General features: G+C 42.1%; 1 protein-coding gene across 1 annotated transcript; it reads left to right on the plus strand.

Moving 5' to 3' along the window:
* Positions 1-5,658: 5,658 nt before the first annotated feature.
* PRKCQ (protein kinase C theta) lies at positions 5,659-46,819 on the plus strand. The gene is made up of 17 exons (XM_084301249.1): positions 5,659-6,062; positions 11,351-11,550; positions 13,302-13,362; positions 15,112-15,274; positions 15,771-15,802; positions 15,942-16,027; positions 17,078-17,207; positions 17,881-17,990; positions 19,855-19,978; positions 21,831-22,009; positions 24,426-24,599; positions 33,892-33,983; positions 36,296-36,358; positions 39,835-39,973; positions 43,180-43,368; positions 43,840-43,968; positions 44,800-46,819. The coding sequence occupies exons 1-17, from the start codon at positions 5,945-5,947 to the stop codon at positions 44,953-44,955; spliced, it is 2,145 nt and encodes a 714-aa protein (XP_084157375.1). The 5' UTR covers positions 5,659-5,944; the 3' UTR covers positions 44,956-46,819.
* The last annotated feature ends 25,270 nt before the right edge of the window (positions 46,820-72,089 follow it).

The raw sequence follows: 72,089 nt of genomic DNA on the forward strand, positions 1-72,089 counted from the left end.
GCATGAATGCACCTGCTCCCAGATCAAGCCCAAAGGTCTGTGCCCTCTACACTAGACACCAGAAGTAGGTCTTGTCTGACGTTGGACTTTTTTGGGGTAGATGTAGTCATACTGGCTAGCAGGAAAATAGTGATTACAGGATGGCATTGACCTAACTTGTTTTAAATGTCTTCTTCAGGAGGGCATGAAGCGTGCCCTACAAGTACTTATATATCTTGAATGGGTAATCATAGAATGAGATAGGAGCTGGGGTGATGAGCTCTTCAGTTATCTGCATATATTCATGTGGATCCAGCAGCAGAGTGGCCACAGTTTCCCAGTCTCTTTATCCCTACCAACACGCAGTTGCTGCATGCTTTCCCACATCAACATTTCTGCTTCATGCAGTCCCCCATGGCTGCACAGCTGCAGGATCAGTCAGATCAAGAAACAGATACAGCTTCAAACTCAATTGAAGAGTAAGGAAAAGAAGAAGGGCTGCTTTTAGAGAAACCTGTTCCCTGGTCCCATACCGTACACCAACAGCTGACACGGTGCTGGAAGAGGTTTGAGAACCTGCACTGTGAGATGGGGTGGAAGGCTGAACAGTATCCTTGCACATAGCCTGCATTTAGGTATGCTGAAAGCAATTGTCAAATGGTAACATAAGGATAACAAAGCACAAACTTCCTGTTTTTAAGACCCACCCAGGCAAGTATCTGCTTCAAGGGTAGTAGATCCCGTTTTAGAGTCCATGGATGTATGCAATAAGCACTGGTACTACCAGCATACTCTTTTCTGTGGGATGAAATACCAACCTCACACAATTGTAAATCTGTTCACCTGCTTAAACTCCACCTTAGCTAAATAACTCGTAAGAAAATACATCTAAAGCTCCTGTCTTGTCTTGTGCACAACGAATGCAACAGGAAGAAAACACGTGAATTCAGCAAGTCCAAACAGCTTTGTTTTAAGGCTATATGTAGGAGACCATGACCAGTTAGCAATGCACTCAGCTTGCCCTAAACACAGCATCGCAAGATGGTTCGCAGACATTTAAAGGGAAATCCCCCATTCACATGCCTGCTGTGGGGGCCCCACAAAAGTCTGGAAGCCTGACTTTCACGTGCCAGAAGAAATGCTTTGCCTGGCTCTGCCAGCCATGGGGAAGCGTTCGCATGGTGAGCATCACCTGTGAGTTGAAATCAAGTCATTCCAAAAAGTTTTGGGAGGCTCTTTAGTTGGATGGAGGCTGGTACAGTACCAATTCCATCAGACATGGCAGTTGGTCCTGCCTTTCCTCGTCCACTCCTTCTACTGCCTTTGTGAGCCTGGCTGCAAATTGGGTAGCTACTATTGGAGAGCAGGGAAATTTAACAGCTCTATAAATTTCCCTTCCTTTCTTCATCCTCCCCTGATCCAGAACCATTGTAAAAGCAAAGTGTGAGAAACACTGAGCATAACTCGGAGGGTGTCTGAACTTCCTCCTTTACAAACAGGCTGTTTTGATCTCCACTGAAATAACAGGAGGTACGGGCAGACAAAATGAAAGTCACTCAAGGGAGTTATTCATACTGCATGGGCTATAGAAGCACAGAATCACAGAATACCCTGTGTTGGAAGGGACCCACAACTGAGTCCAACTCCTGGCTCCACACAGGACCACCCAAAATCAGACCCTGTGTCTTAGAGTGTTGTCCAAAACCCTCTTGAACTCCAGCAGGCTCGGAGCCATGACCACATCCCTGGGCAGCCTGTCCCAGCGCCCGAGCACCTCTGGGTGCCAGAACCTTTCCCTAATCCTCAGCCTGATCCTCCCCCGTCTCAGCTCTGTGTTGTTCCCTTGGGTCTGTACATATAGCAGGGTTGCCCTGTCCCAGGTGCAGAATCTGGATTTTGCTTTTGTTAAACTTCACATGGCTTCTGATTGCCAAGCTTTCTAATTCATCAAGATCTCTCTGCAAGGCCTCCCTGTCCTCGAGGGTGTCAACAGCTCCTCCTATGAAATTTTTGAAGAGAGCAATGGTTATGGGATATCCAGAGTCAGGGGGCAGAGGCAGGGACGCTAGCCATCACTGTTGGCATCCAGTATCACTCTAGCGGAGCTTCCTTGAAATCTGCAAGAAGACCTTGATGTGTGTTGAGTTATGCTGATATGCAGGTCTCCATCGTCCACACAAAGTGATCTTTGCAGGGTCAGGATCTTGCTTTTTGGTTAGCAGATGTCTGTCAGGAGGTGGAGACAAGTTCATAGCCTTCAGCTGCAACTCCTGGCTCCTTTGCCTCTTGGTGATACTGATTCTTGGATAGTGAATTAATTCTGCATGCACAGCTTTGCCTAAAAAAAAAAAAAAAAAAAAAAGGAAAGAGCTGAAATTATTCCCTCTGACTTCTAGAAAATGAGAGTTTGATGACATTAGGAAAACAGCATCTCAAATCCAGAAATATTTCCACTCTCCTCTCAGTTAACTCTCATTCAATAAATTGCCATCTTTCCTGCATCACGCATGCATCCATTTTCATTCAGCGTAGCACAGGAGCATCAATCCCACTAAAGGCAGCCGTCTTCAATGCAGTTCTGCTGACTTGGATCAGAAGCTCAGTTCTTCCACTCTCTTTAACCACAATTGATTAAGGATATTAAGGAGTTTATTACTTCTTAATATCATGTGAGAAGGGTTTCCATATGTTGCATTATTCTCCAGAGTGGGCAAAACTCCCTTGTGCTGATGATGCGAGGTGCAGCATTGATGAACCCCAAGTAAGTTTCATTGGGTAGTTTATTGGAAGAGAGGTTGCAGGTGGCCCTTTATAAAAAGATGTATTTCATCCTTAATTTTCAGATACCTTACAGTATCTTTTCCACTGGGAAATTAAGCAGACACTCTCCATATCCATTGCAGCTGCTTCTAGTGTTAAATTAAACTGCTGCTATTACAGTGAGCCATTGCTGGAGCTGAGTGTGTTGTTCCTTAATTGTTTATGGCTGTGGATTTGAGCCAAGTAGCAGTTCTGCAGTGGCAAACACTGGAGAGATGACCTGGAAAACAGATGTTTGGGCCAAAGCCAAGGTGGTTTCAGGAAAGACAGTGAGAGAGAAGCAGGAAGCCAGTTATCTGTCTGATTTATTGGACAGGGTGAAGAAATTCACTACAGGGCGGAGTGCTGACACAAAGCTGCTACAACACAAAACTCTGATTCTAGACAGTTTTTGCAAGGTTTATATGGGCAGCTATTGGTTTTCTAGTGCGAGCACTAGGTGAGCCAAACCTACATGCTTTCATGGTGGCTGCAGAACATTTTGTGTGATAGAGTGGTGTATGTGAGGTCCCAGCACAAGTCTTTCAGATCTGATACAATGCAATGACTTTTTTGAAAGCTGTACTGGCTTTAGGAACCTGATCAAAAACAGTTGGAGCAGTGACATTAGTATTTCACAAGACAAGGTGTTTTCTCAATCTTATCTGTGTTGCAACTACATTGACTTCATGGAAATATGATGAATACCAGGCTCAAACTCTGCTTCCAGAGACATTTTGATTTGCTTTTCCTTTTTTCTTTAGACTAAGTAGGCTTCTTATATTTTGAAAAAAATGAAATGTCTAAATAATTACAGAAGGGGAACAGAATGATATATATCTAATATATGTAATATATATATATTATATATATAGTGTTTATATTATTATATGCATAAATACATACATTTATAAATATTTTAATTCCTGTTAGAGAGATTTTTCCCTACCTAATTTGATTAGATTTCTCTGCTTCTGTCAGTACAGACAAAAATTTGAGCCTTTGTGCCATGGACCATTCATAATCCTTTCACTGTACCACTGAGCAGTGCCATAAATGCCCCTCTCCACAAAGCTAACCATGCTTAAATATCTAAATACAAGTGGTTTTCCAGAGCAAGTTCTTCAGAAACTTGGCTAATGTCTGTCTGCAATCCCCTTCAAAGAGATGCTGCCGTCACCCTGAGAAGAACATGACCGTATGAATCTCTGACATCCAGCCTCAAACGGAGCTTTGCCTTACCCAATTTTTTTCTTCTCTTTTCAAGTACATTACCAAAGAGAGTATCTGAGTCCCTGCTATTTTGCTGCAAACTCAGTCCGTTTTTTAGTTAATTTAACTCAGGAGCTCAAATGGGAAGTAGAGTCTTCCTATGTTGCTCATTGCATGGATTGGCCTTACTTAAGGCAATAAATTGAGGGAATCTCCTGCAAAACATTGCCTACTGAAATCTCTGTAAGAATATAGTTGCAGTTTACTGCACAGGCCACCTGTTTGCAACAGTCTCAGAAAGCATGGCAGTGTGATTGCTCAGCACCTGTGAACATTCAGGCCAGAATAGCTGGCAGTTCAGTCCCAGTGCTAACTGTAGCCTTTTCTCTTCATTTTATAACAGGAAGCAGAAGATCTCACAATATCCAAGAGGCAAGTGAAACAACTACCTGCTGAGACCTGGCCATGTGCTAACAGAAAGTTGTTCTGACTTTTACTGTCACACTAGACTTTTGCACAAAAAGGGGCTGATGGAAACTCATCACTCCACACTGCTGGGTAAGAGGGGAGAAACTCAGTCAAAGGATTATGTCTTGGTTTCTCCAGTTTTCCTCTCTCTTTGATGGTCCTGTCTCCTGTTTCTTTGAACGGAGAGTCCAAGTTTTAAAGTCGGACTGGCCAGAGGAGCTCTTATCCTCATTCCTTCACCTGAGAAAATCCTTTCCATGTTGTCCACAACTGTGATGACCAGAGAAGCCCCTCCAGCCAAAGACTGAGCTTGTATATCAGGAAATACCATTTACAGGTAAGAAAATGTCATTCCCAGCAATGAACGTGGATCATCTGACATGTGAAGCTAGAGAAGCTGTCTTTAGGATTGAGCATTATATGTGTAAAAGGGAAGAAAGGCTTGTGGTGCATCCTACCCCACATGTCATTTGACTTTTTGCTTTTGTAGTTGAACAATTTATTTGACTGTTAACAGCTGGTGGTAGGACTCATGCATTCAGCTATGGTGGTCCAAGACACAGACATCTACAGATGAGTTCAAAGTGCCTCTTGCTCCCTGTCGACTAGAGGGGGAGCCAAGAATAACAAGCTCAGGAGTTTAAACAAAAGTTGTTTGGTAAATGCCAGTCCTTGGGTCCAGATGGCACAAAGATGGGCACCAACTACAGCGGTTAATAATTGCTGGCTTTACTAAATCTTCTCACTAGGAGCTCTGAAAGAGCCTGCAAAGAAGACGAACCCACAGGCTTTGTTGTGTTTCCTGGCATCTTGCTTTTATGTGTTTCTGTTTTCAGCTGCTTAGAATTATCCTGAGATCCTTTTTTTTTTTTTTTTTTCTCCACCCCTACACAGTGTGGTTCATACGAGCTGAATTTTCTCTTTATAGCTTCACTGATGAATGTGGGTCAGCACCCAGTCAGTTGGATGCCTGAGATCATTTCCATGCTGCATATAAATAGTGTGCAGTTATTTCACGGTTTCGTGTTCAGCTTGCAGTCTTCCAACAGCCTTGTATTCCCGAAACCCTTTCTATTCTCATAGCATTCAGCTTCGTGAATGCGTGACTCAACATCAATTACAGCAGAGGTTGTCCCAGCCAAGAAATTCCTGATTTGGCTCCTATGTATTGTTGTTCTCATTTCTGACAGCTGGTGTCGAGTCACTAGTCCTCAGAGCTGCTACTGCGGGTCCTTCCAGCCTTGCGATGAGTTCAGCTATGTGGTTAAGCTGACAGCTAAGTTACATTACCTTGTGCACATTAAGCAGTGCTTGGTCAGTCCATCATCTCGCTAGGCAGTGGAGGAAGTCAGAGAGTCTCCAGTTGGATGGATAACTAACGGCTGGCATACCGCTGTCCGGTGGAGATAAGAGGCTGGTTAAAACCAAGGGAATTTTTAGACTCTTCCCAAATATCGCCTGTCTTTTGTTTGACACAGGACTTGTCATGTCTCCCTTTCTGCGTATTGGTTTATCCAACTATGACAGTGGCCCTTACCTGCCATCCCAGGGGGAGGTGATTAATCCTTACTGTGCTGTGATGGTTAAAGAAGCCGTGGAATCAGGTAAGTGGGGAGGTGTTAAACGTGCATGTGAACTTTTTTAGAAATGTGTGAGTTTTACTTTGCCATTGCTGGTGCATAGGAAGCATGTGGTAAATCCTTATAAGGGTTTGTGAAGTGCTTTTCAAGTCTAAACAACATGCAAGTTTGGGTTCAGAACTGCCTGCAAAAAGTCTGATTTGAAGATGAAGCTTAACAAAGTCTCTGTCTTCGGTGTGAGGTTATTATCAACTGAATTACAGGTCCCAGCATATGACACAGCTGACGAGCTGAGCTATATTCAGTTTCACTTTTATATGAGCAGTTGCTGTTTTGTCAGCTGGGGCTCTAGACAGATAAAGTCTGGGTGTCCTAGGAATATCCTGGAAGGGCTGTCCTTGTTTATCACATTTTTTGAGGAACATACAGGTCCAGTAACTTCCAGCCTAAAAAAACAAACAAACAAAACAAACAAACAAACAAAAAATAAAAATAAATGAATAAATAAAACCTCTCAAACATCCCCAGGCTTTGCAGAGGGAGTTAATTTCCCCACATAACTGCTGTACTGTGTGATATGTTTGGAGGTGAAACTGTCTGTTAAGCTGTTTTTTGTTGTTTCTTTTTTTTTTTTTTTTCTGTGTCTGGATATATGGATTGTTGTACACTTTTCCTAACTGAACAGGAATGATGAATCCTCATTGGGAAAACACTTCATATATGTCTTATGCATGAAAATAGTCTCAGTGAGAGGATGAAAAGTTTTTCAGTTCTGCTTTTCAACAGTCATTGAGATCAAGACCTTCAATGTTAGGAAATTTCTCATATTGGCTGTTATTTATCTTAAATCTTGGACAAATTCCTAACTCAACTGTTGCAATTCTTTTAAAGATGAATTTGACTCGGAAATCCCTTTTTATGCCTTGAACCCCCCACTACCACCCCCCACCCCCACTCCCAAATCAAACCTTCAGGGGATGTCAAAGTAGTTTTAAAAAAAGAAATTTTAGAATTTTAAAATAATTTGGTATTTCACTGTTTGTTTTGTTGTTTGTTTGGTTGGTTGTTTTTGTTTGTTTGTTTGTTTGTTTTTTGTGGTGGTGGTAGTGTTTTTCTTGTTGTTTTCTTTTATTTTTAAAGAGTCATCATTTATCACACTGAACTTCAGCTTTGTTTAAATTACACTTTCAATGATTCTGAAAGAAGTGGTGATTGGTAAAGTCAGAAGGAAAGAAAATGTTGCATGACAAGATATCGCTAAGATTTCACTTTTCACTGAAAATGTGACTTATTTCAGCTCTATGCTGTGCTTGGTTGTTTGCTTTAATGAGACCTTTGAAAGAGCCATAACTCAAACTGAAGCCTCTGTCAGTTCAAAAGTGAATAAAATCAATTTGGGCAGAACAAACCTATATTTATTCATCTTACACAGAGCTGAAATTGTTTTCTGGCACCTAACAAACAAAAATGTACTAACTAGTGGCTATAATTTCTGTGTTTTGGAGAACCTTTAATAATAATAATAATAGTAAATAATAATAATAATACCCTAACAATGAGAAATGAAAAAATGTGTTTGGAAGAACATTTTTTCCATTAGTGAGGATCAAATACAGAAAACAAAATGACATGTTTCTGTTAGGTGGGGTGTAATTGCAGTTTTCTGACGGTTACATATTGAAACAGCCAGAGGAACTCTTCTCTTGTGAATTTGGTCTCTGGTCCTCATCATGTGCATGATAGCAGTAGGAACCTCACAAGACTGATTCATCGTAGACTCTTGGGGAATCACCCTTGGAAGACGTTGCTCTTAGACACCCTCTGTCAGTAATTGTGTCAATGTCTAACCTCACCTAAAGGTGATTAAGCCAAGGTGGTAGGATCCGTCTCCCCTATTTCTAGCTTTCTGCAAGGATATTGATATCTGAGCAAGTTGGACACCGTTGCATTACAGCCCAGGGGATCAAGCAGAGATGGTGGATCCATCTCATCTTAAGGAAAACACCTAGAATAGACCTTATGAATCACACCCTAGAAAAGCCCAGTGCTCTCCACTGACTCTGAGGGTAGTTTAGACAATCTGCTCAGAGGTACGTGCCTGATATTCAGTGAGATGAGCCTAGTGCTAAATGCCAGAAATGATCTCAACATGACCATCCACAAGTTTTGTGCTCAAACAGCCTCAGAGAAGGCAAAAGGCAACGAGGATCACAGGACGAATGTTAGCTGAGAGTATCTGAAATAGCTGCATTCTGGTTTGTGATTTTTGTTCACTATTTACTCTCCAATTCCCAGTTTTCACAGAGCACTTGTAGTGATGAAATTCAAAACATTTTTATTGTGATGTCTCGTTATGCAAATTTTGGCTGAATTGGCATGTCCAGGAAACAGAAATGTGTCTGCTGCAAAGGCTTTAAGAGATACAAACAACCCTGACTGCCAGACTTGTGCTCTGTCTAATGCATGCCAAGTATTTCTTCAGATCAAATGATTGCTATACAACAGTAAGAGCTGAATCCATGATAGATCCAATCCCAATTTCCTGCATTTTTTTTTTCTGGAATTATTTTGGTAGATGTGTCTACTGTGGCTTTTGCAAAGACCTTCTATGGACTGGATATATTATGTGTAGCACTAGCAAAGTAAGGGTATTGGTATTTGTTTGTTTGTTTGTTTGTTTGCAAAGGGACACGTGATAGATGATGAGTATGTTAGGTTCCCAAAAAAAGGAGTTTGATTCATTTTGTGTTTATGCCAAAAGTTGCCTCATGTGCACCAGCAGTTATAATTAAGTCACGAGGGCAGAGGACACAAGGTCTGGGAGTAATGCCCGTCATCTGTGGACACAAGGATGTCACAAAAAAGGGCACCCTAAAGAATTTCAGAAGACCAAGAAGGATCTTAATATATCTTATATATTTTTGCCACCTACTTATGTCATAAAAAAGATCTTGGTAATTTGTGATATAATCTTAAAAAAAAAAAAAAAAAAAAAAAAAAACTACACATAGCTAGATACGTTCTAGCAATTTATTTCTGATGACAAACCATTCCAGAGATCATAGGCACCTCTGAGGTGTAAAAATATCTGTCCTTTAAAAATGGCTTCTGCCTTCCCAAGCCACCTGGCCTGGTGCCATTTTGACACCTGTCTTGGTGACATTTACTTCGTGAAAGATCCTGCTCCGTGCTTGAACTCAGCAGGCCTGCAGGAGAAGTGCTTCCAGCTACAGTGGGAGCTGCTCCCCAGGAAAGACAGATGCTATTTCATTATTCAGGAGCCAAGGGTTAGACTAATCCTTGGCAGGACTCCACAGACGTCAGTGGGGATGCACTGGGGATGCGTGTCTGATCCCGTGCATCGGCCAGTTCATTCGCATTCTAGGGTTTGTTTGTTTGAGCTGTACATTTTGGAGTGTGATGCTAGCCAAAGCACTTGTTTTTCAAGTAGTGTGTTTCACATCCTTGGAGTAGTTTGTTGAGGTGGCAAGGGAATAATGTTCCTTACTGAGATTTCCGTCCTCTGTTGCACTTTTTCTGCCTTATTTTGGTTGCTTTCGTTGAAAGAGTGGCTTAAATATATATTTGCAAGTTTGATGGGAATGAGTTATGCCTCTGAACAATGGTATTTGACTGCTTAAATCTTCATACATGAAAAGCCAGCCCCACTTAACTGATGAAGATTGATTCACCTTTGACTGAGGTGCTCTAAAATTAGAGGAAACTGAGTTTTAACCTAAGATTTAGCTGCACAAGTATTTGCCATACCAGAAAGTGATTTTCTGTTGTGGGAGTGACCTCTGCTTAGCTTTGCAATGCAAGCCAATGCTGATGGTCAGAGCATCCTGCAGCTCCAATCAAGTTTATGTGGATAAAACAAGCATAAAACTGTTCCATGAGAGGCAAGTGCTGGGCTGTGGAGTGAAATTTCAGCAAGTTGGTATTGATTGTAGGATTGTCCATAAATCCTTGACAAGTTGCTTTCTCAAATTATAATTATCTAGTGGTGGTGGGACATTTTTGTTATGGTCTCACAGCTCTGATATTTGCTTTATCCCCAATAAACGTTCTCTCATGTCCTGAGAAGAATGTTGCACAAATTTAATCCATCCTGTAGGTGCGGTGCAAGCCTCAAAAATCCCTGAGCTCCTCCCTGGGGAAATCAAAGCTGATTAGAGGAAAGAAACCTAAATTAGTTCTCCCATGAAGGGAAAGGCAGATAAAGATTTCCTCCACCACATGTCATGTTCCAGGCTATCGGCTGTATGTGCTTTTCCAGCTGGTGGGGTAAGGGAAAGGGCTGGGACTGTTGGAAACAGGAGCAGGGTCTTGAGGAGACAGGAGTCACAGCTCTACTGCTCACACAACTATTTTTTATTCTCTTGTTCCATCTGCTTTGACATTTGATAGACTGAAAGTTTGCAGAGGGTAACTGTGAAGTAGAATTTTCCTTAATTTCCAAGCCTTTTACAGGGTATAAAACTGGCCATGTGAAATGAAGCAAGCTGGCTGAGAAGCTTTTAATTTGACATATCGAAGTAAAGAGATGACTGCCAGCTAATGCTAGGGCTCAGAGACACCTTACATCATTTTAAGATGTGTCTGTTGTGAAGGAAGAGGAATGAGTGCATGAAGAGGTGCAAGAAAGGTCTGCTAGGTCAACCTTGCTGTGGATATGGTTGCAGGTTTGCAAGAGAGTTATTTATTTTTAACAGACCTGAGGTAGCTGAGAAGTAACATCAGACTCGCCATACACAGCAGCTGAGCCTAATCACAAAGTGCATCCAGATTTTGGGGGCATTGAAGCAAACCCTTTCATTTCGCATTGCAGTGGGACAGATGACACATGTAACTGGTTATCTGTGATGGGACTCATGTAATTAGATGTGGGTATCTTACTGTGTCAGAATCTACATTTGAGATCTACTTAATAAAATTAATGTAATCAGGGTTGGAAATTGTGTTTCTCTAAAGTAGATGCCTATATTTGGTCAAATAAATGCACCCTAACTCCACTGATGTATATGTACTAAATTCCTTTCACTATCTCTGAAGGCAGCCGATATTCAAATAGATCAGATATTGACTTGCACATTGTAGACACCTAAAGTTAAGTGAGATGAATCCTTTCCCAGCTTTAACTTCACACAGTAACTTCTTAAGACATTCTAACATCATCCATTACATACCTTCCCCAGAGAGAGACCTTAAAGTGTGTAAATAACACAAATCTATCTCAGGGACTGTAGAGTGGCTGCCTTAATGCAGATGAGAAGAAAATCTAGCTAATCCAAACCGTTTCTTGTTGACAGAAAATGGCCAAGTGTACGTGCAGAAGAAGCCCACCATGTACCCACCGTGGAACAGCACTTTCGATGCTCACATCAACAACGGCAGGGTCATGCACATCGTCGTCAAGGACAAAAGTGCCGAAATGGTCTCAGAGACCACAGTGGAACTCAAGGTGCTGGCAGAGAGGTGTAAAAAGAGCAATGGGAAGACAGAAATATGGGTGAGCTTCATTATCTCCTCTTGCAGCATGTGATGGGAAGCTGAGGAATAATGTTTTGAGTCTGCTTGGGTTTATCTTGAAGGAAAGATCTCCATGCATATCACAAAAAAAAGGGAACACAACAAGTTTGTATTACCCGCTGCTGTTATATTGAAACACATGCTCTCTATTAGCAAAGATTCTGGTTCATGTGAGCTGTGCCCATGTATTAATTTTTGCTTAAGGAATCCACTGGGGACAAATGGTAATTTAAGTGGCTAAATGTGAATTATTTTATGTGCTCTAGGGAAACAGCTTTAAAAATTTAATCTAATATCAAGTAACTGATTCACAGCTACCTGACATCAGAATTATGCCAGAGGAACTCCTTTAAAATCACCGGAGTTACAGTGGAGTAAATTTGAAATATCAGTCTTCATAAGGATGCTAAATGTAAGGTTGTATTCCCTGACAGTCCAAGCAAGAAAGCTGCTGATAACAGTCTTTAACATGTAGTATTCAGGAGCAATGTCATGAATAACTAAAAAGGGGAACGGCATTTGGAGAGAAACTGATTTCCTGGAATTGTTTTGTTTTTCTTGCCCGTTACCAAGTTAAGCTACTTGAATTAAGCAGCGAGTGGAAATGTCAAAAAGGCCTTGGCTTCTTAAAAGACTTAACGGCATGATTTGGTAGAGAATTGCACTTTTAGCACAACACTTGGAAGGAATGAAGATACTTAGGGTTGAAATTGAAAACTGGAAGGCCTTGCTCAGCATCACTCCAACTCCAACCCAAGGCTTCGAAGGTTTGGGAGGCTGTAGTGTGGTGAAGAGGAAAGGGGGGATGTAGGCAGAGTACTGCTTGTTCATAGCAAGAGTAACTAATCTGAGATTAAATAAAGTAGGGAGGCAATAGTCCTGTTTTTTCCCAGCCTGGGAGCATCTCCTAAGGTCTTCACTCACTCTCAGATACAAGTTATGACCTAAGGAGGCTGGTCTCAGATATCCCATCCACCAAAGATTAGGATGGGAATGAAAAATGTTTTTCTCACTTTTCTGTACAATGTCATTGCTTCACCCAAAACGTAGAGAGGTAGTCTAGCTCAGACTGTGCTGGAGATGGGTGGGGAAGACACTGCTGTAGTTTTCAGCCTGAAGAAATCCTTGAATTGTTACTTCCTATACAAGTGGACCCAGATTTTAAAAAGGCACGTATGGATGAAGGTTTGGATAGGTGAGTCCAGTAGGAGGACCTAAAAAAATACCTGAGAAATTTTGTACTATCACTCACATTGACTAATGAAAGTTAGAATTGCAGGTGCAAGTTTCTAAAGATTTCAGAGATTTCAGTGTTCTTTTAGCACCTGTCTGAAGTTGGCTGGATTTTTAGAGGACTTCCCCCTCGTATAATCCTCTGGGAATGACAAGTTTTCTCTATAGACATGCTGGTCCTGACCTGCTGTTTAATAACTTGCTTATAATTTCTGTTTTAGTCACTTTTATCTGTTCAGTCATGCAGCTCTGAGAGTTTGATAAGAGCTGATCAATCTACAGTTGCTGCCCACTCACCATATTCCCCCACATCAGTATGAAAACTCAACTATTAGTATTCATTGACATTCATCAGTTCCCACTGGGAAATTGAGGTAGCTTGAGCCATCTGAAATGATAGTTGTTTCTTTGAACGTCTGTTTAACGATTGCACTTGTATTTTCTTTTTCTTACTTCTTTTTCTTTCTTTTTCTTTTTTTTTTCACTTATCACAACCAGCTAGAACTGAAACCTCAAGGGCGAATGCTGATGAATGCAAGATACTTCCTGGAAATCAGTGGCAAGTGAATTTATTTGCTAATTGATAGATGTAATTTATGGTTACGTGGGGTAGATGTGGTGTCTTCACTGAAAGCAGAGCATACTTTATTACTGATTTATTCATAGGAACTATCATAATGTTTTGAAATGAACACCACAGAAAAGCAATTACTATCACATGGTGGGGATGAAGACTGACTGCTCGTCTGTAATTTGTAAGGCAAATTTTTGGTTGTTTTGTCATTGAAACAGTATGTTTTTCTTATTATACAAAGTAAGATGGAATAGATGCATAAGGAGCCCACTCCCTCTGAAATTATTGCACGTGTATGTATGCATACAACATGTACCATGGTGTGCATGATAGTGCAGCCATAAAGGATGGGTTATGTTTTACAGCTGACAACACCTAAATACACGTGAGTTGCGTGCCTAAGAATAAGAGCAATCTAGGCAAAACAGGAAAAGAACCTAGAGAGTGATTCATCTGATCAGACGCAGGTGCCTGCTGCATGGTGAGCTGAGTCATTTGCTAGGCTCCATTGCCTGCACCAGCTGGACCTCCAGGGACATAGCACTGGCTTAGTCACCCTGCACAGGACACACCTTTGTTTAGGTGTCTTCACTGAGAACTCGATCTCATCCGCTGAGCTCAATGTCCATGGGAAATGTATTTGCTTTGTTGAAAGAAATGGGTTGCAATCAAAATGGTCAGTCATGATCTCCTGTCTTTGATGCCAACGTTTTTGCAGTCTTTCAAGGATGTGGGGTGAAGCTATAGGTTGTAGATATCTACAAGGACCTTTAATTTCCAGAATCACAGAAGTACTGAAAGCATCTAATAGAATGTGTATACCAGTATTCTCCTCATCCATTCCCAACTTTAAAATAGAATAGATTCTTGTTGCCTCCTTTCGTGTTATAAAGCGTCGGAGAGTCCAAAGCATAGAAAATGCAAGTTGCATTTGTATTACAAATAGCAGGATCATCATCAGATCAGTCAGGGGGGCAGTTTCCACAGAATATCTAAGTAATTTGCTGTGTAATGCATGACTAAATCAAGACAGAAATTGAGAGTTAGATATTGTGTGCATATCAAGATTTGTAGACATGAGCGTGTACCTAAAAGTGCACATGCATATATGCATGAATAGCCAGAGTTGGTGTGTTTTCTGTTCTAAAAAGTTTAAATGCGAACTCTGAATAATGACATGAACACAGGAAACAGCAAAGCAACTGTTGGCATGGAAAAATAACAACAACAACAAGAATATCATAAGAACATACATAAATGTTTACTCACAACCATAGACACGCACACATGAAAGATTCAGTTAAATGCCCACATTTCAGTATCTATTTATCTATCCATCTATCTATACGCATGTATGTGCATTTATAAATAGATATTCTTATGTAATTTATCTTTTTTATTGTTCTTCAGTGCTATATAAAGTTCAAACGTAATATTTAGCTGCAAATTACCTCTCCTTGGGAAATTTCTGGTCTATATTTCAAAATAGCATTATGAATATTCAGGGGAGCTTAAAATCCTCAGTTTGAAGTCATTTTAGTGTCCCTGTAGGAATGGTAGATAAAAAAAATCCAAACAAGCCTTGTGTGGATTTCAGAAAGCAGGATTTCCTTAAAATATTCATTCCCATGAGTGAATCATCAGCTTCAGTCAGTTAGTTTTTTTGGCAACTGCATTTTCTCAAGGTGCCTGACCAGCACAGTGTACCCTAACAAATCTTCTGCTTCCTTTCAGATGCAAAGGACCTAGCTGACTGTGAGACCGAAGGCTTTTTCTCCTTGCATCAGCGCAGGGGAGCCATCAAACAGGCCAAAATCCATAATGTCAAGTGTCACGAGTTCACAGCCACCTTCTTTCCACAACCTACCTTCTGCTCCGTCTGTCATGAGTTTGTCTGGTAAATGAAAATAGATCTGTGCACGTTTTTCCCTTTCAACTTGAAGGAGCAGCTCTGCTTCTTTAGTGAATATCTGTGTTCCTGCTGTCAGCAGGACTGGAGGCTTGGCATCCTGCATGTAGGAGTTACTGCATCACTTCAAGGATGTGGTTCACAGTTGTAATTCCAGCTGTGAAAATTCCTTTCATTTTTAGCGTATTATTGTTACAAATACTTTTGTCTTTGGCCAAATGCATGGACGTTTCTAATCAGCCTAGTTTGCCATTTAGATATTGCAAAATTCAATATGTAACTATGGACTGGAAGGGCTGTGAAAACCAGTTTCCAGCAGTTAGAGTGAATGAAGGTAGTTAGATTAGAGAAACTCTGTAAAGATGGATAAAAAGCAAGACTGTTTTATTCTTTTTCTTTCGTAACTGTTGCTTTTCTTTCAAATGTAGAGGCAATTCAGAAATTTCAGAAAATTCAGGCTTAACCATTTCTCTGTTTATTTCAGGGGTCTGAATAAACAAGGCTATCAATGCAGACGTAAGTTTTTGTGTTTGTTTTTGTTGTTGTTTTGTGTTTTCTTTTTGTTCTTTTTTTTTTTTTTTGTTACTATCATTATTTACTTTGTCTTTTCTTAAGGGATTTTTTCATGAATGCTATGACACATTTGTTCTTTCAGAGTGTAATGCTGCCATTCATAAGAAGTGCATTGATAAAGTAATAGCCAAGTGTACAGGATCAGCAGTCAATAGCAGAGAAACAATGGTATGTATTATTATTTGGTTGCTTTTAAAACACTTGAGTGTCATTCATATCTCTCCTGCATTGCTGTAAAAGAACTTCATATGAAGCAAAGCATGCTACTGAACTAAAATCTGTGTGACCTGATCTGCATCCTTTGTTTTTTGTATGCCCAGTGGTTTCATTACCTCCTAGTTGTGATTTACTCAAATCTGCCACTGAATAAGCAGTCACCGAATCAGGACTGACGTTTTCCTAATGTATGAAGTATAGCTCAGGGAAAAGCCATGGACATGAGGTGGAGAATTACTAGAGGAAATTCTTCACTATCCAGTGTTAGGCAGGATGTCATCCTGAATTTTCAGAGCAGTACTTTAACATCCCAGTCTGTGTCATCTGAGATTTCCAAACCATTACTGGAAGATCTAGGATCTCCAATATTATTTATTTTTTTTTTATATCAGTTTATAATAAAATTTATTTTTGGTGGGCAAAAACTGAGCTTATACTCCTGATATTACTTTTTTCTTAATTGTGTTCTACAGCTTATGTTTTTCTCCAGTCCCTGGTACATGTTATCTTTTTACAGTCTTTAGAAATGAGAGTCATCTCACCTGTCTTCTAACACCTCCAGTGTAAATGTATCCAGCTTTGTCATCACATTTAAGTCCCTATATACGAAAAGAAGAAGAATAAGCTTTTCTAAGGACTGATACATGGCAACAAATGTAGACATCCATTTTCAGGATGAGATGAATCTTTTCTTGAATTATGTCTGTTTCTCTATTGAGAATTAGGGAATCTGGGTGAGTAGCTGAGATGCAGACAGCTACGTGGTCAGATAAATCAAACTCAAGGATTAAATTACCCAACTTCCAATGAATTGCATAGATATTATGCATTAAAATTTGTCTTTGCATATCTGAATGTTAGATTTCTTCTTGATGATCATACCCAAGAATAAAACAGCAGTAAATACCCCACCTTCTTTGGTACAAGGTTGGGGGCTGTTGATTTTTCATGCAGAACTGCAGCAGAGGGAAGTGAATTGCCAACATGGCTTTTCTGTTACAGTTCCACAAGGAGAGATTCAAGATTGATGTGCCTCACCGCTTCAAAGTCTACAACTACAAGAGTCCAACGTTCTGTGAGCACTGTGGCACGCTGCTCTGGGGCCTTGCACGGCAAGGACTGAAGTGTGATGGTGAGTCCCTGGTGTATGTGGCACAGGCTGAGCATGAGAGCAGGCTGCTGACTTTAAAGAGCTCCAATCTAGAGAGCCAAATCACATTTCTTGCATTTCTGTCTGAAACCTGGATAAAATGGTGTCAGGGATGGTGAAGTGTCGTCAAGAGGAGCATCCCTCAAGGAGGATCTGTAGAAGAATATGTGATCCATGAGGCTGAAGAGTCACTTCCCAGAGAGACAAAGGAATATTGCAGTGCCTGCTACTGATATTCCAAAATCAGGAATTTTGGAATAAAATAAACTTCCACACTCTATTTTCACTATCAGACAGACCTAAGACACTTCCCCTTCATGATCCTATGCCAAAAGGGAGATCCTGTTCTGTGACCACAGTTATCTCTGAGCTGAAGTGCATTATAGGATTTTGGAAGTCTGTATTTGCCAAGGCTGATGGATGTAAAAATGCCCAGTAGTAACTATAAAAACCCCATCTCTGGAGACTAACCAAAAGGCAACATGAGTGCAGTCTGATCAGAGACAAATGATGCTATGGAGCCCAGGCTTTGAGCTTTTTATGTGGTTGGTCTTTGCCATTGGCCAACAGCAGCACCTTCCTCCCCAACCTGAAGTTAAATCCTTTACAGCCCAGCAACCTTCTGTTGTCCTGACACCTCTGTTCTTTCTTTCAGCTTGTGACATGAATGTCCATCACAAGTGCCAGACAAAAGTAGCAAACCTTTGCGGAGTTAACCAGAAACTGATGGCTGAAGCTCTGGCAATGATAGAGAGCACCCAACAGGTATGTACTTCAATCCATGAGTGATCTGCAGAGTGAAGGATCAATTGTTCAATGTTTGCCTCAGTACAAGAAATAAAGGCATTGAGTGGAGCACTGTGGGTAGCTAGTTCAAAACAGAGAATGGAAAATGAGTCCCCATGGGCAGGGATACCTCCCACCACCCACCAGGGATGGGACAGCCACAGCTTCTCTGGGCAGCCTGGGCCAAGGCCTCACCATGCTCCGAGTGAAGAATTTCCTCCTAACGCCTTGTCTAAATCTACCCTCTTTTAGTTTAAAGCTATTGCCCCATCCTATGGCTTCACCCCCGACTCAGAGTCCCTCCCCAGCTCTCCTGCAGCCCCTTCAGGCCCTGGCAGGCTGCTGGGAGGTCTCCCCGGAGCCTTCTCCAGGCTGAACAACCCCAGCTCTCTCGGCTTGTCTTCATAGAAGACAGGCTAATTAATTGCGTCAATGGAAAAGCATTGTCTCTGAATCAGGAGTTCTCTGAGCTACATATCTCTGGAGATAGGGAGAATCATTTGAGGAGCTGGCCTGACATGCTTTCACTCTCCTTACATCTTTACAGGGTGTCTGCTTAATGCCTGTCTCAGAGAGGACATGACCTGGATGGACTCTCTGATTCAGTACAGCTGTAGTTACATTATGTTTGTAGCTTAAGTTGTGTAACAGGGTCCGAGAAACAGGGAGAGGAACTTGGTTTGGGTCCTTTGGTGTCATGACCTTGCTATGCGGTTGTCATTCAGCAATTTCTCCTGTGTCTCTCTGACTTGTTTGTTGTGAAACTCATCAGAGCAGGCACTCTCATGAAGAGACCTGGACCTTGGAGAGAGGATCTAGATAATACTATCATGTAAATAATACTGTGCAAACACAGCAAGTTGACTTAAAAGAAGGAAAAATAGGCTGTCACAAGCCCCAAGCCTCTAGAGAAGATTCTAGTTCCAAATCAGGATTGTTAGGATGCCTCTCAGCTCTTGAATAACCTCAGAGGGGGAACAAAATGTGTAGGTTCACAGTCCTGCATATTTAGGTTCTTCCAGTATACCAAGGCAAAATCTTCATACACCCAGCAGGTGTTTTTCCATCTATAACTTCCTGAGAGTCTACCTGCAAGGTTTAACTCTGCATACTGCTCACCTTTATTCAATAGGCGGTGTTGCCAAATCTTCAAAGAGGATTTTTTTCTGCTTTTACTTCTCCATTTCCTATCTGCTGGCTGGCTGCAACTCCTTGAACTACATACAGGTGTCTTTGAGTCACTGTTGAAAGGTGAAGAGGGCAAACGCTAGATTCTTCTACCCAAATATTCTTCTTATCTCCAAAAATTTAGGCCATGGGAACTTCTTGAGCTGTAGGTGGGGTCTTAGCGTTTTAATAGCCCTCACTTGATTTCTCTTTCATGCTTTTGTCTCATTATACTTGAATCCAGATGAACTCTTATCCTCTGCAACATGCCAGGAAAAGGAGTTCCTCAAAATGACACCCAGGCAGTGTGCAGAGATAAGACTGCAGTATGATCCTGCCTACAGGTTCCCCTTCAAAGAGAACTATTGGGAAGGAAAATTATAGTTAAAATGTCCTTTGTGAGGATAGCCAGGGACACAGACCCCTGTGCAGAATAGGGTATCTTTGCATTGGCAGTACAAACACCTAGTAACACACACAGACACATGAGAAGCCTTGCTGAAGGTTGTGGGTTCCTCAAACCCCCAAACATTGGGTACAGTTATGCTCCTTTCAAATACAAAGACCTCTTCTATATTTTGGCTTGTGTGACAGTCACAGTCAAGAAGCAATGGTGTCCATAAGCTCAGAACATGACATTTGGCTTAAAAGTCATTTGCTGTTTTCTGTAATCCAGGCTCGATCTCAGCGTGACACAGAACAGATCTCCAGAGATGGACCTCTTGAAATTGGCCTCCCAGTACTTGTGAAGGATATAACACCTCTTCAAGCAATTCCAACATCTACAACAGGAAAAAAAGGTAGTTTCCCCTAGTGGTATGGTACAGCAGGCTTTTTTTTTTTTTTTTTTCTTCCTATTGTACACAGTTTGGTGGGGGTTGCAAGGGTTGAGAAGGTTGAGAATATATTAGCCAATTAATCTTTCATGCATCTTTCCTACCTAGAGCAAGACATATCCTTCCTCATCCCTGAATATCTTCAGCTCTTTCCAAGTCACTTAGGCTAGGCAGATACCCTAGATCTCAGCCTGGTTCCTTTCTTCTCTGTAAACCTGCACTTTCCCTATGCCATCCCAGCCTCTAGCAACATAAGACATCAACCACTACTCATCCAGCTAGTCCCTAAACTCTCTGATCCAGTACTTCAGCATAACTCTTACCTCCACTGGCAATAATGTGTTTATTCTTCTCCTGGGACTCACAAACCATAATATATGAGAAATTTAAAGAGAATCCAAGCTTGGAACAGGAGGCTGGGAGACATTCTGATCACCATGGCTAATTCTCTTTCTAATTTCTGATTTTTGGGTAGAGGTTGACATCCAGTCCCTCTGAATAACATTGACTCATCCCCACTTCATTCACCCAAGGAAAATTACACTCCTGGGAAGATCCCTTGTTTGTCTGCTTTATGCTCAGGTCAGAGAACTCTGGATTTTAGGATCAGAAATGTCACTTTTCTTTCATAAGACCTGTGTGTCCCACATAGAAGGTCTTTTCAGGACCAGCTTCATGGTTTATGGTGCTCCTCCAAGCACCATACTGAAAGTGCATCAGACCTATGATGGTACTGACACAATGTTTTTGCAGACTCCCACAAGCTTTAAAATATCAGAAAGGGGAGGAAAAAAAAAGAAAAGTACTGGTGAATCAATACTTAAAAAAAATAAAAAAAGGACTAAGACAGTAGGTCCTCAGTTCAAACCCTAAACAAAGCTCAAGATCACCATCATCATATTTCTCAATGCAAGTAAGTACTGCCCTGTGTGGAGTTAACCACTCAGAAACAGAAACTAGAATAAAAGCCAGATGGCACTGGCTAAAGCATGTCAGAGCTACATTACACAAGTGCTCTGGGTTTGATCCAGGCTATTGAGACTCAGAGGCTGGTTTTGGTACCGTACGATGTTAGACCCCTGAGAGAAAATTAATGATGTTCCCATCTATTCTTATTTTCTGTGGGTTGCAAGGAGAACTGAGTATGTTAATGTGTATGGTAAAACCCAAATGGATTCACATCTGGTTTATTTATGTCTGTTTGTCTGATGAGTAGTGTTCTTGCTGGTCAGTGATTTAGGACAGTACAAGTGTGTGAGTGCATGGGATGAATCCAGTAAGGGACAGGCCCTTTTAGAAGTTCACATACATCCAAGTGAATGGAGTATTGAAGAAACTCTCAGTAATTCCACTCCAGAACAGCTGGAGTATTTGATCAGAATGTCACAACCAGAGCAGGGACCCAATATGAAGATGCTGTCCCTGCCATCTGATTCACATGCTGGTTTTGCCAAGGGCCTTAGAAGAAACCATAACCCCGTCATAACAGCAACCAGCAAGAAGGAAAGAAGAACACGGGCTGCCAGAAATAAAGGGTTTGTTCATGTTTTGCTGCTATGAAGAAGAAAGACAGATGAAGAAGTTTGTAAAAAGGTAGTAATGCCACTGAAGAAGGTGGAGTTACACTGGAGTAAAATTTCCTCTGGAGAGAAGGCGATGTGAGAGCAGAGACATTCTGCTCACCTGACATGGCCACCACATTTACGTGTGTTTGAAAAGACCTTTTTAAAATTCTGTTCAAAATACCTTGTAAGTATTCTGTGGATTTTCTCCTTACTTCCAAGGGTTTATTTGAATGCTTTAATGTTTGTTGCAGAGCCACAGGGCATCTCCTGGGAGATTCCAGTGGAGGGCACAGGGAAAGGAGAGTCTCTAACAGAACCAGACTTGGGAGGAGAGCAGCGCCAGATACAGCAAGAGGTCCAAGTGCAGCTAAAACTAACCATTGAAGATTTTGTTCTGCACAAAATGCTGGGGAAGGGCAGTTTTGGCAAGGTAAGCATTAAGAGACTGCAAAGCCACTGCATAGGTGTGCATTTTGCTTGTTATGATACTAAATAACATGAGGTTTCAAGGCCACTTAGGGAAAAACAAACATCTCTATGCCCTCAAAGAACCCTTGTTCCAGCATGACTGAGTCTTGAACCCAGTCTTCTCCTCACCCGTTCCTCTGCCCCATTACTTGCTCTCTCAAGAGCACCCATGATAGGAGAGGAGAAAAATGACTCCTTCTGTGCAGGTTGTTAGGCCCTGGGCATCCACAGAAAGATGGTGAAAAAAGTCTTTTTGCTGTCCCCCCTCATGCAGCTAATCCCACCAGTTTAGCCAAGCAACCTTGGTGGGAGGCAGAAGCACGAGCCAGAAAGGTGAGTGGGGATCACCTCCCTTCTCCAGAGCAGCAGGTCCCAGCTGGGGACGCTGATTTCTCTTTCCCAGCTCTGATCTGTGCTGGAGCATAACACAAATTTCACAACAGCTAAGAATGTGTGCTTTTGAAACAAGAGCCACCTGTTTTCAGTAGTTTCATTAATCTTGATGAATGGTGGATTGTTCCTCCTTCTTGCAGATGTCCCCTGGAAGGAGACTCATGTTATTCAGTGCCAGCTCTGAGCTGCATGAAATAATTTCAGAGGGACTCTCCACTGTTTTCACATACAATAAGGAGAAAAAGAATCGTTATGTATCACATTGCTCAAATCCCAAACCTTTCCAAGGTGAAAGCTGCCTTAAAGAAGGCCTGCTTTTTGCCTGCTGAGTTGGAGCAATTGCTGCAGCCAGTTCTTAAACTGCAGAGATATTTGTCGTGTTGGCTTTCTATACTTGAAAATACTTGGCATGTCTAAATTTTGCATGTGAAGCAGAGCTGAGACATCTGAATTAGAGCTAAGTCACAATACCCCAAATTCCACACCCTGAATTAACCTGGTCTCAAGAACATAGATGTGATAGAAGCATTTACATTGTAAGGAAGAGACTTCTATAAGTCATCTAGTCCAGCCTTCTGCCCAAAACAGGTCTCCTCAGATGAGGTTACTCAGGAGCTTGTCTAGTTGAGTCCTGGACATCTCCACAAAAGCAGATTCTGCACCTTGCTTCAGACCCATGTGCTAACATGGACTCTCCAACATTGCAAGCATCTGTGTTTCTCTGCTATGCACCATGTGGGTGTGGAGAGGATGGGCTAGTTCGTGCCTTTCTGCAACAAACCTCACCCACGAGTTTCCTGTGTAGGTATCACTCCCGGTGCTCTGATCTATTTGGAGTGAGATTCACTTCCCCATAGAGGAGACAGGGTGTGCAAATCTCCACGCCTGAGGGATCTCTCCAGTTCTGCATGGACCTGGGGGAAGTTGAGGGCCGTACCCATGTGAGACCTCCCTTTGCATCAAGTCTAACATTGCCTGCCTCTGCCTTGGAAGTCACAGCACTAGTCACACATGTATTGTACTCTCCAGTTTGCTTGGGAGAGCAGAGCCCCGCCCAGAAAGAAAGTTTAAAAGTGTCCCTGCAGCATCTGCACTATTAGCATTTCTGGTCATTCACTGCAGAGACAGAGGGAGGCTCTAGGTTCTGTCTAATGCTGCAAAGTGAAATATATCAGTAGCCAAAAAGGCAAATAAAATTTTTGTCAGGGTTAAAAAACATCTGAGCCTGCTCAGTAAATAGTGTGTCTTAGTGAATTTCAAAGGTCTCTTTGATGAATCTTAGATATTTATTCAGTCTATGGGAAACACTGTTGACAGGCTGTTGGCATCAAGGTCAGGAATGGTACTGCCTTCCAGCAGAGTCTACCTTGCTTTGTGGTCTCTAGAAATTCCTTTCCTGCTGTTTCACCTCTCAGTTTCCCTGCCACAGAAAATAGGCAGAGTAATGTCTCCCCTGTGGTGTGTTTTGCTCTAGGTTTGCAGCTCTAGGGAGGAACTACTACTGGTGGACTCCAGTTTACACCTACTGAGGATCTGGTGCAGGGGATTTGCATTTCACATGTTGACAAAGCAATATTTTATGATTTGTTATTTAAAGTCAGAAAACAGGAAATGTACCTCATGAGGATTTGCATAAAGTTGGTTTCTGTCGTCAGAAGTGCTCAGCTCTCTGACAAGTCCTGTCCACATGAGCATGCAGCCCATGCTCTTGTAATTACCAAAACCTACTCATTCTTCCCCAGAGTCCAACTCCATAAAACTGTTCTGGATATGGGGAACAAGCACAAAGGCTACACAGTCTTAATAACTTAATCCAGACTTAAATATAAACCTTTTTAAGGTCTGCCCTCATTAATCCCTCATTTACCCATGCAAAATGTTCTGTTCAGTGCTGCATTTCAACCCATCTCGCTCAGCTCCCATGGCTGTGTTGCCAGATAAGAGAGAAGAATGTTGGTCTTTCTGAGCAGCTGTTTCTATCCTAGGTGTTTCTTGCTGAGCTGAAGAGCACAGACCAGTATTTTGCTGTGAAAGCCCTGAAGAAGGATGTGGTGCTGATGGATGATGATGTTGAATGCACAATGGTGGAGAAGAGAGTCCTCTCCTTAGCTTGGGAGCACCCATTCCTGACTCATGTCTTCTGTACGTTCCAGACCAAGGTAAGACGAGGATCTGTCACCTTCCTCCATGAGATGAGGATGCTTGACTGAAATAGGGAAACTTGGTAATGTGCTTCAATCTGCTAGATGTTAGGAAATAGCTTTGACATGAAGCGGTGTTAAGGGAAGGGATCTTCAGAAGGAAGAACTGGCTCCAGAATGAAGGAGCTCAGAAAGTGGCTCCAGAAATTTTGTCTACCTTCCCCATATTAACCTGGAGGGGAGGGCTTTCGAGAATTATGGCATCCAAGGCTGATTGAGGCTGCTATGCAAAGACAAACTATTAAGTTTGTCTTAATAAAAAGCTAAGGATGTGAAAAGGCCACATCCACAGCCAGGGTACAGATGTGCCCACACTGGTGTTATCTGAACCTCTTGCACCATGAGGCAGTACCATCATGCTGCAGTGACAGGCATGGATCAGAACTAGCTCAAGAAGCTCTGTTTATAGAGAATAAACACGCTGCCACTCACTTTGGGAATCTTCTTTGACCTCAGTTTCTGTTAAATTGCATCAGACGCTTCCTAATTCATCCAGGACCACTGGTGATGAAAGCTGCAGTTCAGAGGGGCAGTACGAAGAATCTTCACCGAAAATGCCTCTTGATACTCCAAACCAAAATTGAAGTAGCATTTAAATAATGTATAAATCTGGCCCTAAATGACAATGAACCACCAACTGATTGTCTTTTCAGAGCCTTTTCTACAGCCAGTCGTCTTAGTGCTGAAGCACACACATTGGAATAGAAAGAAAAAAAAAAATGATGGAAGGAAATCTGAGAGACTGTTTGTCTGTCTAAGCTACCCAAACAACTCCTGATAGACATTTGCTATCCCAGAGCTCAAATTCAGACCAACATCACTCTCACAAGGCTGCTTTTTCAGGGTTTTGCTAGGGTGCTCCCAGCTCTCACTCAGCCCCACGATTTAGTGACACAAATTACTGCTGGGTGTGAGGTTAGGACCTGCTCAGCGAGCAGCTCACTGCTTCTGCAGGGTCAGGAGAAATATAACCTCTGCCATATACCCCAGTTGCCTAAGAGATGTGGCACCTGTTTAAAGACAGATTAAATTTATAACAGGGAATGTCTGGGAAATGCCGTAAGGGGTGTGACACTGAGCCCAGGCATTTGTGTTTAACCCCTCCAGGGCTGTTGGTGAAGAGGATAGCAGGTCCCAGGAATTGATCCTTGCCTGGAGAGGAAAGGAATTAATTAATTTTTTTTTCCTAGATTTTAGTGGAAAAATCAAATTGCCCAACAAAGCAAAGACAATCAAGGCTTGATTAAAAATACAAAATATTCACCACCATCACAGCTTTATGAGGGAATTATATTCCAGAGAGAATTGCTTGGGCTGATGGTAACTCCAGGTGCCCAAGGGATGGCTGGCTGATACCAATGGCTGATGCACAACCCTTGCGTGCAGCAACTGAGCCCTGTTGTCTGCCATCCAGCTTGGTGAAACCCCATTCTGGAGAACAAGTTAGGGTTGGATGTAGAATGGGCAACCTGCAGCTCTGTTTTTTGTTAAGCACTCCTACAAAAGTCAATTTGACTCATGAGACCACAGCAAGAAGATGATGACCAAACGGGATCAAGCCAGGAGCCAGGTGGGATTTTCTGACTGTTTGGGGAGGGCTGAGATGGGGCTGAGTCGAGGAAAATCTTCAGGATGGAAAAGCATTGAGTGCCTGCAAAACTCATGGGTGCCTTGTGATCTTTTCCCAAGTGATCTTTTCCTTCTCTTTCTCCTGGGCAGTGTCACAAAATTGCCCTCTTGACATATAGAAAGAATCTCCATCCATCTCATCCCGAGTCAACATTGCCACATTAAAAATATTGGATCTCTCCATTTTGCCCTCTAGTTCACAAACACAGAAGCTGGAAGGTGTCTGTCCAGGCCAAAGCTGCTCTGGGCTATGATTGATTTCTGGCTTACATTTTTCTCCTCTGACCTTTGCAAACCAAGCAGTGCTCACTCAACACGTGAGAGTCATTCAGAGCAGGAGAGCTGTGACAAGCCATGGACTGTTTTTCACAGCTCAAAGGAGATCATGGTTCATTCGTAATATCTTTTGGAGCAATCATTTTAGAAGCCAGGGCAATGCTGTTTAAGGCCCCTCTCTGGACTTTAATATCAAAAACTTCTTTTCTTTGGAAGGCTCCACTGGACAGATAAGTAGTTTCAAACAGAAATGCATGTGTCAGCGCCTTTCTGAACCCTCGGTGCTTTGGTTTGCAACATTTCTGAGATGCTTTGGGTACTGAAGCCTCTGTAAAGGACAGTGAAAACAGGAAAAGTCCTACACTGAAACAAGAGCCTCAGCAGTCCCTGTGTCCCCAGAGGGAGAAAAAAAAAAAAATGTCATATAATCTGTTGACAGTTCTCTGAGCTCTAGGTTGAGTTTCTTCCTGGCCTCGACCCAGGTAATCAGTGCATGCTCAAATATATAAAGCTTGACAGCCCTTCAGAGAAGTTTTTTAGGCACCAGGCTCCTAATGCCCCTTTTTATTCCTACAGAGTGATCAGTGCTTTCAGAACTCAGAATACTTGTTGTGTTATGTTACATTAGAATAGATTCAAACACATGTTGTTGTTTTTTGTTTTTTCCAATCTGTTTTTGAACTTTTTTACTTTCCTTCAGTCGTCTTTGCATCCCGATATTCAGCTGACATAATTATATGGTGTGAATTTTAACAGCAAGCTCAGAGAGTTGTTCTGGTTTATTACATTTAAAGAGACACCGTTATGTTAAAGAGAAAGAAAAGCATGTTTATAATTCTTCAATATCCCAAAATGTTAGTGTCTAAACACAGTGAATAGCACTCCAGTGCTTGCAACTTATTCTTCTTTTTACATTTCACTAACACTCTGTGATAAGAATAGTCTTTCCCTTTTTGAAAGTCACTTTCATTTCTAACCGTTTCTTTACTTCATTGACCAGGCTTTTATTCACACTCTTCACCTAAATGCAAATTAAACCCATAGGTTTTTTGGCTGGTAGTACAAAATAGCAACATAAAAGACTATCTCAACCCAGAACATAAGTAATCTTTATTGTAATTTAGAAGCAAATGTTACAGAAACGTTTCTATTCTGCTGTACTGGTATATTATATATTTCCAAAATCCTAGTGGTGAGACATTTTCACATGCTCTGTTGTTTTAATATACTTCATACTGACTTTAAAATCTCTTACATTGTCAGGAGAGAGAAAAGGATTGTAAATAAAAGCGTGGTCTTAATTTACAAATTCTTAGACTTTGAAGTGTTTTACATGAGTATTTCCAGGGGGTTCTCATCAAAATGTCTTCTCAGACTAAATTATAATTCCTGCAAAATTTTCCAAGGGCAATTTTGCTTTTCTCCTCTCTTTGTCTTGTCATTAAAGAAACAGGGCTGAATTATCTGACATGAATCAAAGCATGTGGGTTTGGCCCATGTGTATATGAAACCCACTGGATGTTCATTCTCATCACCTGGCTGTGCCACAGACTCTCTGAGAAGTCCATATCACAAGATGAGATGTCCTGTGAGGTCAGACCGGATATCTTTCTAACCAGCATCCTGATTTTGTCATCGACCAGCAAGGAAGGCTGAAGAAGCACAGGGTTAGGCAGTGATTTTTCCATGGAAAAACCATCCCCAGCTTTGGTGCTCAGCCATTTAAGAGACAAGATCTTGAAGGCTCAAGGTTTCTAAGTGTCCACCTTCCTGGTCCTTTGTTGGGGATAAGTCATCTTGGAAATTTCTGATTCAGATCTTGTAAGCCAAATTTTAGCCAGTTGATGGAAAAGCTGGGGAAAAAATAGGAAGTTTAGGGAGGCTTTGGGGATCTTGCAATCTGCAAAGCAGGCAGAAAAACTGGCAAGGTCTTGTTCGATCCTGGCCAGAATTTCAACGTGGTTCAGTAGAAATAGCAGCATCTCAGCAGAGCGTTGGGATTTCAACAAGATTCTGCCAAAGTACATGTGAGCATCTGTAATTATAACATCAAAAATCTGAAGTCTAAAAGACACTTCTAGGTGGTGTCTGCCTATATGGAGGGAACAGGTGGATTGTCTTGGCAAAGAAAAGAGGGGGGCAGCTCACAGACAGGGGCTTTTAAGTGATAGATGATCAATCTATTAAATATACACATTCTAATTGCCTTCCTGTTGCCCAGATCTAAGGTATTTCTGGTCCCAAAAGCATTCAGCTTTGACTGGGATTTCTAAAAGCCTGCAGTGTAGCTGCTCAGTTCTTTGTCCCAAAAAGAGTCTTCTTCTTAAAATAAAAACATTATTTTTTCTCCCTATTTTTCAGCTGATAAAATATTCAGGGTTTCATGAAGTTTGCTACTTTTTGCTTAGCATTAGGTCTGGAAATTTTTTTATCCCCCTAATTTTCACAGAAATTTGTATTCAGACTGAGAAAATCAGTGTCTTTCCAAGTTCCCACCCTATACTGATAGGAGAAGCCACTTTCTCTTGCAAGACAGGGCTGACAGTGACTCAGTTTACCACTGCAGGTGATGTACTCTTTTTGCTCTGAGCCATGAAGAAGGGTCCTGCCATACAAGAACTTGAGTGATAGGAGTTATTGCCAGCCATGTCTGCACCCGTATGTATACCTATATATCTTTATATCTGTATATAAAGATATTCATATGCTTTATAGTAAGTAGATGGCCACATAAAACTAAGCATCCCAAATAGCAGTTTAGTGTGCAGTCAAAAACGCTGGCAGTGCAGAAATTAGAACAAAAAAGAAATCATGAGACGAGGGACTGGACTGAATTATCTGACAGCTAAAAGAAATGCTGCCATCTCCAGAAGACAGACTGATACTACACAGGGAGAAAAAGAAGCAAAGTCTTTAGACCAGAGAACAAAATTAAACCTGGGGATGCTTTAATCTGTAACAATTTGGCGTTGCTAATCCAGATGATGAAAATAGCAAGGTCAATACCTCTCTTGGTCACCTACTAGCAAGGAGTGACCCTGAATTAACTGATCCTCGTGGGAGAAGGTGCGACGGGGAGCTTGTGCATTGCTCGCTTTCCTACAGGATGGGATTCTGTGAATGAGACAGCAATGGTCACTGGGTGATGTGGTAGAGAAGGGCGGAGAGATTATCATCATTTATCCCATGAAATAAAATAGATCCAAAGCATGGATGAGCACCCAGAGGATTGAATTGTTAGGGTGCTCCTCAGCATGGTTGTAAGCAGTGATACCTATAAATCCAATGTGCAGGCACATTGTTCGTGAACAGCATGGACTGGGGATTCAATAGGCATTTTGAATATGACTATTATGTTGCCTATTTAATTAAATCCCAGAGATTCAACCTATGCAGGACCTGCTTTTCTGCAGCACAGCATCACAACCTCTTCTGGTGTCCCCATCTCCCTGCAGCTTGCTGGGATGGGAGCCCAGGTCACAGCACCTCTTGGAGTCAGACATGGGGGGGTCCCAGGGCAGGGGAGAGACCACTCAGGAGGGCTGGGCTGAGCTGATGGAAAATGTAAGACAAGAAGCAGATGTAGGAGCTGCATCATGACAAACCTTTCTCTTGCAAGGGCCAACCTAATTCAATGGGCATGCAGTGGAGTTAGGGCACTTACTCTGCACTAAGGAGCCTTATCTGCAGGGTAAGGGTAATGCTACGCGGTCCTGAAACATTAATTATTCCAATATCCATCCTCCTGGGAGCCCTGGGAAGAAGAATTTTGCTCTGCAGTAAATGGTGTTAAATAGTATATTTGTATGTGTGCAAGTGCTTTCAAATGCAAAGAAAACAGAATCTGATAGTCCCCACAGAAAAGTGCTCTGGAGGGCTTCCAGCTGCTTTGAGGATTTTAAGAGCCTGTTCTAGGCTGTACCTTCAAAAGATCGATTTAAATGCTGCCTGCTTTGTACTCATTGTTTATAAAGTTGAAAGCGTTTCTGATGGTGACTATTCATTCTCACAGTTGCGTGCAGAACAGAAGCAGGTTGGTTTAACTCCTTCCCTGCCACGTCCTGGGGAGATCAGGCGGCTCCGCAGAGAGATCAGCTCAGCATGGGCACTGAGGGACTGACAGGTCAATAAATTGAATTTCTGCAGTAACCTGGTGGGGTGGAGTTCACCAGGGCACTGTGTTATTTTGCATTCAGGATGCATGCTTGTACATGTCTGTGTTGTATGGCTCTGTGTTGTACGGCACCATGTTGTAGTTCTGTCTGCTGTAGGAGCAGAACTTCATCCTCCCACAGAAGGGTTTGTCATGGTCCCTCTGGAGCGATGGAGAAGGTCCCTGGAAGATGACCTACTTGTAAGGAATGATTGACACATTGATGTCCTCAAGGCAGCACCAACTATCCTGGAGCAGCACCCATTGTGTAGGAAATGTCCTTCCAGTCCGCCTTGAACTCTGGGGTTATAAAGGATGGCCCCAAACTCGCTGTAAGAGCAGACTTGTTCTGTTCTACTGAGTTTGGAACAGTGGCCAGAAGTTTAACTTGAGTGTTTCTACCCAAGGATGCTCTCAAAGGGGGTCAGCAAGCTGTCCGTGGTCTGTCTGCAGGGCAGCCAACAAGGGTGAAGGGGGGGACTCCCCCCAAGGCTCCTTCAGAGCTTTGTAGGTCTCATTGCTGAGGGACAGCATTCATGTTTTCTTGCTGAGCACCCCTGACCTGGGGCCATCACAGGGGATACAGGCATCTTATCTTCTTGTCAATCTTGCCATCTCAGCTGCAACTTCAGATGTACCTTCTCAACCCACTCCCACCTGCTCTAGGCCCTAGCAGACTTCAGAGCCTTGTAGAAGCAGACTCAAGAAGGAGCCATCAGAAAACTTTCCCAGGACAAGAGGAAGTGTAGGTTGCAGCCTGTCTACAAACATGTCCTCCGTGCCATTCATAACCCTTTTTGCCCTCTAGCACACTTAATTTTTAAGTGGTTTCAAGCAAGTTTTTTTCCACTTCCTATTTTTAAGCTATTCGATGTCTCCATAGATCTCAGGCTTTGGTAGCTGTCTCTAGTAGTTCATTGCAGTTTGCACTGCTTAATTACATCTCTCATAACTGCATACTTAAGGTTGATCTCAAGCAGTTTTTCTCCATAGGCCATGCCAGACAATGGACCTTTGTAAGAAGCAAGGGGAACTCCCCATTTCAGGTTAAAAAACTCAGAATTATGCCATCTTTCTTTTCAACAGCATTTAAGTAGCATCCCTAGCACCCTATAGACCATGAACATCATTAGTAATTATTCCTAAGTCAGGTTTGTAGTCTTCAGCTTCATATCTTTAGGCAGTTGAGAGGCTGAGCTCCTATAATGATCTTTGGATGCCAATTAATCTGAGATGCTGTCCACTTTTTCTTTCCCATCATGGCAGAAGGATGTAATAAGATTCCCCAGTTCAATTAAATGTGTGCATTAGATGGTTGCGCAAATCCATGAGCAAGCAGAGCATGACTCCTTGTTCTGCTAGGTGTGGACTTCAATTTGTGCTTAAAGAGAAGCAACAAAATGTAGCCAAAGTCAATGAACCTCCCAGGAAAATACAGGGTTTTTCTCCTTCCCAGTCCACTGAAGCTGAATCTGGCCCATCTGAAGACCCATGAGGTTCCTCCTGTCTCAGTGTCATCCATGCAGCTTCTGGTTTGCTGTTAGCTAAACCCCATCTTCTCCCTGTGTATCTTCACAACGAACACCAGTCAAATGTTTTAACTGGCTTCTGAACTTGTGTTTCCAAGATTTGTGCATTTCTGTACTAAATTACCCATCTTCATTTGGTCTTCTTACTTCCTTAAGCTGACTTATGTCCAAAGACCTCTACAGATGCCAAACCTTCAAACTGAAAGACCTGCACCCAGTTATTTATCGGAAAAAAATTGTATTCTTACCATGGGAGACCAGCTCTGGCCCTGTGCTTGTCAGATGACAGGTGGGGTTTCCTGCCAGACTTCCATTTAAACAAGAGTACTGTAATTAAAAGGAGCTGGCTAAAGAAATTGCACAAATTAGAGCAGACAGCTGTTATTTGAAAAGAACAAACACTGTGTGTTTTGTTGTTGTTGTTTTGTTTTGTTTTAAATGGCCAGCTCTTGGCTTGCTGCCAGAGATGCTTACATTGGATTTTATGGATAAAAAATCTTCCTTCAACTGTTAAAAATATACGTGAAAAGATCCCCCCCCCCCTCCAAGTTGTGATGGGTGCTAGGCAACAAAAGGAGCATATTCATAAACTTTAGCGTAGCCTGGAGATAACTAACTTGAGAAGTTTAATAAACAGAGAAAATACGGCATCCATTTTATTTTATTCATGCATTTTTGCACAGAAGCTGAGAGTATTGAAATAGAAGTTTAAACTAGGAGCATCATAGCTTGTTGTACAATACAGAGAATGGAGCTCTTCCTGCTTTATAGGTAAAGTGAGTGGTTTGAATCAAAAAAAAAAAAAAAAAAAAATCTGATATCTCCCTGGTGGTGAAGGCAGTGAGGGGATCAATATGGCATACACCAAAGGCTGGAAGGGAAACCTAGGTGACACTTTCTGCTGTTTGTTTTCAGTTCAGAGATTCCCCCATCCCTCTTATGTACCAGAAAGAGAGTTTTCTGCTGTCCTGGTAGAATAGCTGATGGTTGCACGTGATTGGGAACAAGGACTGGATATTTTCTCAGTCTTCTTTGGCATGCAAGCACCCAACAAGAATGCAGAAGAATGAGTAATTAATGAGTATTGGCACGTAAAATCCTGCCTTATTAATAGAGCAGCTCCCAGGCTTAAAATCAAACAGAACAGGTTGCTGCATTTGGCCAGTGTCTCTGGTAACTTGAAAAGGGGCAAACCCATGTTCGCCCATAAAAGATATATGGGAATGCAGGTTATACCAGCCTGAGTTCACTCCACTGAACGGATGATGATCAGGGCTGGGACCAGAGGATTTGCTGGGATTTGCTTCTGCCTAGTCCCCCAGTAAACCTGTCCCTCTGTCCTTCCATTAAACAAGCACTGTAGAGTCACTCGTCCCCTTTTAGGGACCGTTGAGCTCTGCTGGTAAAAAGCAATGGCACCAGCTAGTTATTAAGTGGATTCACAAGGTTTGCTAATGCTAATTATACAAATTAAAGCATAGAGGGTGAGTATAGGCTTGGAGAACAAAGAACAGAAATGAGGAATTTGTAGAAGAAACTGCTTTCTCTCCAAAACCCTGGCTGTAATCTTTTCCTTCCTCTTTTTGAGTGATTTCTGGGTGTTCTTTTTCAACTTTATTTCCCCCTTCCCCACCCCTAATGTTCATCTTGTCTTATTCTCTAGGAAAATCTCTTCTTTGTGATGGAGTATCTCAATGGAGGAGACCTCATGTTCCATATCCAGAATTGTCATAAGTTCGACCTTCCCAGAGCCACGTAAGATGTTATGATTACCTTTTGGCTTGCAGCTCTCACACACGGTAGAAGCAAAGATGGTAGCTGGGGACACCAGGGCTCTTAGTTTTATTCCCAGCTCCGCTACTGTGAGGGTAACATTGGGCACATCCCTTGACCTCTCTGTGCCTTACCCCCATCTTCAAAGCACTCTCAACTGGATTTTAGCATGGAAACAGAACCACTTCCAAACCCAGCACTCTCCAAAACGAACAAAACAGACGCACAGGTCATCACCCCAACTCACTGGCTGACTTGGAGCAAGTCACTTCCTCTCCCTGTCATCTTTCCCCTCCCACAGAAGACTTTTTAGAGCATATCCACACAGTTCATTGCAGTCAAATGTGAACTCGCTTTGCATTCTTGGTCAACCAGGGAAGCTATTTCTGTCTGGAAGCATTACAGATGCTGCTACACCCTCATCAGCATTACATTTGGCTGCAGTCTCATCCTTTAGCTTACAAAGAAAGGGCCTCCTTCCAGCATGTGAATTGGCTCCCATAGCTTGTGCTAACCTCAGAATATTCCCCCAAACACTTGCTCACAGCCAAGAGCTGGGCTGGATGGAAGCTGTGCCTTAGGCTGCTTTGCTTGCTGGATCAGTGCCTTTCACAGGGGGGCTCTTCACCTGAAATCTTACCTCTGAAAGTGCCTAGAGTGTCTATAAACAGCCCTGAGCATGCCTAAGATCTTATTTAGATGGCCCATGGATGAGGTTCATGCTAAAGCAACCTACAGGTGCCTGCTTTGAATTACAGCAGCCCTGGGGTTGCTCTACAATTGCGCTCATTGAATTCTTGCTCAGCCCAGCACAGGAGGCACCAGAAATGACATTGTGCACCTAACCTCCACCCTGGCTTTGCCACCATCAAAGAAATCCCACAGGTGCATTTTCAGCCATCTCAACCTCTTGTTCTTTACAACACCACTTCAAATGAGGTTCACAGTCCACTGATCAGAGGCAAAGCTCGTTTGTTAGAAGTAATAGAATACGCTCATTTTTCCTTTTAAGGTTTGAGTAAAAAAAAAAAAAATCAAGCTTATCAAAACTGCAAAGGTAAATTCAAATCAAAAATTAATACACCAAAAGAGAATTAAAAATGTATTTAGCTCTGTTGAAAGTAAATAGAAGAATTCAAATACATGAAAGGTGTTTTTAATCCTTCTGCGAACAAAAGGTATTTGAAAAGTCAACACTGAAACCACTATAAGAATTAATTCTTATTTGATAATTAAAAAAAAATAATAAATCATTTAAATCAGTGTTTAATTTACTGGGTGTTTTCTTTTCCAAAAGCATGTGAATGTTCAGAATTAAGCCCTCAGGCCAATGCACTGAAGACTGGTGAAGCAAAGGATACAAATACCTGGGGGATATGACCTGTGGTTACATTCCCTTCTGGGCAGAGTGCTTTCATTGTGCAGTGATGCTTCAGCTTTATGCTGCCTCTGCAGCAGGACGTGTTTTTGTCCTTTAGGCAGAAATGTGTTAAGAACAAAGTTCTAAAACTCCAAAAGACTCCACAGAAAGGCCACTGATTTGCTAGCTTATCCACATCTTGAATAAAATTTCAAAAGCAAGTCATTAATCTGGGCAGTGAAGAGATCTGTGTGACCAGCTGAGGAGCTTGTTGTCCCCAAGCCCAGATGTCCTCCTGCCTGTCCCCGTGCTGGCACCACTCAACTCTTTGTGCAGCAGCCACTGAACACAGCTGTTTCCACCTGCCTTTTTGAGTTCTGAAGCATTGACTATAAGTCTGATGCAGTCTGGTACATTGTTGTAAATCACTGATTTACATGAAATATGTAAATAAGGGAGAGGCAAAAACCACCCACTCTTCCTTCCTTGCTACAGGAACCATATCTTGAGGCAAGGCAGGGTACAGAGTTGGAGCTGGGTAATGGTTTTTTTGCTTCACTTGTGACCTGGAGGCATCCTCAGGCACTTAAGGACATGTCCTCAGAAACTGTTAGATATCAGAAAATGACAGCTAGCCATGTTTTGTTGTCTCCAAAGCCCCAAAAACTAGTAGGCTTCAAATCCCTGCCATTTTCCAGAGTGGTTTCAGTACTGGTTTGAGTACTGGCTACGTGGAGTGCTTTTGGGAATTCCACATTGTCCATCGGTTACTTGTAAAATCCAGTTACTCTAAGCCTTCTGGAGACACTCCAAGCTTACTGGGGACTTAATGAAATTTTGGCTCCGGTGAAGGCAAAGTTTCCATCTTTTGGGGGTCTAGTTGAAAGCAGCTGTTGGAAAGCAACCGTCCTAACTTGTTCTTTCTGTCACTCAGGTTCTATGCTGCTGAAATCATATGTGGGCTGCAGTTCCTCCATTCAAAGGGCATAATATACAGGTAATTTTACTCCTCATTGTCCGATATGTTAAACCTTTCTTACACTTACTAGCATCACACTTCTATGCAGATTCACTTTTGACGACGGCCTGCTATTTTCTTTTGAAGAGATGGCTCAGAAAAAGGCAGCTTTGAGCCCTTCTGAGGAATTCAGTCCTATTTCAGTTAACATTAAAGCAAACTCTTTGATGCATTTACACCAAGTCTTTCACAGAGCACTCAGAATAAGCACACAGTTTAATCCTTCCATGGATGAAGATATATAAGGTTAAGCTAACCATGAGAAATGTGGTATTTCTGCTGTGTAGCTTACCCTGGAACAGTGGTGAAAAGGTCAGCTCAGGTAACAGCAATAGGGAGACAGCAATACCTTAATTTTGGGGTTATCTGCACAGCCCCATGGGATCCATCTTATCATCATGACTCTGAGCTAATCACCCAAGCCTTTCTTGTAGTAATTAAAGTAAACAGAGAAAAATCATGGTTTTTAGGTACTAGTTCATCCAACCTGTATTAGAGTGTCCATGAGAAGTGGACTTTCTATCAGTGGGCTCTGTAGAGAGCAGATGGATACCAGGTCAGGTACTAAAGGCAGCCGCACTCAGGCAAAAGAATCTTCTCCCAGATTTCCAAAACTGGGAGGAACTTACTCCATGATGCATCAGCCTGCTTAATCCTACAGAGGAAAAGTCTTCTACTGTAAAATTGTGCATTCCATTTTCTTTACTTCCTTAAGAGCTTGGAAGTTATGCATGAATGTTTTGATCTAATACACAAAGGTTGTGCTTGAGACCTGTATGAAAGGACAAGGGACAAGATGAAAGCAGGAGGGGCTGCAGATATCAGGAAATGGTCTGTTTTCCGAGAGAAACTGAATTTCTGGGGAACACTCATCTAACTCATCTTCTTGGCAACCATTAGTTACTACACTGCAGCATTTTGTGAAAGAGGGAATTAAATATCTTATCACAAGCACATGAGAAAGTTCACTAAAGCAATGTTTGCTGAAACCAAAATGAGCTTATTTCAATGTTTGTCACATAGCACGAACATTAGAAAAATGCTAAAAGTGAATGGCTAGTTTACAATTCACTCTCCCATTAAACTCAAGCTTTGATTCATATAAACTCTCATTATTCATTATTAGTGCTCATGTGAGAGCTGTTTATTGACCAGTGAGGGTGACTGCATAAACATGAGATCAATATCAATAACATTAAGCCAGGATGATCTCTGGGGTCTCAGCATTTTGTGAAGTGCCCAAACCACTTAGCCGAGTCTGCTGTTCTTACTTAGACTTCTTAAAAAAGTTGATTAAAAATATCTACAGGATGTTTTGAATTCGTGATAGCACTGTTAAAGCTGGCTTTTTGTTTGTAACTCACATTTTTATTTGAAACTGCTACACCAGTAGTGTGCCAGGTTTGGAGGCCCATTTTCCCATGAAACAAGAGATTGTGAGAGTCTGGAGCCATAGACTGTGCAGGGAAGTGGGGGCAAAATTGGATAGCTAGACATGTTGGTACAAAGAAATAGCTTATTCCTAGGAGTCAGTGTGACTTTGCTCTGGACATCAGGCTTTGATAGGAAATATCTGACCAGTCCTACTCCTTTTTCCTTTTTTTTTTTTTTCTTTTTTTTTTTTTTTTTTTTTCCTGAAAGCAATAACCACAAGGTCACTTGAGAACTCACAGCCATCAGTATCTCAGTCAGAGCTAACTAAGCATTTAGAAAAGTGAATAGAAATCATTTCTGAAACTACATCACTTGTGATGTAGTAAGAATAACGAATCCAGCTGTTCTGTCTCATGCACCCATGTCTGGAAATGTTGGCTTAAATTTTAATGAATGAGCCGAGGCATTTTTGGCAGAAAATCCAATCCCTGGAGCCAATGAGTTTGAGACTCATCAAAATAATGAAAGCGAACTGTAGGTGATGGGTTTTTTGTTTTGCTTCAAACTACCAGATGAATAAAAGCAGTGCTGGCAGCCAGAGATTGATCTCAATTGTGTAACTAGAATAAGTCATTCCAGCTGGAAATTGTGACAACATGAGTGTCTGCCACTTGGAAAGCAAATGTCTTGGTTGTCTCTATATTTCTTTTTGATTGATGACTCCTACTTTTTATTTGGCTGTATTCTAGCAGCAACAAACTATTGCCCCATGAAAAGTTTTGTAGACACTACAAAGGAGCTTTGCAGAGGGAGGATGAAGGGACACCTTTCCCACAATTGTAGGTGACTGAGGAAAATCAAGTATTAGAAGTGATCTTCTCTGAGAGAGTCAAATGGTCAAGGTCATTTCTGAGAAAAAAAAAATACATATATATATATATATGTATGTGTAAAACTGTTGTCACCAGGAGTGTGGCTATATAGCAGCCTCATAGTAAGGACTCTTGCCTGAGATGTGGAAAATGTGAATCAGCAGATGTTAGAAAAGACCAGTTGTTACCTCAGCTGTGCACAAATCCAGTTGTTTTATCTGGGTGCTCTGGGAGCCTTGAGAGGGAGCAGTGACTGAGAGTTCAGGCAGTGCAAGAACATGGGTGCTCCAAGACCAGGTATGCAAATTCTACCTACATCCCAGGTGAGGTGGAGCATCACTGATCCAGGCATCTCCCTGAATCATTGTTACAATGAAAATCAAAATGTTTAGGCAAGATGCAAAAGTCTAACACAGAAGCTATGCCAGCCTTCCTTTCTTTATGCCTTTTTCTTTATTTCTTTACATTATTTTCTATCCTTTCATAAGTTATTCCCACATGGAGGGACCCTTTTGTTCTCTGTAAATGACCAAGATTCATCAGCTCACTTGCTTTTATTTCTTTCTTTTTATATTCACTTATTATTTTTTTCTCCCTTTCTGGGATCTTTTCGTCCCACTGCAGCTCTCAGAGCATAAAGCCTCTGACAGAAGCCTGGCAGCTATGTGTGAAGGGCTTGTAAATCCCTGGGGTTCAGGCAGTACAGCCCGCAAGTGAAAAGTTGCTGGATGTTCTGCTGATGTCCAGAGTTGTTCTTACCATGCAAGGCTCGCAGGTCCTTACCTCTTCCAACATTTGTACAGCCTGCACTGGGAGGAAAAGCTGGCAGCAGCTTCAGAGGCAGTATTGAAGCTCCCAGGAAAGGGGGGAGTGAGAACTAGCCAGTCCCTTCTTGCTCCCCTTCTCCAGGCAGTGTTAGAGGAGAAGCATCAACCTGGACAAAGCATTTTTAGCTTCACTATTCTGCATCCTCCAAGGAGAGATGTAAATATCTTGGGTAAAGTTAGATAAAGCAAATGAGTCAGTGCTCATACAGGAGGAAGAGGAATTTTGAACTTCTAGAGATAGCAGCTCATCCTCTAGCCCTCAGCCTTCTTTTGTAATTGGACCATGTAGGCAATTAGTGAATTAATGAGTGTATTCTGCTAAAATCACTTGCATGGCTCTGTAACACTTTAAAAGAAGGGATTCCTTTCTCTTCTTCCACAGAGACTTGAAGCTAGACAACGTCCTCTTGGACAATGAGGGGCACATCAAAATTGCTGACTTTGGGATGTGTAAGGAGAACATGTTTGGAGATGCTAAGACAAGTACTTTCTGTGGGACTCCTGACTATATCGCTCCGGAGGTAGGTGCTGGATCCAGGGAGGTCAGCAAGCTGTTGTGGGACAGAGAACTCATCTTCAGACGTGGTTGTTGGTCAGTGGTGGTGGGGCATGCGAAAAGCAATAACCTGCTTGTGAATGGTTTCAGGCTAGAAACCTTATTTTAGTTTGACTCCACAAGCTGCCTCCAGGTGAAGGAGACCCTAAAACTTGAGGTGATGTGGCTGTGTCAGGGTCAGGCCATGCTTGAGTTAATGAGTGCAAGGCAGAGCTCACAGCTCAAGTTAAGGGCCTGCTCTGCCCTCTTGACTCAGGATATTTGTGCTACATTTGAAGTACTGCCCTCTGAGGCTGGGGTTTGCTTGGAGACAGTCTACAAGGTCTGTGCATTGCAGACATATCAACAGGTGCTCTTCTTCTTCCCCAGCTGATACACTTGGTGGAGAAAAGCTGAAGCTGGCCTTCATGTGTCCCTGTAATAAAGCTGGATGGTCACAGACACCAGACTTCAGTTTTCCCACAGGATCCCCTGCCCTTCCCCTTATTTTTTCAGGTTTCCCACACAGAAGTTTGTTCTTATTTTCTTTTTCTAGCAAATGTAGATTTTTTGGTCTAGATCCATTCAGAAGAGAACAAACTCCCTTAACCTGTTGAGTTCAAATAATGACAGCTCTCACTGTGGAGAGACTTTGACTAATTAGATGGCAAACTGAGGCCAAAGAAGACATTATTCATCCTGGAGGAAAACTAAGAGTCATCCATGCATCATGTTCGACATCACTCTGAAATCCATTTATTTGCCTTTCAAGCTCCCATTTCATGATTTCATGATGGATATCAGTACTTTCCAAATGGCTTTTAAAGCTCTTGTTTTTTTCCCCTTCTCTATAATTCATTGATCATTTAGTGTGCACCAAAGGCCTCGATTCTGATCTAAGTTACACCACTGCTGACACAGGGGAAGGTCTCTTCAGTAATTGGATTTGTATTGCCTGAGAACAGGTGTATGTGTGCTCTGCCATCAAGTTGCAATTGTCTTTTATTCCATTTCAAAATGCTTTTATTAAATTAAAAAAAAAAAAACCTTTATTTTTTCTGATCCTAAAAGAGAGCTGAGTGATAATCCATTATCTGTGATTTTACTTTATAGGTGAGAGCGAGTTGAAAATAGCTCAAAGGTTTTATTTCTGTGCTATCATTTATTTTAGAGATTCAACGAGTGCATATAAAACATTTTACCTCCAAATTGAAAGAACTGCTAGAGTTTATGGATCACCTCTCCTGCCAGAGGTTGAAGCCATGGACTTCTTGTCAGTATTTCAATGTGGCTGCTAGCACAGTAATTTGTTGCAGGCACAGCACCTTGGCTACAGCTGTGCAAATACAGGGATTTGAGGTCACCAGGCAAGAAATTTTTTATCTCAAAAATGTTTGACAAAAAAAAAAAAAAAGAGAGTTAAATTAAATTTCTAGAGTTCATTTTTTTAGAGAACACAAAACTAATAATTTTTTTCCTTGACTAACATAAATCATTTAATTTAGTTTTCCAGACACTTTAAACTTTGAAAAGTAAGGCCTTATAAAAGAAGGTCTTTTTTTCTTATGTGTCTTTTCAGGAGGAAAGGCTTAGATGATTTTGTTTATTAGCAGCCCAGAAGAAATGTATTAGGGAGACTTGCTGCTTCCCTTTTTTCACTCTGGATGAAACATATTGTTTATATTGCCTCTTCTGTTCAAATAGGGTTTTTGTTTGTTTGTTTGTTTGTTCTGCTTTATTTTTTCGACATTTTTTCTCTTTTTGAATTTTGGAGACAGATGTGTTAACCATGAACACTCTATATCAGCTTGGACCTTCTGATATTAAGGTCCTGCTTTGCTAGATGCCACAGGTACATCAGAGGGGGATACTTTTCACATTAGGTGAGAAAATTCATCTAAAAAAGAAGCATCAAATGGCACTTTATAGCACGGTAGGAGGGTTAGCTTTGCCAGAAGCCAGGTCATCCCTTCCTACCTTAGATATGTAAGTCAGATAAATCACCATTTTTCCTCCATTGACTGTAGAAAGACTCTGGATAACTAGCTTAATAATAAGACAACTAACTTTTAGGAAATAAGATGAATCCAGACCCAAGTGGCAAACTCTGCCCTAAAGCATTTAGAAGCAACGAAGACAAGGTACGAAATCACTTTAAAATAACTCAGACAAGCCTACAATACCTCAGAGCCAGGAGTAAAGATTCTCTAAATCACAATTTTTATCAGCAATTTAATATACACTAGTTTAGGTAATTGCTTTCACTGGTGTTATGCCATGCTCATGGCTTGCTACTGATACCTACACTGTAATCATAGTATAGAGGATGGTGATGCGACCGGGCTGTGGGTGCAAAAGCAAAGATCGTGGCTTAAAATAACCTATTTTAAGGTTATTTCAAGCTCTATTCAAGCTCTAAAACTGCAATAAGGATCCTAGACATCATAGTCTTCACATGTATCTTTAGACATCTGCAATGAAATTATCTATATATGAGCAAGTTGTCCAGATTCCTTAATAACTGAAGGAGATGAACAGAGGGTTACATTTTACAGCAGGTAGATATTTAGCTGGATGTCTAAAATTTGCATAATTTTCTTATCTGCGTACCATATATCTAAAGAGAGATTAGATGCATTTAGCTCTTCCAGAGAGAAGTCTGAAAGTTTGGTGGTATCTGGCCAAGTTTGCAGGGGAAGAAAATGACAGATCTGTTCTTTGGGGAGGTCATTACCCCAACCGACCTGTCCTGGTCACCGTACACTGGATATAACCTTCATTTTATAACTGTCACAGAAAAGCACAACTCAATGGACTGACTGAAGGCAAACTCTCCTTGCTCTACTTGTAACTCAGTTCTAACATTTGATTTCTGTCTTCTTTTCCCATCCCTTTGTCCTAAATAAAAGCTACCTAAAGTTCCATCTCCCTGCTTAGCACATAGTTTATTCTTCACCAAACTGACAATTGCATGGTAAGCTGTTTGAAATTCCTTTTGCTGAAATTGAAACCTCTTGGCAGACCTTTACTGGCAGATACTCTGGCTCAGGGATCAGGTAGGGGAGAACACCTCTGCTATCACATTCAGTACAAAGCAGCTTTTGAAGGGTCAGGGCCTGACCACCATTCTGAAGATGAAATACTGATGACAGACATTTTGTGTCTGTCTTTTTCACTCCTCTCTTTGGGCAGATATTGCTGGGGCAGAAGTACAACACCTCCGTTGACTGGTGGTCCTTTGGTGTCCTTCTGTATGAGATGCTTATTGGCCAATCTCCTTTCCATGGCCAAGATGAGGAGGAGCTTTTCCAGTCTATCCGTATGGATAACCCATTCTACCCTCGCTGGCTTGACAAGGATGCAAAGGACATTTTGGTGAAGGTAAGAATTACCATACGTCAAATAAAAGGTTTTTTGACAGAAATGTCATCTTTAGCTTGTGTATCTCCATCTGTTTTTCAGAGAAACAGCTTTAGTATGATAGGGGCAGTGAGAGTCACTTTCTCTTTCTTGTTTGGGGACCTCAAAGCCCATCCAGACAAAAGCTTTCAAATGCAATACAGAGATTTCAGCTATGTAGTTGTATGGTTGCACACTCAGACACGTATGTTGTTATTATCACTACATCAAATCTGTACTCTCTCTCTCGAGAAGATAAAATACAGCCAGATCTTGGCCATTGTTTTTGGCATGTTAGTCTAAGAATCCCAATCAGAAATTTAGTAAGGTAGAAGAGTCTTCACACTCTCACCAACATTGTTTGAGTTTGAGATCCTATCTGATAGGACTGTCCCAGTCAATACACTGTTATTGATAAAGAGTAAAGTATTTCTCTTTTTTTCAAAATTTTAGCTTTTTGTCAGAGAACCTGAGAGGAGATTGGGATCAAAAGGGAACATCCGCCAGCACGCCTTTTTCCGGGAAATAAACTGGGAGGCATTAGAAGAAAGAAGGATTGAACCTCCTTTCAAACCAAGAGTGGTAAGGATGTATCTTCATTCATTTCAACCCATCTCATGCCATTCTTTCCTGAATCATTCCCTTCCCAAATATTTATACCCTCCAATATGTGTTTGCAATAAACCAAAGCCAGAACCCACAGTAATACTTTAAGCCACTTTAAGGATCCAAGCTCTTCAGACATGGGTCTTTAATGTCACATACCTAAAATCCCTAGTATCTTAAAGGTGGTTACATGTTGACCACATAACTAGCAGTTTAAGGCACCAAGTTAAAGCTTTCAAAATGCCTTCAAATTTTCAGGGAGTTGTTCTAGAGTTGTTCTGCCTATCCAGCAGATGCAGATGGTCAGCTAAGTCAGGATGGAATCAGTCCTATTAATAACAATAATAAAATTTAACTTGACAAGTGCAATTCCATTTTGCAGTCCTTCACAAGCATTCTTTACCTGATGTGACCAGTCTGCCGTTTTGCAATGTTGTAACATCCCTGCAAGGCAGAATTAATGGATCACAGCCTCAGTGCCTCCTGCATAAAATGTATTCCCATTACTACTTCAACAGGATGATAATAAGCAAGTCATTAGCATTGGTTGCTGGATATTAAGAGTTCAGACATACAGCAGTTCACTGCAGCTTAACAACTTACTGTGCACCATTTGGGCTACAGTAGACAACTATTGCGGAAAAAGACTGAGAGAGCAAACGCTTTGTGGTTTCCTTGGCTGAACCAAGTTTTCTCCCAGCTAGTTGAGCTGAGCCCGTAAGAAACAGCCTGATAAGGCTCATACTATTATAATGAAGACCTGAATATTAGTGATTTGACACTGTTCTCTTTTTCCTTTTCTTGAAGAAATCTCCAAGTGACTGTAGCAACTTCGACAAGGAATTTCTAAATGAAAAGCCTAGACTATCGTGTGCAGACAGAGCACTGATTAACAGCATGGACCAAAATATGTTCCGCAACTTCTCTTTTGTGAACCCTAAAATGGAGAAAATATTTTCCTGAGATTTGTCTTACTGAAGAAATTCTCTGTAATGGTTTGAGTAACACTTTGTCAGCTGAAGACTGTGCGTGGTTATTTTAACCAAGAATGTGACAGAAAAACACGTCAGTGAAAATTCATACCAAGCCTGGAGGCTTTCAGCTCGTTCCAGTCTGTAGCAGATGCCAGCCACGCTTCACTAATAATGAAGTCTCTTCATGGTATCTTTTGGTCTCTATCCTCTCTTTTCCCAATGTTCTTTAAGTTGAGAACATCTGAAAATGAAGAGGTGCCAAAACCTCTTCCTCTTTACTTGTACCTACAGCTAATGGGTTTCTCTATAAGAAAAAGCAAACATATTTGTTCTTCTAGTGTTGTCAGTGCCCATTTCTGCAATTCTCACTTAGGCCCACGTCCTTCTGCAGGATGAGTGGTGGGCTCAGGGCCTGAGGGCATTTGGGAAGACTTCATGTTGGGTGTCTTTGCAACCTCCATTTGTACATGTGCAGAATTGTGCCTGTGTTGAAGTTAGAAGAAGCAAATTAACTCCCCTCACACTTTAAAACTGACCCTCACATGTATTGGGATTTAATGCTGTGCCATAAAGTCCACTGAGACTAAGAAAATTTGTAGGTGCACATTCCAGCATTCATATGTCTCAGCCAGAGGCCATGAAACTAAGGCTCAACCATGAAGGAAGATCACAACAATAGCAAGTGTCAAGATCCATACAGAAACCCAGAGGTTTTATCTTAATACTTGAGCAGAAAAGATGGGAATTGTAGTACAGAAGAAAGCCTTGAAAACCCCTTTTCTAAAGCTTTAACTGTCCTCAAATTCACCAGATTCAGAGCAAAATCTGCACTGGTCTTTCTGGAATTTTATTCTAAATCTGCATCAGAAATGTGGTAAAGTTTTCCTCAAACCATTCTTTAAGCATCATAATATTGGCCTTTCAGTCACAGCATTGGCATATTTTACTGGAATGCTAATATCCAGTCCTTGTAAAGGTTGAAGTGCTTCCTATTGCTCTAAATGGTGCCCTGATGCCTTGAAGACATGATGGGCATTGCAGATGTGATGGGCACACTGCAGGACAGCACACCAGGAGAGGGTGGCCCTCTCCCTCCCCCTGTGATATTTTGCTGCATATTCTACCTCTTTGCAGTCTGTGGATACGTTGTTGGGTTAAAAATAATCTCATCTGTGATCCGTTCATGACAGAATCCTTTTAAATAAAGATGCACAGTTTTCAGAGGCTGGAGAAACTCAGAACCTCCCAATTACTGCTTTCTATGGAGACATTAGGTAAATACTGGGTCAAAATTAAATCAAAGCCCCAAATGAGGAATCTGTAATATATATGTAATAAATGCTAAGGAATTAAGCAGTCATCCCAGCTTGTGTTAGGCTGAAACTGAAGCATGTAAATTTGGAGCTTCATTGCAAGAACTCCTCCAGCCCATTAAGAAGAGATGTTCTAGAAGGTGAGTCATCCCGAATTTGGATTATTTTTGGAGGTGCCCTTCTGGATCCACTGGAATGGGCACTTAACATGGACCCTCCAACAGGACAAACACAGCTTTACAGGCTGTGCAGCCACTGTGGGATATCTCTGGCAGCAGCTGCAGGTGCTGAATCCTGCAGGACCAACAGCAGAAGTGCCTAAAATCAATGAGAAAAGCAAATTGCCTCAGAAAAGGACTCATGTTGGTGACTTTTGTAAAATCCTTGCTTGTGCTGTATAGAGTATAATGGGGTTCTGTGCACACAGTTTGTGCAGCCAGTCATCATGTTTAATTTGAATGGTAAACATGGATTTCTAAAACACCAGTGCAGTTTGTACAGTTTAATAAAATGTTGTGTACAATTGGAAAATGTAGAAGTGATTAAATGGGGACAAAAACCAAAGATGCTTGGAAAAGCTGTTAAAAGGCTCTGTGCTTTCTGGGAGATGTTCCCCAGTGGAATTTCAACCCATAAATACGTGGGAGCATCAAGCATTTTGACAACTGTAACTACTCTGTGGCTGCAGGAGCAATTAAAAACCCAGATGCTACCTGCATTTTCCACTGATGCCACAAAATACACTCTAGGACAAAACCGCCCCTGGATGTGACCGTGTTTGTATCTACAAGTGTGTGGAGCTTGTACTTTCCATCAATTACAGGTCAAAATCTAAAGCCAGGATCTGGTGCTGTGGGAAGGTGCCCAAGAAGAGAATAAAATGTCCCTTTTCACTATCAGCAGAGGAGACAGCTGGTAACTGGGGCTGCAGAACCAGATGTGAAGAGATGGGCAGTGTTAGAGGACAATTAGGCCACCTTTCTTCAACAGCTAAATGAGGATGTATCAGGCATCTGTTGGGAGAACATGACTGTCCACATGCTACGGAGCCCGGATGGCACAACCGGAGGTTGCATGTCGATGTATTTGAAACTAGTTGAGCAGCATCCCTCTCTAAATGCCTGTTTTGGGTGTTCTCTTGTAACAGCGTGGTGGTTCATGCTTGACACCAGTGCAGGGACAGCCTAAGAACACAGCCAAGGGAGGTAAGGTGCTGAATCACCTCTCATGCTTGCATAACTAAAGTTCATCAGTGTTTAACACCTCTCTGACCACAGACAGGACTCTCTGCACTCTGGCTGTGGTCCTGTCCATCAAAAGCAGACAAACACGAGTGATTTGCGAGCAAGTCCGTGTTTGGTTAACTGCTAGGGCAGTTACATTGTTAGGCTTACTGCAGGGCTTTCAACACAAACCACAAGAAATGGCTGCTTCTCTCTGCAGAGCACCTTTGGTTTAAAAAAACAAAAGAGACCCAGAGAGGATGGGGGGAGGGAGGCAGGAGGGCTGGGTACAAGCCACCATGTGTGCTGTACGTCTCACCGAGGCCACAGCCTGAGAACCCTCCCAGCTGTGCCTGTGGTGTGCGTGGGGTGACGTGGCGAGCAGCGAGCGTTTTCCTGTGGTGAGAGCGATGGAGAGATAGGAGTTGACAAGGGCTGAAAGCCAAACACTCACACGGAAATGAGCAGGAGCCCAGGCACTCGCAGAACTGTTCCTTTCCCTTGGCTAAACCTGGCACATCCATAGCTGTCTGTTCTTTTTTTCCTTTCTCCTCCTCCAAATAATGATCTTGGTATAGTAGACAGGGCTTGTCAGGTTTGGTTATTCATTTGCTAAAAGTCCAGTCCTGTTCTGGAGCCCTGTGGGATCACAGCACTGCTGTAGGAGCACTGTGCCTGCAAACATCAGGGTCCTTCCTCCAGCACCACCTGCTTCAGCTCAGGCTTTGGGAGCCCGTCTCACTGCTTCACTCAACAGATGCACAAATCCCTGCAGTTGGCATCCACCAAACTAAACCTCAGGCTAATCAAGCTGATTGAGAGTCACCAGCGAGCGACAGCCCTGGTTTCAGCCCTTCTGCAAGGACAAAGCTGCCTGCAGAGAAGGATAGCTGGCTCTCACCTTTGTGCTTAGCACAAAGCCTGGAGGTAGGGCTGCCACCCCGCAGGGAGCACCAAGCTCCATCCTTCACCCTGCCGTGCCTTTTGCTGCTCGTGCTGAGAGGGAAGGCAACTTTACTCCATGGTTACCAGACACATCTTGAACTTCTATCAGTGTGGCTCCAAACAGCACATACTTTAGGTAGGTATGCTCTTCCCTTTGCTCTTGTATTTGCACCTCAGACACACTTAAAACCCAAGAAGAAAGATTGCAGCCGTGATCTAAACCGATCTCTCACTCCACGAGGTGCCAGCTCAGCTAGAGTATTGTGTACAGCAACTGAGATCGCAATCAGCATGTGCCCAAAGTGTGCCTTGCGGTGCCGTGAAGCCAGTGGAGGTCTCAGTGCAGACCACAGGAAGCTTTACTGCCTTTTTTTGCTTACAAAGAAGTTTTATCTTTGCTGTATCACAGCAGCCAAGACAATGCATGCACAGCTTGTGAAATAAGGAATTAACGTGGTTCTGGCTTTTCTGTAACTGGTGCTGCTTGCAAGCCAATTGTCCTGGTCAGCTCAGCAGTTTTACCAGAGTGTGCTGAGGTCTGGTCTACTGCTGGGGACAGGCACATTGGAGGACAAAATGGACAAGCACCTCTACTCTGACATCTCCTTCAGAAATTAAGGTATTTCTGAATCTGAGTTCAGATCCCAATTCAAATAAGTGAATTGAATAAGACTACAGCATAGGAATGCATTTTACCTTAAGTCAGGATTCTTCACTGAGACATTCTGCGATATCCTAGGGGACATCCCAGTGCCCCTCCCATGAACTTGGGTTTCTCCTACAAGTTGTGGTGTGTCCCTCATCCCTGTTACCCCAAAACAACCCAAACTGCAGCTGGACACCTCTGTAAGCAGCTGAATCAAGCCCAGTGAAGGCAGCGGAGTCCAGACAGTGACTGAGTGCACCCTACAGCAGCATGGAGGTGTTCAAGGTTGAATATGGTACTTAGGGACATGGTTTATTGGGTGATATCAGTAGCAGGGGAATGGTTGGACCAGATGAACTTGGAGGTCTTTTCCAACCTTAATGATTCTATGGATTGCTAAAATGCCACCTTCTTGAAAGTGAGTGAAAAGGGCTGCATGGGATGCCTCATGTCTTGAAAAGGTTCAGAAAAAAAATTGCCTTCCTTATGATGCTCACCAGCCTTCCAGCCAGAGAAAACCAGGGCTGGAAAACCAGATAAAAGGTGGGCTGGATCTACATCCATGCAGGGGCTGTCTGGGGGACATTTACCAGCACTGAGCTATGAAGCAGGCTGACCTATAGACTGGAAATGCCATCGTGCTTTGTCACTGTCAAGGAAGAGCCTTGCAAGAAGTGACATCAAAAATGAGTCATGAGCATGTTGCCTGTGGTTACTGAAGAGACTTCAGGAAGGAAATTCTCAGTCATCATGGTACATCTTCATTAAGGGGGACCTGAGGACGTTATATCCCCATTCCCATTGGGAAGCCTCTTTCCTTCTCCCACACTCATACACTGATAACCAGAGAGGCACAAAGTTTGGGATTTATGGTCTTTTGGGAACTGTCTTTGGTTTCAATCTCTACAAGGACATTCAGTTTCATTTTGAATCTGAGAATCTGCTGAGTCAAAAATTCAAAGCAAAACACGGCAATAAATCTTTGTCCTCACCTCTGTGAAAAACTTACAGAAGCTCATTGTAACCCTTAACACCTCTTGAAATTTCCTCAGAAGGTCAAGTTGATCTCTCGGTGGGTTTAGGTTGGAGCAAAACTGTGAACTAACAATATTCAACACAACTTCGCAAAGAGGCATGACTTCGGGGAAAGAAGATCTTGCGGTTAAGGTGCTATTGAGTCTCTGTAGAACTAGGTTTATTACCCAGTTCTGCTACATGTATCTCTTGTGACATGATGCAAATTGCCTTGCAAGGTTTTAACTTTTCCTCCTCTGAGTAGGCATAGTTCATACCTTGTTGCTCCAAGTTGTTCAATTGTCCTGGAACAGCTGAACTAACCAGAGTTGCCTAAAAATCTCTCATCTTTAAAGTTCATTAGGACTTATATAGATGCATCCAAGTTAATCATCTAGGCTTCCTCTATTGTCTGTATAAATAATCTAGGACTGTGATTCATCCCATCTTAAGACAGACACCCAGAGTAGTCCACTGAACTTTCTCTACCTTCGTCTTCCAGAAAGAGGAGTGAGTCCTGTCCTGTGTGTATTTGCACATCACTTTGTGCATCACCTTGAGGTTCAGTGGAGCCTTGCTCTTGGACAAATACAGTATTGCCACTATATAAATAAGAAATAAATAAAATTGCCTCAGCTGGCTGCAAATGACAGTTGGATGTCCTAAGACTGGTTCTGAATGAATGTGCTGTTTGATGGGACTGAGGTCTTTGCTGTGACACTCTTGTTTGGTAACCAGAGCTAGGAACAGCCAAAGAGCTGGTCCATCTCACAATCCAATTGCTTAGGTTAGATTTCATCTGTTTATCTATAAGGCTGTTATGAATGAAAACCTTAAAGTCAAGATAAACAGCATCAAGTGCTCTCCACTCATTCATTTCTCCATAGGAGATCTTTATTCAGGTTGGTCAAACATGATCACCACTTTATAAATCCATGCAGACTCCTCCTAATCAGCTTTTCGTCCTCAGAAAGTTTGGAAATCACTTCCCAGAGGATTTTCTCCCCCACCTTACCAGGAATAGCAGTGTAGTCCCCCTCAGGTTCCTTCCTGAGCTTCTTGAAGATGGGAATGATGTTTGTTTTCTTCTAGTCTCCACACCAAACGAAGAGCAGGTTAATGAGATAGGGCTTAATCACTTCAAAACAAATAGTCCTACATGTCTGTCTGTATGCCAGGACATAGCCCAGTTGTAGCCTGCCTGCAGAAGGCAACTGGGATCTGCCTGGAACCCAACTGTTGTTCTCAAACCATGCTGCTCCACTGCCTAAACAAAATTCTGTCAGTGTATGGCAGTTGGAGAAGTGAACTATGATTTTAACAATCACCTAGAGGAAAACATGTTATTTGAGTGGCGAGAAAATAAAAATTAAGCATTGCAACTAATTTATGTTGTGGCCCTTTGTCTTAAAGGAACATAAACAGAAAATACGCAGGCAGCAAAGGGAGAATCTCAGCTTTCACTTCAATATTCTTTTTTATTATTGTTGTTAGCCTCCCAGTAGCAAAGGAAATGAGTTCTCCGGTAATCATTTCCATTTAATTTTCAACTCCTTTCTGTTGATAACATTGTGTATAACCTTTTTTTTTTCTAACAGTTACTTTAAATTGTGTACTTTGATATTCCATTCAGCTGGTGAGGAAAGAAAAATCTGTTCTAAAAAAGCCATTTTATCTCTGCTGTACATGAGCTCAGCAGGGTAATGTGATATCTCAGAGAGTATATTTATTTTAAATCACTGGTATTTTCCACCAGGGTGAAATTCTTCAAGATATAACCTCTCATTGCTTCCTTCCTTCATCCCCAAAATGTCATAGGGCCAAAGTAGTGGAGAAATAGGGACAAAATAGCAACTCTTTTTCAAAAGAAACAATAATCCACCCAGCAAATCAAGTCAATTCTGGTCATACTAAGCATAATGAAAAGAGTAAAAAAAAAAATGACGGAATAGGGAAAACCGAGCATGCTGTTATCATAAGGATAATAAATCCCATACCACAGTGGCATTAGTGAGATAGTGAGGTAGGAGTCAGCAGTGACACAAAGTGACCTTTCTTGAAAAAGATGATGTTAAAACTTAATAATGCATTTTAGTTCTCCTGGAGGTCTGGTGACACTGGAATTCAGATGGGAAGAGGCACATTAGCTGTTTCTTTGTGCTGGGCAGTCTCCACACCAAATTATACACTTGCTTGTTTTTATTTGGGTAGGCAAAAAAGAAAGGCATAAATAGAAATCCCCCATAGCAGATTTGGCAGAACACCAACCACATTTGGGCCAAAAGCAGGTCAGAACCTGCTACTGTGAGCTGTTGCCTTAAGATTTCAGTTAAAAGTCTTGGTAGAAAACAGCAACCTTTTCATACCCTCACACGGACTGACTGCTCAAGGGAGACAGACGTATCAGCTCAAGCCATTATTTTCAGTAGCAGCAACCATCTTGAAGCAAATCATCTTCCAAATGGAGGGTCCTCCATGGACCTCTTGGGAGCTGTGAAGTGGTTCTTCCCCAGAATGGGAGCATACAGGAGAACAAGATCCAAGACCTGAAGTATGCCAAAATTTGGGTTTTGACATAGCAGAGAAAGTGGCTACAAAAAAATGGTACAGGCTGGGACTGCAAAGGACCACTGCAAGAGAAAAGATGCATTTGTTCTTGGTATGGAGAATTAACAAAATCTGGCCTAACTCTGAAATACACATTTCTTCCTTGCCGTCAGAGCTCAGTAAAACACTGACTGTAATACGGAAGGCTTGTGGTAAAGCTATAATCAAGTTCTTTTCAGTTTCAAAAGAAATAACTTAGTGTTCAGATGAAGCCAGCTTTCTACCATGACTTACCACACGTATAACTCTTCGTGCCTGTAGAAAGATGCCTTATTTACACAGGGAATCAGACCCAAACAGCTGCCTATTCCTTTGATTGGAGATTTTTGATTAACCTTGTGCTTCTTCAGCAGAGACTGCTGCTAACGTGACCTCGGCCAGATATTAAAAGAGAAAGGTGGAACCACAGTCTAGAAAGTATTTCTATTTGAGTGTGGCTCACACACATAGGAAATGCAAACCTTGCTTAGTACAGTGAAGATCTCTTTTCTTCAGGGTCTGTAGACCCTGAATTTGTTAGGTTAACATTAGGTTCTTGGCTTCATTTCCTCTGATAGCACAAGCCATATTTCTCTCATCTGACTTTAGCTATCTAGATGTTAGGGTCTAGTCTAGCAAGTCAGGTACATTGTCTCTGCAGTCAGCGTAGACACATTAGGGTGGTGGTTCATCCCATCCCAAATGGGAAGCCTAAAAGTAGTTGAATGAAAGACTTTCCAGTTTCCTAGAAAATTAACATAGTCTAAATGCCTTTTTAACACCAAAAGCTAGGTAAGAGTGTCTGTGACACTTGCAGTCTGGGTAACACAAGTGGAAGTGTCATAGAAATCAGACCTGTGGTTTACAAATATGCAAGAACACACAGTGTAGGTGTTTGTACCTGAACAAGTACAGCCTCAGCTCCCTCCACAGTCACTGAGGGCTAATTATTACTATTAAAGAACTTGCAGCCCAAGTGAATTATTCTTTAAGTAGATACCCACATAATTCCTACCCGAAATTTCATCAGTAGTTTTGACTAGGTGTCCATGGACTATCAGAGGATCAGGAGAGCTGTCTCCCATGTAGGCATATAAGGTCACTTACAGTTAGGAGGAGACATAAATCCCATTTCAGGTGAGATAAAAACAAAGAAGATCATAATCTGCACTAATTAAACTGTAAGCTAATAGAGTCAGCAGAGTGGCTGCATGGACTTTGTAGTCCACATGGACCAACTAAGCCCACTACCAGAGTGCTAATTATTTATTAGGTAGATAGTAATCATCGAAAATTCAGTTTGGTCAGCCTTTGCTGTGATATTTGTGCTACCTTTGGCTGTGTTCCTGGTGATAACTCCAACAGGATGAAGTTACCACCCAGTGCTTCAATGCCTTGGCCTGCAGTCTCTAAATGAGGACAAACCAACCCATCTTGAAGTGACCTTATCCCAAAATTTTACTGCTGTTGTTCCAAACTTACACCATTGTAAATTAAACCAGAATTTAAGTAAATTAATTTTAAAGAAAATTCGTTCGAGAAGCTTTAAAGGTTCATCAGAGTACTCTTTTCCAGAACAGACGTCACTTTAATTTACTACTATGCACAGCATCATCCTTCAGTGCTCTTTGAGGTGTCCTCAACAAGTTTAGACCTTAGATCCACAATTCCTGAATTCCTGGCCATCTTTGGACTTGAAGATTTCATTTATATCAGCCTCTCTCAGACTCCTTTTTTTCTCCTTCACTCATTGTGTTTAAATTATTCCTTCCTTTTTACCCAGTCAGCAGAGAATTGGAATTTGCTGATGTCAGGATCTCTGAACAGATGGGAGAGCAGTATTGATTATGCAGTCAAGAGTAGGACATAAATAGCTTGTTAAAAGTAAATAATAATGGTTTAAGTGCTGTGTACAAACCTTTATAAAAGCCAGTGAAGCAAATAAAATAATCTTTACAGAAATCTATCTGAGTTTTTAACAAGGTGATGAAATTCAAGAGCCTTTTCCACTTACTTATGTTAGTGCTGATATAAGAGCTGATTGAATTAACAGACTGGAACTGCTGGAGATGAGTCTACCTTCAACATCTCTGCCAAATGAGATGTTTGCAGCTGATGTGTGAAAAGGAAAAGGGAATTGATGAGGGAAAGAGATGCAGGAGGACAGAAACTGCAGAGTACAAGCCAGTTTTGTTCAGAGTAGAGAGGGATTTTATTTTTTTTTATAAGTTCAGAGTCTGAGCCTGAATTTAGTTTGCTGTGTGTGACACTAACACTGGTGTCTAAGGCAGGGCATGGTATAAAGCCATGTATGAAATGTGTCCTTGTTGATTTGGGTTCAGGTTTGACATGTGTGAAGTCCTTTGTGAAGCCCATGCTCAAAGTCCATTCTTCCCTCCATCCACTAACTTTTCAGCCCCTGGCTGCTCCAAATGGTCATGTTAGGTAGACGGACAGGTAAAATTTTAAGGTCAGGCAACAAGCAGGAGATTTGAAAAAAATGATTTAGAGCTTGGGTTGCTCTTACCACTGGTGTAAGTTCAGTGCTTTCCTTATTTACATCTGTGCCAATCAATCAGAATCAGGACAAAGTCTGCAGTAGAGACAGAGTAAGTGTCTCAATGGGAGTGTTAAAAATCACCATAATAATGATAATGAACACTATGATAACGATCCCTCGAACCAGGAAGCAGGATATTTGAGATAAAGCAGAGTTTTCTTTGGGACCAAGTCCATGTTACTTTACATCAAGCAATTTTAGCTCCAGCTCAGCCAGTATCCAGGAGATGGCCCAGCAGGACCACCACATTTGCAGACACTCAGAGAGGTGCATGAGATCAAGCACCCACACAGAGGCACCCGTGCAGCCACACTTTTGGCAGGGTTGGTCCTTTCCCCTAAAATGATTGTGCTCTGAAGATGTCTCCTCCAGAATGACATTGCTTCCCTCAAGTGTTCATCACTGCTGCTGCAGAAAGAAACATACTGGCATCATGGCATAGGCTGGACCGATGGGCTGAGGTCAACTGCATGAAGTTCAACAAGGCCAAGTGCCGGGTCCTCCACCTGGGGCGCAATAACCCCAAGCAGAGCTACAGGCTGGGAGAGGAATGGTTGGAGAGCTGCCAAGCAGAGAAGGACCTGGGAGTGATGGTGGATAGTCGGCTGAATATGAGCCAGCAGTGTGCTCAGGTGGCCAAGAAGGCCAACGGCATCCTGGCTTGTATCAGGAACAGTGTGACCAGCAGGGCTAGGGAGGTGATCGTCCCCCTGTACTCAGCTCTGGTGAGGGCGCACCTCGAGTACTGTGTTCAGTTTTGGGCCCCTCGCTACAAGAAGGACATCGAGGTGCTTGAGCGGGTGCAGAGAAGGGCGACGAAGCTGGTGAGGGGCCTGGAGAACAAGTCCTATGAGGAGCGGCTGAGGGAGCTGGGCTTGTTCAGCCTGGAGAAGAGGAGGCTCAGGGGCGACCTTATCGCTCTTTATAGGTACCTCAAGGGAGGCTGTAGCGAGGTGGGGGTTGGCCTGTTCTCCCACGTGCCTGGTGACAGGACGAGGGGGAATGGGCTTAAGTTGAGCCAGGGGAGTTTTAGGTTAGATGTTAGGAAAAACTTCTTCACTGAAAGGGTTCTGAGGCATTGGAACAGGCTGCCCAGGGAAGTGGTGGAGTCACCATCCCTGGAAGTCTTCAAAAGACGTTTAGATGTAGAGCTTAGGGAAATGGTTTAGTGGGGACTGTTAGCGTTAGGTCAGAGGTTGGACTCGATGATCTTGAGGTCTCTTCCAACCTAGAAATTCTGTGATTCTGTGATTCTGTGATCACACTGCCTTCATCTCCCTAGAGACAACTGCCTGAACAGAGCAGGGGTTCAAACCAGACAGGGGTTCCCTAATTGCTAAATAATACGCACCTTTTGTCCTGAGCCTTGATTTTCATCTTTGATGTGTGTTTGGGCACTGTGAACATATTTTTCAAGGTGCTTTGGAAAAGTCCCCACTTAAAGAAAAAGCCAGAGATCCCAAAGTCAGGCCTTTCAAGCAGGTTTGCCCTTTCAGTGAAGGGGCAAATCCTTGACCCCAGGACTTTCAGCAGAAGCCACAGTCTAGAAATATGGAATATGGATAAGGGCAGTGTAAGCAAAAAAGTCCACATTCTCATATGAAAAAAAAAGGGGGGGGGGGGGGGGGGGGGGTGAGGAGGAGAAAGGTAGAAATGGAAAGGGAAAAGAAAAGGGAAAGGAAAAGGGAAAGGAAAAGGGAAAAAAGTCTATTACAAAATTAAAATAACATCACTTTCAATGACTTAATATCCTGTGGAACTAGTTTCCAAAGGATAGCAAAGAATTTATGAGTACACCAAATGTTTCAGTCATTTCTGATGAAACCCCTGTGTAACAGGAAAAAAAAAAAAAGTGACAAGAAAACTCACAGCTGGGTCAGATCTATTGTCCTGGTGCACAAAGATCTCCCCACCCACGCTGGGTGCCTACACAAGGAAAAAGTCTGAGAACAGAGTGATCCTTCCTATTTTTTCTCACTTTCAAGTACAAAGCATTTGGAAAAAAAATACAGGATGATCAACAGGAAAAAAAAAAATTATAATGGCAATACAAGAGAGATTGGGGTAAAATTCCATTTCCCAGATTTACCAGATATTTCCAGGGTATCTTAAAAAACAGCAAATATTCCCTCTGCACTACATTTCCCTTCCTATAAAACAGTGATGATAAGTCTTCTTTAACAAGGAGGTGTGGTAAGGGTAGAGCCCTAACTCTTTGGAGATGCCCACCTAATATGGTGATGAAAAACACTGACATCTAGATGAAAAGACCACTAAAGAAAATGTCGTTTGGATCAAGGTATTCCTGATTCACATCAAAAAAGAGGGAAGTTCCCACAAAGAAGAATTTTCCTTTTGAGCAGAAGGATGCTGTGTAACAACACCAAGGCATCACATCAACATTAAAAGGAATTGCTGCTATAAACAAGTTATTTGATAAACCGGGAGTCTTTTGTTTGTTTGCCTTAATTATTCACAAACAGGTGGTAGTTTTACTAATTTGTTTTTCATTCAAAATAGTTGGTGTAAACATATTTTTGTCTCTCTGATGGCTAGGCAGTAGTGCTCTTGTTAGTCCTTCCTGGCTATTTGTGCCACATGTTAAATATTAAATCACACAGCAATGATGATGATTGTGCTACTATAGCATCCACTGTCTCTGAAAGAATGAGAGAAAATAAAAAATCAACTTTTTTTTTCTCTGTTGGCAAATTATCTGCAAAAAGCTCAGCATTGTTTGAATAATAAAAAGCTTTTACAGATGGCCACAAAAGCGTTTGCAACAAGAGTATTCTCATGAATATTTATTCTCACCAATTCTCCTGACAACTTAACTTTCTGCAGATATTCCTAAGAGTAAACACTCAAACAGTCACAAAAAAAAAAAAAAAAAAAAAAGGAAAAAAAAAAGCAAATAGGTTTTTCACATAAACAGAAGAACACTTACAGATTATTTATTTTGCAGCCCTATATACAAATCTCACCCAGAAAAAAAGCCCTCTTGTGTTCAAATTTAGATTCACAGAGGGAAAAATCACCTCCTTCCTGAAGATCTCAGTGTAAGTGCACAAAACAAATACCAGGACATTGTCCTAATTTTAGACAAGGAGCGGATGTTCAGCCTCTGCTCTCTGAAATCCCATGTTTGCACAATGTTCAGATCCACATACTTTTTACCAGTGTGTTAGGGACTTTCCAGTGTATTGATTTTTGGCTTTATCCTCTTCCACATCTTCAAGCAATGCACTACCCTCTGTAAGTAGTGTTTAACTACCTTATGGTGGGTACCAGTACACTACATACACTTGTTGAGGCAGGAGCTGAATAAGAATGAACTATTTTACCTCTTCCCTATTCCACATACATTACATGATTTTTGGAACAAAGGCAAAAAAAGGTTTATTTATGGATTGCCATAGTAAATACTAATTGAACGGCACATCACATCAATGCAAGGCACAGAGGCTGGACGTATGGGGGCTGATGTATTCAGCTGGGACACTTGTACCCACATGGTTCTTTTACAGGAGTTGAATCATTGTAGATTATGTCTGGCTGAAAGGAAACAGCATATTCTGTGGTGTTTAAAGATGTCACACTCATTACAGAGCTTTTGGAAAGCAGTGAGTCAGCAGGAGGAACACAATGCCAGTTCCAGCTATTAGGCAGTTATTTAAAACAAAACAAACAGAAACAAAAACCAAAAAAAAAAAAAAAAAAGCCTCTTGTGAATTCATCAGATGCAGTGAATTCCCTGCTTTGCAAAGGCTAACATGTTTGCACTGAGGCAAGGGGCATTTTTATTAACATAAAGGTGACTCCAGTTCAATTATTTGTTCAAATGAATTATTCAGTATTTTCCTTTAATCTCATTAAATGTGGATGTGTGTAAACAATTCCTGAAGGTGCAGAAAAAATCAAAGACCAGCAAAAAGCACATGCAATGGTGGAAAAGCAGCAGGACAGACACTCTATGGATGTACAAAAAAGATCACAGCCAGATTCTAACTCATCCAAGGAACTGTACACGAGGGTTCAAAATGCCATCTGACTTGTTGTGGACCACATCCCTTCTCTAGGATACCTCATTTCTCTAGGAAATTGGGCTGCTTAACTCCTTTTAAGTAGAAGCTGAAACCTGAAGATACCTTAGATGATATGGCAAAACGTGATTACCCAAAGTTCTCTTGCACAGATTTAAGCTCCACGTGCCTGTACATCTAGCAAAAAATCAAGAGACTCTTGGATGGACTCTGCAGACTTAAATGGAATTTAAGAAACAAAGTTTTCATCTTTTCCCCATCTGGTATCTAATATATGACAAGGACAAAAATGTGAGAGCTGTGTGTCCAACATCTGACCACTGGAGCTCTGGAGCCAGCTAAAAAACAAATAAACAAACAAACAAAAGTATTTTCTCTTCTTCATACTAAGACTTTTAAATGTCAACAACTTATTTGACAGTTACAATTATTTGAGGGGTGCTTTAGAACAGCTGTCTGCATTTTCACTTTAGGAGTCTTGTTGTATGATGATCTCACAGTAAATCCTCCATTCATCCACTGGGTCTGGGTGCATAACACACTCTTCTAGGCAGCCCCGTTTGGCCAAAAATTTGAACTAATTCTTCTGGTTAAGAGAAACACTCCATTTGCAGGAGTAACAGTGCACCGTATCTTCATACAATAAATCCCCAGTGTTCAGTTACTAAAAACTCTTGGTTTTACTTTTAGCCCTGCCTGAGGACAGGGGTAATCCTCAATCTCAGCCCCGTGTCCATTGTAAACCACCCCCTTCATGTGCTGGTGGGTGGTGGCCTGGGCCTTGGTACAAACATGCTTTTATCTATGGATTTTTCCTCTCCTGAAGTTGTTCTCCTCAGACTGAGAACAGAATGAAAAAATAATAAGAAGAAGAAGATAAAAACAAAACAAAACAAAACAAAACAAAACAAAACAAAAGTATTAAACAAGCTGGAGCTGCAGAGATTTGCTCACTGTTAGTCTAAGCTTGTAACCAGGGAAAGGTTCAAGCAGATCTGCAGCCTGCTCTTGCAGCTAACTTTTTATGAACTTCCTAGTTTTTGAGTGCCAGAGAAATGTTCCCTATTCTCAGAACTCCTCTTCCTTGCAACTACATCACTTACTCATATGGCAATGGCACCAGCCTTTTTTTTTTTAGTTCAGAGACACTTTTTCTCTGAAAACACAAAACACATTGCAAGCATTGCAAGTAGCTCACCCTTGTGTATAGCTGAGTCAAATCCAAAAGGAAGAAAAGAACAGACATGTTCAAAATCAATGGCATGAAATAAAGCTCTCCAAGACACAGTTGGCTCATAAGCAGCCCCTTTCCTGTACAATTTAAAAAAAAAAAAAAGCCTTCAGAGAGACTAATCTCAACTATATTCAGGGCTACTGCACTGGCTCTAAATAGCTATCCCATTAACCTCCCTTTTACATAGACAAGGACAAATCCAGCAATACCCTCTCTTGCCTTATTTGCCTCTCCAAAACACTGTCATGCCGTAGTATCATAGTATGTATCACAGTGTGATTTGGGTTGGAAGGGGCCTTAATCATCATCTAATTCCAGCCCCCTGCCATGGCAGGGACACCACCCACCAGCCCAGGCTGCCCCCAGCCCCATCCAGCCTGGCCTTGGGCACTGCCAGGGATGGGGCAGCCACAGCTCCTCTGGGCAGCCTGGGACAGGGCCTCACTGCCCACAGAGTGAAGAATTTCTTCCTAATACCTAATCAAAATCTCCCCTCTTTTAGTTAAAGCCATTCCCCTTTGTCCTAGCCCTATACCCCCTGACACAGAGTCACTCCCCAGCTCTCCTGCAGCCCCTTCAGGCCCTAGAAGCCTGCTGTGAGGTCTCCCCAGAGCCTTCTCTTCTCCAGGCTGAGCATCCCCAGCTCTCTCAGCCTGGCTCCACAGCAGAGGGGCTCCAACCCCTTCAGCATCCTCGTGGCCTCCTCTGGCCTTGCTCTGACACATCCCTGTCCTTGTGCTGGGCCCAGAGCCGAATGCAGGCTCCAGGTGGGGTCTCACAAGAGCAGAGCAGAGGGGCACAATCCCAATCTCAATCCATTCTCAACCCAGCCTGGATTTGGTTTGGGGATTGCCCCAATCCAGACACAGCACTTTACACTTGACCTTATTGACTCTCATGAGGTTCGCACAAGCCCACCTCTCAGGCCTGCCCAGGCCCCTCTGGATGCCATCTCTTCCCTCATGACAAGGGAAAGAAGGGGTCCACAGACAAGGGCCAGGACAGAAGTGGTGGGTGATCTTTGTCAACAAGGCCAAATTAGGTTTCTTCAAGTCTAACGTCAGCATGATCCAGCTTTTCCAAAGTCACAGTGTGTTTGACAAATCCATCTATTTAAGGAAGAGCAAGCTCTTTGGACAGCAGTGTTGTTACAGCTGACATAAGATTGGGATGTCCAAAGTCCTTTGATAAGAAAGTAATGCATGTGCTTAAAATGATGTGATGAGGCAGGCCAAGTCCAGCAGATTCTGGTGGGTTAGGGAATGCACCCCAAAAAATAAACAAATAAATAAATACATTTGCTGCCTCAGTTTCTCACCTTTAACTTCACACTCCTGTCACACCTCCCCAAGGAAAAAAATCACATCCTTTCCTTTGAGGCTGTCTCTCTCTTGCTCACAAGAGTACGGAATATTTATTTTTCTTTTGTTTTCAGTTTGTTTAGGAACAAATTTTCTTTATCAGAAGAAAGCTATATGATGAAATTTTAACAATCTATTGTTTTCAGTATTGCCTACTAGCACAGCCTATAGCGGCTCCCATGCAATGCATTTTCCTCCTCCTTTTCAGGCTAAATAAGGCTTGAAGGTTCTGTGGTTGCTTCTCCCCTTATCTCTTTCTTCCTTCTCCATTTACCTTCTTGGCCTATTTCAACCAAAATAATTAATTTTGACCCCTTCTATGGCCCTGAGGTCCCATGGGACAATCTGGCCTTCTCCTCCACTCAGGATCAACTCTTCCACAGGACAAGAAAATAACTTTTCTCTCAAGACAGGTCCCATCAAAACTGACTTTTGAATTGCTTATATATATACTAAATTTTGGGCAATTGCAGTTTTCTGGAAAAGGTTTTCAGAAAAGTTTTTTTTTTGTTTTTGTTTTTGTTTTATTATTATTATTTATTTATTTATTTATTTATTTTTATTTTAAACATTCTAATAACTGAACAACTACAGTTCACTGCCTGGGAAGATCTTTAGCTGTTCAATTTCTTAGTGGAGACACAGCCACATGGATGAGCAGACACACTGTAAGAGCTCAGCTATCACAAGCTTTGCTTTGCAGCAGCCATCTGGCCAGTTAGCATGTATGGGCTGGCAGGTCAATAACCTATTTAGACTCCCAGATTACTCCTTATCTCTGCTTTTGGCCAGTGTGAGCCTCAAAGGTTCACAGAATACTGAAGAGGAAAGATGAGAGTTTTTTTTGGAAGAAGCTGTTTCTTACCAAATTGCTCTAATGTGAAGAACAGCACTAGCCGCACAGAGAACATGTGACAAATAATCTCCCCAAATGGCTTTTTTCTTTTTTTTTTTCTTCCCTTTGCATGTGTGTGTTCTGAACATCAGCAGATGGGGATTTTTCTTCAAACTCAGATCCAAGCTGATGGTCAGTTACTGCTTAATTCCCCTAAATCATTTGTATTTCTTCCACGAGCAACGCTTTCTAACTGTTACGAATTCAGGCAGGCTGTAGGTGTATGTCACATGAATTGTGATTTGATGCTGCTTGATCAGAAACAGGTCTAACTTCATGACCTTCCAGTAACGTTCCTTAGCAAAGTTTTTGGCTGAGGAAAAGAAGAAGTTAAGGGGATATTTTCTTTCTCGTTTGTGATTGCTGGCTGATCATCCTTGTAAAACAGTGAGGCCAGATGACGTAGGTACCAACATTTTTTCTTGTCCCCACCTGAGTACTGTAAACACTTAAACATACTTCCAGCATGCATCATTTTATGCCTCCAGATTTGAAATTTGTTTTTCTAATGAATTGCTCTAATTAGCTCTTTGAGTGGAGTTTTCACACAGAAAACTCAATTGCTGAAATGCACGTGGAAGATAAATGGAAAAGGATATTGATTGTGAATGTGCCTCGAAATCAGAGTGAATATTTTTGGTAACTATTTGATTGTAATTGCTATGATGTAGTAAGTCCATGTTGTTTGTTTTTTTTTGTTTGTTTGTTTGTTGTTGTTGTTGTTGTTGTTGTTTTTGTTGTTTTTGGTGTGTTTTTTTTTGTTGTTGGTTAGTTGGTTTTTGGTTTTGTTTGGTTTGGTTTGCTTTGCTTTGCTTAGCTTTGTTTTTTAATACCTGGAATCATGATTCCTGAGTACTGATTGTGTCTAAGGCTGGCATATATACCCACTTCACTTTTATTGATGCTGAATCCACTTGAGGATGGGCATGACATACATGTAAAGTCATTTCCACCTGAAACCCAGTTGTTGTCTTAAATAAAACAAGCTGGGAATCATACCTAATTCCCTGCTGCTGAGAAGCTATACCAATATTTGCCAACCCTAACATCATTCCCTACAGAAGAGCCTGAAGCTGGGTGAGGAGGGGTGATTGCTCCTTATCCCCACATTGTGGGAATAACTCAGCCTCCCAGGTCATCACCTCTGGGCTCAGGGGCAGAGGGAGCTGCCACCCGTTGGGAGCACATGGTATTCACACCCCTCTGAACTATTACATGTAATCTCTTTCCTGCAGACTTAAAATGAAGAAGCTGGCCAGAGATAAGACCAATGATAAATGGGTGACCCTTGTCAAGTTGGAAGCCAAACCTCAGGTTGTGTTACGCTGCCCTAAGATCCATCCTCCCCGGTTCACGTTCAGACAATACTCACTGTTGTTCCAAACCCCTTTATCTCACCCCTTAACGTCCCTGTGATATCAAACATTCATCAGATTGTCCCGATGGATATAGCAGTTCAGCCCAAGCCTCCACCCCTGAGTTCTCTCATTAAGAGCAAACCACTTCAGTAAGAGATTGACTTGTCCAGGTTATTAACTGTCACTTGTAAATTTGCTAGCTACTCTTCAGCAAAAATTTATTGAGAAAAAAAAAGATTAAAAAAAAAAAAAAAAGAGAGAGAGAAAGAGAAAGATTTGTGTTTATTTATTTATTAAGATGTGTAATTACAAACACATCCACACTAAAAATCTAAATACACTAGATGATGTTCCTGTGTAGTGGGATCACCTTGTGTGTCATGGCTTGGCTTTAACCTGCCGGCCTTCAAAGCAGGGCTGTGAATAAACTTCCAGATGAGAATAATCCTTGGACTGTACTAATTGTGAAATATGGGAATGGCTTAAATTTATGCCAAGGAATGTTCTAACACATGGATAGCAAACAACAATGTTCCCAAGTCACTTCAACAGTTTTTATCTCTGTAGCTTTACCTGGAGTGTATATCTGTACTGGTACAGGTAACTTCAGTGGGACCTGGTGCATGCCTGAAATTCCTGGGTATGCCTCAAAACAGATCACATAACCAACACAATAACAGTGCACTGTCAATCTTATCACCACTGCAGAATCTTGGTCTTTAATCTCACAGTTTTCACAAACATCAGTTATGATATATGTATTTTGTAACCAGCAACAAATCTGTCATTAATTCAAATCTGGCCAAACATCCCCTGTTTGTTGTTGTTGTTGTTTTGTTCTTTTTGCAGGTCAAGGTCAAAACCCTGGCACTGGAGAAATCGTGTAGTAGAAATGATGTAGAATGACATGTACAAACATTGGTAGGAGAATATTTCTCATAGACAGGAGTTTATTGGGCAAGATTTAATATGACAGTGCCTCAGCTTTCTGGCCAGCAGGTACCAGCTTGCTATCCTATCACCACTACTCCTATTTCCTTTGGTCTATCAGCCCAAAGATGAAAACACTTTGGTGGTATTGAGAACCTCTTTGGCCAAACTGCTCCAATCCTACACCCCAAGGAAGCATTTACTCTCTTTGCTCCCTCTTGGTGTTCTCTCTTTTTCCTGCTTGCTTGTAGCTCAGACTGAAATTGTCTTTATTTGTTCCAAGAGCTGTTTCTAGAAGGGAATTGCTGATTGGATTAGTAGTGTGTGATAATCAGATCCAGGCATAGCCCATCAGACTAGGTAATACAGAGTTCCTATGCACTGATATCTACATGGTGGGAAAAGTTCTTAGATTCCTGAATTTAAAGGGTGGATCCAATGATTTGCTGGGCCATATGTGGCAGGACTAACCATGACACTAAAGCACATCTGGGGATACCTGTGGCACACAGCTTTAATCCATTCTCATGTGCAAATGAAAGGAAAACCCTGGGATGATTGAGGCTTGGAGCCTGGCCGAGACTGTATGCCTCTGCCTTGTGTCAGTCCAGTGTTTGCTAACAGTTCCTATTTTTCTCAGGAGAGTTGCCAGAGTGGTTAGGAATCTGTAGCCTGTTCAGGCACGAAAACAGTCTCGTTCCCCTCTGCAGAAGTGAACACAAGGTGGTGCTGCCATCCACCGATAGACAGCTTTGTGTGTAACACTTTCTATTTCTCAGTGTGTTTAAAACTAGCCCTGTTGGAATCTTTTGTTGATGAAACTTGCTTGAAACTTGCTGTCTCTGTGCTCCCCAAGGACAAGAGCTCCCCAAGGACAAGAGCACGGACAAGCTCTAACATCCCTCTGGCACCCTGGCTCAAGACAAGCTGGATTAAACACACGTTACACGAGAGCTGCAAGCAAGATGCCGTGATATATTTATCAAGGACTCCTGTTATCTCTCATCCTGGGGAGAAAATCCCCCAGGGGACAATATCCACTGCAGTTATCTCCTGTGATGAGGCCCTAGGGGTCTGTGTAGGAGATGGAGCCTACCAGCTCTTCTCGATATGGGTTAATGCCACAATGCCCAGCAAAATCCCCATCGGGCTAGGCAGAAAGTGCCAGATGGCAGATGCAAACACAAGCTGACCAAAAGCTGGAGACAAAAAAATGCACTGTCCAGGATTATGCTGTAACCAAATCCAGATCTGCTGTGTCTGCAGTGTTCCCACTGCGGTCAGCGTTTGGGAAAGACTTCTCAGTCCACTGTGGATGCAACACAAATCCTCGGGCCAGCTCTTTGCCCCTCTCTAAGGAAAAGCTAATGACTGATACATACAAGACCTGAGACACTGGACACAGCTAGGCCAGTATCTAGAAAAGAGACGTGACTTACTGGGGAGATGGAGCAGATGGCAATTTGCTGCTCCCAGAGCCATGTGATTATGTGGTCACTGCAAAAAAAAGATTCTTTCTGTAAGTGCAAAACTAACAAATTTTAATAAGAACAATTCCCCATAAGCTCGAAAACCTATAAGTGACTGAGACATTTATGAACCATGCACCTGCCCATCCATTGCTCCTTCATGGGGCTTCTTTGTGTCCAGTGACTTTGCCTTCTCCTCGTCAGGGGCTCATATGATCCCTTAGAGATTCTCCTTTCCACCCAGCTTGCAAAATCCATGGGAAAGTGAATGGCTGGGAGACGTCCCCCTCTCTGCTGACAGCGATTAATACCAGCCAACTGGTTCAATGGTCCTTGGTGGGATGTGCAGCATCGCATAAGCCAATTTTCAAAGGAAATGAGGCTAAAGGCAGATTTCTTTCCTTGCTGGGAAGACATGCTTGAAAAACATAATGCAGATGCCCTCTTCACAAGGAGGGAGAGGGTTGTGCTATGTTTTTTAAGCTCTGAGGCTTGCAGTGACTCGTGCTGCATTAGCCCTTTCCCACTCCTAATTTCTTGGCTTCCAAGGGCAAAGTAGATCATTTACATGTGTGTCTTTCCCACCCTCATGGGGACTTTCCTTTGGCAGTACTGGGGGTTGTGGTTTTCAGAGATGCAGCTTGGACTTTTTCTTTGCATTTTGTTGTTGTTGTTTGATTGTTTTGTTTTGTTTTATTTTGCTTTTCACACAGCTGTGGATCAGTGGAGGGGCCTCGTGTTGCCATCCTGGTAGCGTCCAAATGCCAATGACACAGGAGAGACAGGCAGGCTGCTATTGACATTTGCATGGCAGCTCTCAGGACTTAAAGGGTTAAGGCATGGTAGGATAAGGCAAGGGAAAGGGCAAGCAGTCAGAAAATTTATATACAAAACTTCATTTACTATTAGCATTTGTGATTTTTTTTTCTCAACAAATGTTTAGCTTTTTACTTTCTCATTCAAAACCACCTGAAGATTTTTTGAATCTTTTTTAAGTACTCTCTACAAAGAGCTGTTGCTCTTTTTCAGCCAGCTATGATTATTAGTTGCCCTGTGACAGAAGTTGAGCAGCAAATCCAGAGAGAAAACCAGTTCACATCATTCATTTTTCCCTTAAGCAAGAAATCAAAGTGTTTCTTAAATGCAAATGCAGAATCGAAGTGGAATAAGTTCATCATAACTGAACCTGGACCAAACCAATCTTCTCCTTTCAGCCCCCACAAACTGTTTTGATGCCATTCCTGCAAGTCTCCACTCCAGGTTTCTTCCTACAAGCCATAGACAGGCATTACAAAAAGTCAGTCCTCCCCTGCAAGTGCCTATAATTTTAGGCTAAGCTTTGAGGCTCGTTTGCAATTTGACAGCATATCAAGTTAATAACCGAGTGGTTGGAGCTGAATAAACCAAGCGGTGGAAAATTGCAGCATGGCTCAGATGTGCACCGTTTCAGTGGGTGGGCCTTGAATATGATGGTCTAATCTTCACCCTTCTTTAGCTCTCTACTTAGCTATGCCTTCTCTGCAATTGCCTTGACTTTCAGTAATAGCCAACCTTGTGCTGGTTTGTTTTCATGGCCCCTTGTTGGAGAGAAGTACCCCTTCCGAAGAGGCTGCATGCAATTACCTGATACTTTTCCACTGACACACAGCACCCTCTTTTCTGTCCCTCTTTGTATGGCATCTTATAATTTTAAAATAAATATAGCATGGGCGAGGGTGGGGTAAGAAAAGCCTTTCACAGGCAGACCCACACAGCTCGCTAGTTTGAAGATCTGGAATTTTCAAAAAATATTTATCCAGGTGACCAGGTTTTAGAAGGGAAAAGTAGAGCAAGGAGAGCTGCTGGGGCAAAAAGCACACCAAATCTGAGAGTTTCTTGTGGTTGAGAGACCATCTGCTTTCCTGGGTTACCTCCTGGCATCGTTTCAGCTTGCCAGGGACAGATGGGGGATCATAATATGCTTTGGAAATCTCTCTTTTTGTGGCATTTGGGGTCAAGTCCAGGCATTACAGAAAAGCTGATGCTGAAGGGTAAGACCCTCATGTACTACAGTGCTGCTGCTAAGGCACAGTCTGTTTGAATCCCAAGCATACCTCTTCCTACAAAGGTCATTCACCATCTCATTCACAGATGAAACCAGCAAGGGCAGCTCCAGGATGGGATTGAAACCAGTTGAAAAGAGATGACAAAGGTACATGTTTGAGTTTTCAAATGCCAAAAACCAATCCACTAGCAGGGGAGATGTGAATTCTCTCAATGCCACAGTTATGTGGATATTCATGTCCTGCCACTGCATCCAGCTCTTCCTACTGATGAGAATGCATGGATTGCAAGCTTTAGCTTGTTGTGTTGAAACCCTGCTTATTTTAGAAAAACCCTAGGAAAGTGTGAAGGATCTTGGACAGCCTGTGCTCACCTGGTGTATCCCTGCCCCCATCCCGCTCCCAGTTCACATTTACTGTCTCCAGCCCAGCACCAACATGATATGTGGCAAGTGTCTACTCATTTAATCTGACTTTGGGTCAGATGCTGGGCAGGGATGTGTTGTCCTGGCCCCGCTGATGGTGAGACAAAAGAGTTGAGGTTTCTTCCCTCAAAGGTCAAGCACCTCTGTGCTCACTGCCAACAGGTCTCATGCATCTGGGAACAGTGCCAGCAGCAAAGTGATTGCTCTCACGAGCCCTCTTGATCCTTAAAGGGAGGCACAGGAGCCTGGCTCTGTGATGATATGGACATTTTCTTTCTAGGGCTGTGCTGAGAACTGTCAAACTCATTCATCAGCTGCCCTTGTGCAGATGGCAATAGCTTTCGCCCGCCAGCAGCTTGGCAGAGGTTTGGAGCAGTGACCTAGAAGTTAAAGGCGCTTTGTTTATTACTAATCCCTAGAGCTATGCGGTCCCAAAGCCCTTCCCTTTCTGTGCAACACAAGACCAGCTTTCATAGCCGTACCCCAAGCCCAGTGAAGTCAACAGAAAGACTGTCATTGTCTCTGGTGACCAATGCACTGTCCCTGGATTCTGCAAAATTAGACTGGATTTTGCTTTTGTTGCAATCAATACAACTGTGACCACAGCTGAATGTAGCTGGGACCTTAGCATGTGTCCCTTAGGGGTCCCCGTGACGCTGAATTCTGTGGTCGCCTTTTTCTGTGTATTTCAGAGGGTTCCAGACATAGCCTTAGACTTCCAGCAGGCATTTAATGCTTTCTAAGTGCCTTTTATTCTCTGAGGAAGTACTTCCTACAACACACCTGGATCATAAACTCTTTCACCTGTCTCTGCATAACCCGTTTCCAAAGTTTCTCTTTCATTTTCTGGGAGTTGCTCCTAGTGTGGTGTGAAAACACTGTTGGGGTACAGCAACACCTTTTCTACTGAGAAAAGGAGCTGGAAAATGAGAAACTAAACAAGTAAGCATCATCCAGTTGATTTAAACCATCCAATAACCTGTGTAAGCATTAAAAGCAAAAATTGATCTATCCCCTGTTTAACTTCCTTGAGAAAGATTTTTCTCCTGGACAGCTGGAAAATCCTCTGCTCTGCCTGGATTTGCATCAGTAATAACATCACAAATATTAAATGGAAGTTGCCCTGCAAGTCCTGCAACCAGTCCATCTCTCTCAGTCCTTTCCTGGAGAACCCTGGGTGATGGAGAGCTTGCACTGAGATGTAGGGCTGCATTATTATGTACCAGGGACACATCACAGGGCATTTGGGTCCTTCAGAGAAGCAGCTGGCACTCCTGGCAAGATGAATGCTGTCACAACCCATGTCCAGTATGCTTGGCCCACTGGTGCTGGCCAATTGCTCGTGACATTCTGCCTATGGCTTATTCCCTTCTCCACACCCATGTAGGTCTTCTTTCCATCTCTGGATGTCTCCTGATCATGTTTCCCCAAACTATGGCTCTTCAGGAGAGGGACAGCCATGAAACTCTGAGCCAAGCATCCCAGAGAAGGAGGAAGAATTACCTTCTGTATTTGTCTTCCTCTCCTTGTTGGCTACTAGGGGAACCAAGACAATTATTTTACATTAAGTCCTTAACTTTTTAATGGTAGAACACAGATGAAAACTAACCCATTGAATATTAACCCATCCCACTGACCAAGACCAAATCATGTATCTTAATTTTCTTCTGTAAGACTACACCACAGTGTTTTGGGGCAAATTTTCCAGAATTTTCTGCAGTTTTGGGAAACTGTGGCAGGAAAAAAAAAAAAAAAAAAAAAAAAAAAAAATTCTAGGTGGAGTTAGAGATCTGGGTACCATCTTCCTCCACAACCCTATTAACAGGATACACATTGGTATCAGTTTCTGTGTTGTCTGTAGTGCAGTGAAGGTTTTATGTAGTGTGTTATGCATAATCTGCTCTCTATTTTATGCTGCTTTGTTCCTTCCTTATCAGGTGCTATTTAAATGAGATGCTCGAGTGGACAAAATGGATGAAAACAAATATTTGCATGTTGTCATTTTCTATTCCTTTGGGATTTTGAGTATCTGGAAATGATAATTTTCACCTTATTACAAACAAACAAACAAGCAGACAAAAAGGCGAGTGAGTCATTTCTGAGTTCAATTCGTACAGTGCATCAGCAAAGGTCCCAGTACGGATCCTGGTGGAGGACTGACATTTCCCTTTGTGGCAGTAGATGGAGCTATATCCCCAGCAATGCTCCTTTCCACCCAGGAGAGCACACCAAAAAAACCGTCATGATGGTTGTATTGGGATGGATAAGCAGGGGTGGGCCACCAGTCTTCCCCAGGAGCTGTTTTACTCTCTCCTGTTCACTGGGAGAGCAGAAACTCTTCATTAAATTCCAGGGATTCCTTGTATAATTGCCATTTAAATGACTTTACTAGCCTGCAGCTTCAATGTCTGGATCTGGAAAACCCTCCTTTCTCCTGGTCCCTGAGCTGTTTTGGTGCTTCTCCTTTCCCAGCTGATGAAGTCTTGCAGATCTTTTTAGCTTATATGGGTTAAAACCTCCTCCAGAATGCGATCTTGTTTCATTTTCAGAAGATTTCCTTCCACATACTCTTCCAGACCTACTTCTGGCAACTTCTCATGCATTCTGTCTCCAAATCAAAACAGCCAGACTCCTTCGTCTCCACACTAGCATAAGCCATGCTTTTTAATATTATTCTCTTGCAGTGGTCCAAAACCAAAACATTGTGTAAGCACAACACATTATTATTTATGGCTAGGGAAATCACAGAAATCCATTGTAACATTACCATGTTTATGCACCAGCAACGTTTCCACAAGACTGAGCAGCTGCAGCCCAGGGCCATTTGGTTATTGTGAAAGACATTTGTGAAACTGCAAGACCCTCTCGACCTCTAGCTGATCCTATGCTGGGTGGGACAGAAAGAAAAGTTCATTTAATTTATTATTTCTCAACCAATTTTACTCTAAGTCAGGCTAAATGGGGTGTTCCTGGTTGACAGAACCCACCTGGATTTGTTGACTTGAAGCTCTTGGTTGGACTTGCAGTGTCCATGAGCTCCAGAGGGGATTTTCCTCTAACTTAGGTTTACATTTATATT

The sequence above is a fragment of the Netta rufina genome, assembly GCF_964035555.1.
Source record: "Netta rufina genome assembly, chromosome: 1".
NCBI classification, from domain to species: Eukaryota; Metazoa; Chordata; class Aves; order Anseriformes; family Anatidae; genus Netta; species Netta rufina.

Coding starts and splice junctions, on each gene's coding strand:
- PRKCQ (XM_084301249.1), top strand. CDS start 5,945: ATGTCTCCCTTTCTGCGTATTGGTTTATCCAACTATGACAGTGGCCCT. Junction 17,991..19,854: donor TGATAGAGAGCACCCAACAG/GTATGTACTTCA, acceptor TCTGTAATCCAG/GCTCGATCTCAGCGTGACAC. Junction 19,979..21,830: donor ATCTACAACAGGAAAAAAAG/GTAGTTTCCCCT, acceptor TGTTTGTTGCAG/AGCCACAGGGCATCTCCTGG.